Source organism: Chionomys nivalis, chromosome 26, assembly GCF_950005125.1.
Source record: "Chionomys nivalis chromosome 26, mChiNiv1.1, whole genome shotgun sequence".
Classification (NCBI taxonomy): domain Eukaryota; kingdom Metazoa; phylum Chordata; class Mammalia; order Rodentia; family Cricetidae; genus Chionomys; species Chionomys nivalis.
This window is the reverse complement of record NC_080111.1, coordinates 31,174,829-31,246,917: the sequence shown is the minus strand read 5'-3', so window position 1 is coordinate 31,246,917 and position 72,089 is coordinate 31,174,829. Positions and strand designations below refer to the sequence as shown.

The 72,089-nt window shown below is 40.2% G+C and overlaps 1 protein-coding gene and 1 pseudogene across 1 annotated transcript; both read left to right on the top strand.

The window, feature by feature from the left end:
• The first annotated feature begins 15,610 nt into the window (after window positions 1–15,610).
• Window positions 15,611–17,245, top strand: LOC130867071 (dynactin subunit 2-like). The gene has a single exon (XM_057758821.1). It carries the CDS (start codon window positions 15,691–15,693, stop codon window positions 16,897–16,899), a length of 1,209 nt encoding a protein of 402 aa, XP_057614804.1. The 5' UTR covers window positions 15,611–15,690; the 3' UTR covers window positions 16,900–17,245.
• Window positions 17,246–22,818: 5,573 nt separating this feature from the next.
• LOC130866824 (N(6)-adenine-specific methyltransferase METTL4-like) lies at window positions 22,819–47,637 on the top strand (annotated as a pseudogene).
• Window positions 47,638–72,089: the final 24,452 nt, after the last annotated feature.

The following is a 72,089-nucleotide window of genomic DNA, read 5'->3' as shown; positions in this document are numbered from 1 at the left end:
AATCAGGAACAAGACAAGACTTTCCATTCTCACCATATCTCTTCAACATAGTTCTTGAAGTTCTAGCAATAGCAATAAGACAACATCAGGAGATCAAGGGGATTTGAGTCGGAAAGGAAGAAGTCAAACTTTCGTTATTTACACATGATATGATAGTGTACATTAGTGACCCCCAAACCTCTACCAAAGAACTTCTACAGCTGATAAATAACTTCAGTGAAGTGGCAGGCTACAAGATCAACTCAAAAAATCAGTAGCCCTCCTATACACAAAGGATAGAGAAGCAGAGAGGGAATTCAGAGAAACTTCACCTTTTACGATAGCCACAAATAGCATAAAGTATCTTGGGGTAACTCTAACCAAGGAACTGAAATATACTTGACAAGACCTTTAAGGCATTGAAGAAAGAAATTGAAGAGGACACCAAAAAATGGAAAGACCTCCCATGCTCTTGGATGGGTAGGATCAACATAGTAAAAATGGCAATTCTACCAAAGGAAATCTATAAATTCAACACAATCCCCATTAAAATCCCAACAAAATTCTTCACAGACCTTGAGAGAACAATAATCAACTTTATTTGGAAAAACAAAAAACCCAGGATAGCCAAAACAATCTTATACAATAAAGGAACATCTGGACGCATTACCATCCCTGACTTCAAACTCTATTACAGAGCTACAGTACTGAAAACAGCTTGGTACTGGCATAAAAACAGAGAAATCGACCAATGGAATCATATAGAAGACCCAGATATTAACCCACAAACCTATGAACACCTGATTTTTGACAAAGGAGCTAAAAGTATACAATGGAAGAAAGAAAGCATCTTCAAAAAATGGTGCTGGCAGAACTGGATGTCAACCTGTAGAAGAATGGAAATAGATTCCTATCTATCACTATGCACAAAACTCAAGTCCAAATGGATTAAAGACCTCAATATCAGTCTGAACACACTGAACCTGATAGAAGAAAAACTGGGAAGTACTCTACAACACATGGGCACAGGAGACTACTTCCTACGTATAACCCCTGTAGCACAGACAATAAGGGCAACATTGAATAAATGGGACCTCCTAAAACTGAGAAGCTTCTGCAAAGCAAAGGACACTGTCATTAAGACAAAAAGGCAACCTAGCGATAGGGAAAAGATCTTCACCAACCCGGCAACAGACAAAGGTCTGATCTCCAAAATATATAAAGAACTCAAGAAACTAGACTTTAAAATGATAATTAACCCAATTAAAAAATGGGGTACTGATCTGAACAGAGAATTCTCAACTGAAGAAGTTCAAATGGCCAAAAGACACTTAAGGTCATGCTCAACATCCATAGCGATCAGGGAAATGCAAATCAAAACAACTTTGAGATACCATCTTACACCTGTCAGAATGGCTAAAATCAAAAACACCAATGATAGCCTTTGCTGGAGAGGTTGTGGAGTAAGGGGTACACTCATCCATCACTGGTGGGAATGCAAACTTGTGCAACCACTTTGGAAATCAGTGTGGTGGTTTCTCAGGAAACTCGGGATCAACCTACCCCAGGATCCAGCAATACCAACCCTGGGAATATACCCAAGTGATGCCCTATCATACTACAAAAGCATTTGTTTAACTGTGTTCATAGCAGCATTGTTTGTAATAGCCAGAACCTGGAAACAACCTAGATGCCCCTCAATGGAAGAATGGATAAAGAAAGTGTGGAATATATACGCATTAGAGTACTACTCAGCAGTAAAAAACAATGACATCTTGAATTTTGCATGAAAATGGATGGAAATAGAGAATACTATCCTGAGTGAGGTAACCCAGACCCAAAAAGATGAATATGGTATGTACTCACTCATTAGTGGATTGTAGCCATAAGTAAAGGGCATTGAGCCTATAATTCATGATTCTAGAGAAGCTAAATAGGAAGGTGAACGCCCCCCCCCCAAAAAAAAAACACATGTAGTTATCCTCCTGGATAGTGGGGGTGGAACAGGGGTGAGGGGAGATGGGGAGAGAGAAGTGAGAAGGGGAGGATGGGGAGAGCTTTGGGGAATGGGACAGTTGGGATGGAGGAGGAGAGAATATGGGAGCAGGGAAAAATATATCTTAATTAAGGGAGCCATTTAAGGGTTGGCAAGAGACTGGACTCTAGAGGGGTTCCCAGGTGTCCAAGGAGACGTCCCCAGCTTGTTCCTTGAGCAGCTGAGGAGAGGGAGCCTGAAATGGTCTAATCCTACAGCCAAACTGATGAATATCTTGCATATCACCATAGAACCTTCATCTGGCGATAGATGGAGATAGAGACAGAGACCCACATTGGAGCACTGGACTGAGCTCCCAAGGTCCAAATGAGGAGCAAAAGGAGGGAGAACATGAGCAAGGAAGTCAGGGCCGCGAGGGGTGCGCCCACCCACTGAGACGGTGGGGCCGATCTAATGGGAACTCACCAAGGCCAGCTGGCCTGGGACTGATGGAGCATGTGATCAAACCGGACTCTCTGAACGTGGCTGACATGGAGGGCTGACTGAGAAGCCAAGGACAATGGCACTGGGTTTTGATTCTACTCCATGTACTGGCTTTGTGGGAGCCTAGCCTGTTTGGATGCTCATCTTCCTAGACCTGGATGGAGGGGGGAGGACCTTGGACTTCCCACAGGGCAGGGAAACCTGACTGCTCTTTGGATTGGAGGGGGAGAGGGATGGAAATGGGAGGAGTGGAGGAGGTGAAAATTTGTAGTAATAATAATTTAAAAAAATAAAAAAGAACATAAGTACTAGTTCTTTTGATTTTGTGTAAAGAAAAGAATAATATTAGTATTGGTTTAATTACATTGGAACTAAGACAATTGTCTATGATATGGAATAGACAAGGACATTGATCAGGGGCCAAGAAAACAGTAAGCGTTCATTTAGAGTAAACGCAATATGCACAACTGGAGTGTTTTGTATGAACTTGATTTTAGTATATACTATGTGACAATTATAAGCCTTGGTTTTGTAAATAATCAGAACTACATATACTAAGAGTTAAATCCAAATCTCTAAAGACCATCTTCACAATCTACATATGATAGACATAAATTGGGAAATCCTGAAGGAAGAAATTGCTGAATTCTTGAAAAACTGCAGCTCTCCTTATATTTATTTTTAAACTGTAGTTTAATGGCTCAGTGACTTCATTCAACTTCTACTCTGTTTCTGGCATCACAGAAATTAGCAAGTACTATGTGTCATAGTATTTTCCAAAGCTTAATTGTAGTTGGCATGTGCTCCTGAATCCAATGTTAGGAAGACACAGGACACTCAGGAGCATCCTTTGCTGTGCTGTTGTGTGTAGAGGATGGGGTACATGCAGGTTTCCACTTTTTAACTCGTTTCAGCTGCAGACTTGCTTACATGGCACTGACATAGGGTACGACAGTTACAGGCAGCCGAAGGAGGCAGAGATCAAGAGTCTCGCTGGTTATGGCCTGCCAAACTGAGATTGATACCCAGACTATGTAAAGCTGCAAGGAGAGAATGGACTGCAAAAGTTGTCCTTTTACCTCCACATGTGTCCTGTGGCATGTCCTCACACATATAACACACACATACTAAATAAAAATGTAAAAAGGGATCTGGTTTATAATGTAAAACAATATATTTATATAGAATATATTAGAATGTACCATATATAAATATGTAAAATTATAGTTTATATTATACATATATATAGTTAATAATTTATATATAATGTATTATATTAAAAACACATACAGGTTCATATTCAGAGGACTTCTGTTCTTAGAATAGGTTGTCTGTTGGCTTCAAAAAGCCTTGTGCTTAAGCCAGACAGGAACAGCAGTGCACACCTATAATTCTAGTTCTTGGGATGCTGACGTAGGTGGACGGTCAAGAAGGGAGGCCAACCGGGGTTGCTCAGTAAGACTCTGTCCAAAACCAATAAAGCCATGTACTGAGAACCTGGACATTACAGTGGGCTGGAAAGGGCTACACATCTCTCAAACATGTAAATATCACCTTATCTGGAAAACAGTCTTCACACAAGTGACTGGGAAAGCTGACGTGAGAGAACCCTGGATTATGCAGGCGTGTCTTAAATATCACCATAAGTATCACTGTAAGATAGAGGCAAATGGAGTTCATGGAGATAGGAAGATGAAGACTTAGGGACCAGAGAGATGCTCAGCAGTTGCAGGACATAGTGTTCTTCCAGAGGGCCCAGGTTTAGTTCCCAGAGCCTACGTGGGTGGCTTACAACCATCTGTGACTCCAGTTCCAGCAGATCTGACACCCTCTTCTGACCTGAGGGTATCAGGTACACATGTGGTACACATAAAGTTAACATACATGTAGTAGGAGATGTGGGCCTCTTCCACAGCCCGGCTCATGGCTGCCTAGCTAGCTTATGCCCGAAATAACACACAAACTGTATTCTTTTAAAACACTGCTTGACCCATTTCTATTCATGTGTGTAGCACCCCAAGGAGTGCTTACCAGGAAGATTCTAGCCTACGTCCATCCTGGGTTGGAGCTTCATTGTGTCTGCCAGAGAGAGGGGAGCATGGCATCTGTCTCTCAGAGGAGCTGCCCTGCATCTGAGCTCACTTCCTCTTCTCCCAGCATTCTGTTCTGTTTACTCCACCCACCTATGTTCTAACCTATGAGGGCCAAGTAGTTTTTTTATTTTTAACCAATGACCTTCCTCCATCATTTCCCCTTTTTCTGTTTAACAAAAAAAGAAGGCTTTAACTTTAACATAGCAAAATTACATATAACAAAAGTTATCAAGTAAAAATTACAATATTTACATCTATTTTATCTTTATCATAACTAAGGAAAACTATAACTATCTATATATTCTTTAACTCCATCATAGACTCCAGAAGGATATAATATTACCTAAGCAAACAAAAAATAAGCAACTTTCAAACTCTAGAAATGACAGAGACATCTCGCTTCCTGGACAGTCACCCAAAGTTTCTCTGTACCGTTGGGGCATCCATCTTCGGCCTACAGGCCCATAGTTTCCAGCAGACATTTCCATGAAGCAGGAAATTTCAAAGGCAGTTCAGTCACTATCTGCTGTGTCCTGCAGAATGTCTCGCAGACTCTTTCATGATTCAGGAACCCCGAAAGATCATCTCACCTTTAGGCAAGTTCAGCAGTCCTCTCTCTCTGCAGGTTCTCTGTGTCCAGTTTATACAATAGTCCAAGAGAGTTTCTTGCCCAAATGGCTATCAAACTCCATAAGGTGCCTCTTCAATGCCCATCTTCTTTCTTCTTGAAGTAGATTGGTGCTGCCAGGAGCAGACGTGTCTCATTGTCATGAAAACCCTAAGTTATTAAACACTTAAAATGTCATATTTTATAATCTTTGAAATATATGAAGAATGCCTATCTAAAATATATCTATGTACATCTAGAAAATATAACTAACATGACTACAAACTTGACTATTATTAATGATTATCCATTAACAACCTACATACATTACAATTTTAAATGAACTACACAATCACAATACCTTAATCAAGATCAGAAATACATATACATATAACAAAATTGACCTTAAATCTAAATCACTAAAGCAAAATCCATATCAATGCAAATTATTCATACCTATACCATAGCCCCCTTTAAATGTAAAAGAACATTTATAAACAATATTTGGGAATATGGACGTAGTTATTTCTCTCCAAACTGCTTCCTGCTGAATGGGGGCGCTGTTATTCGGGTCTTTTATGGGATAACCTGTCTGCTAGGTTCATCTCAGTCGGCAGTTGAGCAAAGTAATTTTTGAGGGTGTTCACAGCAACCTTTCAGGAGGGCGTGGTCTATCATACCATATTGGGATAAAAGCAATCCACAGGGTCTCATCCTCTGTGAAAACAAAAGAAGAAACTCTTTTCCAAAGTATCATATCCTTAGATCCAAATTCTGAAGTCAAGGTATTTTGAAAATATCTATCTTGGATTAGTTCAGCAGTATTTATAAACAAATATCTTTTAGCATCTGTGCTTCTTCCTCAGCATTCAAACAATTCAAAGAGAGCATAATAGCATACAGTATCAAGATTCTCTGTGTATTTTCCATCTTTGTGCAACTTTATTTTAACTCTATTTTGTTTACTTTTACTTTTATTTTATATTTTCTGTATATCTTCGTCCTGGAATAACTCTTTAGACCAGGCTGTCCTTGAACTCACAGAGATCTGTCTGTCTCTGCCTCCCAGGCAGTGGGATTAAAGGCGTGTGCTACCACACCTTGAAGTCTCAGAGGTCAATCTCCCTCTGCCTCCCAAGTGTTGGGATTAAAGGTGTGTACTACCGGGCTGGAGAGATGGCTCAGAGGTTAAGAGAATTGCCTGCTCTTCCAAAGGTCCTGAGTTCAATTCCCAGCAACCACATGGTGGCTCACAACATCTGTAATGGGGTCTAGTGCCCTCTTCTGGCCTGCATGTATTACACACAGACAGAATATTGTATACATAATAAATAAATATTTAAAAAAAAAAAGGTGTGTACTACCACACCCAACTACTTCCTTATTTTTGTTTTTTTTACTTTTAAGAACTTTATCTTTCAGCCTGCATATATTTTAAACACACTGTAAATTCATTTAAAGTTTTTTGTCTTTGAATCTCTCTTTACTGTATCTCTCTCTTTTTCTGACCACACGAGCCTTTAAATTACTGAGCAATATGGGTAGGATTAAAACCGTGGCTTTGCAGCTAAATCCAGCCCATTCCTTAGCTTTCCAGCCTCATGGCAGAGGTACCGGCTGTAGCCATGTTTACCACCACAACTCTGTGGCGTTTCAAGGTCCTTGCCAGCAAACAAGCTACAACACTCAAATGCTCTCTCTGTAGCTGACCTCCTGCCTCAGAGTCAGAGTTTGCCCTGGCAGGACGGACCAGAATGCCAGAGTTTAAAACAGCACAACTTTTTTCCTGCTACATCTGAAAACAAACAAGCATTCAGTCAGCTTTTATCAATACCATTTAAGTGTTTTGTGGCAGGACCTCTTAAGAGCTGCAGGATTTTGCCCCTAAAGCTGAGTCAGGAAGCCTCTCTTAGATGAGAGCACTTGCTTGCATCTAGCAAGCAGAGCAGACCCAAGAAATTGCTGCTACGAAGAAAACATGCTTTACTCTATTCTTTCCCAAGCTTTCTCAGGCTTTCTGTAGATTCAGTGCCCCATGTCTGGGCGCCACATACACATAATTAAAAAAAAAATGGCTGGGCAATGATGGCACACACCTTTATTCCCAGCACTCGGGAGGCGGATCTCTGTGAATTCAAGGCCAACCTAGTCTACAAAGAGAGTTCCAGGATGGCCAGGACTACACAGGGAAACCCTATCTCAGAAGGAAAAAAAACAAACCAACAAACCAAATTTAAAAAGAAAAAAAGAAGAGACAAAGACAGAGGACAGAAGGGAAATTCAAATTTTTAGAGGCAAGATTTTGAGTTTGAGGTGAGCTTGGGCTATGGCCCCTGGAGACTAGGGCCAGGGGATCTTCAATTCTAAACCATCCTGAGATACAAATATAGTTTTTAAAAAGGGGGAAAAAAGATGCAGAGAAAAGACAGTAAGAAGATGGAGGTAGAGAATATAGACTGATGTAGACATAAACCCAGGTATGCTGTCAGCCACAGAAGCTGGAAAAAACAGATTCTTCCTGAGTCCTTTGGCAAGCACACATTTATTGGCTCTTAGATTACATTTGGAGCTGTGAGAGAGAAAAAAATATTATTTGGTGCTGGACAATAGTCTATATTCTGTCAATTACGTTTTAAATAAACACTGATTGGCCAGTAGTCAGGTAGGAAGTAGAGGTGGGTCAAGGAGAACAGAAGAATTCTGGGAAGGAGGAAACCCGTTCCTCCCCAGTCCTGTCCCAACCACAGAAGAAGGAAGATGTGATTGCCCCACTGAAAAAGGTACTGAGCCATGTGGAAGTGGTAACTGAGCTACGTAACAATATGCCTACCTACAGCAGCCCAAACAAAATAAACCAGAACAACCTACACGCAGTATTTTAAGGGTCAATATGTGCCAATCCTGCAGTCTCAGCTACTTGTGAAGTCAAAGCAGAAGGTTTGTAAGTTCAAGGCTTTCCTTGAGTACACAGTAGTTTAAGGCCAATCTTAATAATTTAAGAGGACTGTTTTTCATGTAAGATGCCTTGGATTCAAACCCCAGCAATTCCTCACCCTCTCCTCACCACATAGTTATGTTTTGTATTGACAAATAATTACATTAAAGTAAGAAACAGGAAGAAAGCTGGGTGGTGGTGGCACATGCCTTTAATCCAGCACTCAGGAGGCAGAGGCAGGTGGATCTCTGTGAGTTTGAGGGCAGCCTGGTCTACAAGAGTTAGTTCCGGGATAGGCACCAAAGCTACAGAGAAACTTTGTCTCAAAAAACCAAAAAAAAGAAAAGAAAAAGAAACAGGAAGAAAAGGAATCTTATCTGTAACACATATACTAGTTCCAATACATTTCCTTCTTTCTTTCAGTTCTTTTCATTTTTGAGACAAGTCTCACTTTATAGCCCTGTCTAGTCTGGGATTTACTATACAGACCAGGCTGGCTATGAACGCACATAGGTCTGCCTGCTTCTGCCTCCTGAGTGCTGAGATTAATGCGGTACACATGGTTAAATTTGCATTTTTCAGTTGGCCACCACATGAGGGATTTTACACAGGAAAAAATAAGGAATTAAATCTGGTTTAAAAAAAATCAACCTCACAAATTTCCTAGAAAGCAAAAGACAAGTTCTATAAAAGAACACCTTTTAGTGAAGAATATAAAAGCACCCTCTTTATATATTGTTTATAGTAATATATAGTACCTTATTATGTATAATCCCATCTTCAGTTTCTTCTCCCCAAGGCTGCCCATCATCAAATAATGGTGCACTTTCTTTCATGGCACTATGAATCTAATTAGTTCACAAACAACACATTAGATTGGTGGACTTGATAGTTTGTAAAATTCATTTTTTTAAGAGCTACCTGGTGTGGGTGCTGGGACTCTGATTCTCTGGAACGTAGGAAGTTCTCTTAACCAAGTCATCTCTCAAGCCCCTTGCTGACATTGTTTTGAGACAGGGTCTTCACCTAAAGCTATAGAATGGAGCTCCCACCAGGTGAAGGTGGTATTCTCTAACAAAATACTATTTCTGAGCGTTGTTCAGGGCACAGGAGATCCAAGCCAGGCCCAACCAAAAATTATTTTGGAGCTCATGCAACCTTGTTATGTAGTCTCTAAAAGAGATGGGGCCATGGTCAAATTGCTGCTATGCAGACAAACTGTGTGCCAAGTGAGCAAAGAGGCACAGTGAAGAATGAGAGAAACTATCAAGCCACTTATAAAATATTATAAAGCAATTTGGGATCAGAGCAAAATAACAAATAATGATCAGAGGCCATCAATCAATATATTATATATGGAGGTGAAGAAAAGGATTATATTTTCAGTATTGGAGGGAGGGCTAAAATTGTTAAGAGTATTTGTTGCTTTTCCTGAGGACTCAGGTTCGTTCCCAGCACCCATGTTGACAGCTCACAAACGCCTGTGACATTGTTTCTAGTGGACCAAATGCTCTCTTCTGGCCTCGCACAGAGATTCACACACATAAATAAGTCAAAACAATATTTTAAGGAATATTTTCAACTGTTCCTACAACCATTATGTCAGGATCTTATACTTGCTTAGACAAGTTCCCTATACTCTGTTCCATCACCAGCCAGGAGTAACTTCTTTGGAGGGCGCGGGGGGGCTGAATTAACAGTCTTATGTATGCTAGACCAGCAAACTATCACTGAGCTATTCTTAAGTTTTCTTTTCCTTTTTATCTTGAGACAGGATCTGAGTTGCACAGGCTGGTCTAAACTTCTCTTTGTAGAGCACATGTAAGGAAGGGAATCTGTGATTCTTCTGCCTTAGCTTCCTAATTAGATGAGATTACAGGCCGGAATCACTAAGCCTGGCTTCAAAAGCCATTTTTGAGATAATAGCAGATCCACTTCTGTAGGAAAAACACTACCCTTGATCTGAATATATCATGACTAAATAACAAAAATACCTTTCTTTGTAAACAGTGGTAGTAATAGAAAATAATTTAGAATGGGGTAGATAGTTCATTAAGAGTAGTGAGACAAGAAAGTCTTGAAATATCACTACAAGTCTCAACATTAATAACTTAAAAATATAGTTAAGAAAACATCAAAACAAATGGAACTTAAAAATATGGTACTTGGTATTAAGAAAGCTATATCTGACTGAAGAAACACAGATGAATAAATGAGAAAATTAATACTTCCCCAAACAATAATGTTAAATATTGTCAAGATGGGAATTTTTCCCTAATGTTTATGAATGCAATTTGAAACCAGTGGGGGAGTAAACAAAACACAGAATTTTAAATAATATCGATAGACTGGGAAAATGTTCTGTGGATGAAATGCTTACTATACAAGCATGAGGACTTGAGTTTGGAGGCCCAATAACTGCAGTGCTATTTTGTTTATGTTTTAACAAAGAAAGCTTGCCCGAAGATCAGAGCGCAGAGTAAACCACTAGAAGGCATGGAGTGGTGGCACACACCTTTAATCCCAGGACTCCGGAGACAGAGACACAGGGATCTGTTAGTTCAAGACCACCCTGGGTTACACGAGACTGAATGTCTAAAGGAGAAACAGAGCTCCCGCAAAGGTGATCCCACACCTTTAATCCCAGCACTAGACAGGTGGAGAAGGATGGATAGGGCTGGATGGAGAGAGGAATATAAGAGGGGAGGAGACAAGAGCTCAGAGCATTCTGAGGACCGTCCCTTCAGGCTGAGGAGAGAGCCCGAGGAGAGGATTGCCCCTTCGGTCTAAGCATAGGTAGAGGTTAAAGGTCTCTCTAGTGCCTGGCCACTCTGCTTCCCCGACTGCTCAGCTTACCCTGATAGCTGACTCCAGGTTTTTATTTGAATTCCTGCTAAGGTAACTATGTAAAAGCTGAATGTGGAGATGAGTGTTTGCAGTTCCAGTGCTAGGAAGTGGAGACAAGTTTTTGTAAATTGATAAGAAAAAAGGAAAAAAGGGCTAGCGAGATGGAGGTTTGGGCAACCTGGGCTTGATTGCACATATATGTTGTAGCATGCATACGTGTGCACGTGCACACAATAATACACAGTAATAATAATGATGATGCAAAAGAAATAAAGGAAATGATAGGCAATTACTCTTTCTTTCAATAAAGATTTATTTGCTATGTCTGCATGTCAGAAAAGGGCATCCGATTTCATTATAAATGGTTGTGAGCCACCTTGGGGTTGCTGGGAATTGAACTCAGGACCTCTGCAAAACCAGTCAATGCTCTTAACCTCTGTGCCATCTCTCCAGCTCAGGCAATTACTCTTGTGTGAAACTTTTAAGTTCAACATATATATATGTCTTTTTGTCCTGTTGTCAGTTATTAAAAACATGAACAACAGACCTGGCTCAGTAACAAACTCCAAAAAATTATGCTATGACTTTCACATGTGTTTCATGGCATAAGCATGTCTACACATCACTCACACACACAGAAATAGCAAGTTAAAGCCTTCAAAGGCATCATGAGGACTGGGAAGTATGATTCAGCTGAAGAGTGCTTACACAGAATAAAAGAGGCTCAAACACAAACATGTGGGAACATAAACTTAGGAAACGTGAAGTCAAGTCCAAAAAACAAAAATAAACAAAAAAACCAAACAAACAAACAAAAAAAAGAACAAAAACCTGGATATAATGCCAAAGACTGGTGTTCCGAGTTTCTTGTGAGTTTGAGGTGGGAAGATTTTAAGACTACCAGTGAAATATAGTTTCTATTCCAAAATGGTGAACCAAAACAACCACTCATCATATCCCAGTCCTTCCTTTCTCAAATGCAAATCAATCTGACAGCAAAATCAAACCAAACCCAACAATAACCCTTCCCAAATCATTGGCTCAGTTTGAGACAGAAGGGATTTCATATGAAAAGGTTCAAATTAAATGCTGGATTAAAGCTGGATGCAGTGGCACATACCTGTAGTTCCGGCTATTTACCAGATTGCAGTGGGAAGATTATTTGACCCCAGAGTACAGACTAGGCAACATGGTGAGATTCGCTCTCAGAAAAACCAACCAACCAACCAAAGAAAGAAAGTTTCAAATTAATAGCAAAAGCACATAGAGAGATGTAAAACTAAGAAAACAAACAGCTTTAAAGTTTCCACAAAGGTAGAGTTTGAAACAGTAATGCCTCTCCATAGACACACAATGCTCACACATGGCTGCTTAGAGACAGGCTTTCTCTGCGAAGACCAGGCTGTCCCTGAACTCAGAGATCTGCCTGCCTCTGTCCCAAGTGCTAGGACTAAAAGGGGTGTGCTATCACATCTGGAGGCTGAGTATTTTTAATTGCTATAAGTTTCCTTGGAGGAAAATTAGTATGTAGAAAAAGCTTTAAAAATATACAGTCATGCATTGCTTAATTTGTGACACATTCTGAGGAACGACCAGGTGATTTTGTTTTGTGAACACTTCAGCACACTTACAAAAACCTAGGCGGTGTAAGAAAGTCATTCCACGTGGCCCCTTGATCTAATCAGGAAACGTGACACATGAAGCTGCTACAGATTAACATGGCACTGTTTTACAGTAAAAAATTATCTGTTTAAAAAATGTAGTCCACTCTAAAATAAGTAGGGTAAACATGTTAGGCAACATTAACTCATGTGCTATACTTTTATATGGCTGCAGCACAGGTTTATATCAGCATCACCAGAGATGAGCAGTTTTGCAATGGCTCCATCACTAAGTGACAGAAATTAGTTCATATCCGTGATATTCTTATGGGACCACCATGCCATCCATCAATGACTGAACATCAGCATGCGAAACATGACTGTACACATTTTTAGAGTAAACAGGACTTTGAAACCGATATCCAGGGCTGAAGTGTACCTCAATGGTAGAGCCACCCACGGTTCAACACCTAATATCACAAAACCAAATAAAACAATATCCAAAGAAAATGGCTTAAAAGTTATCTGTAAGTTGGGAGAATAGTCATTCTATATTTCCCTATTTTTTGTGATTAATACTAATTTCCTTTTTAAAAAAGGAAAAAAATAAAATTCACAAAGAAAAATGATGGACTCATTTTTTTTTCTAAACAGTAACACCCCAGGAAAACAATCTGTCAAGCAGAACTTCTCCTTGCTCACCGTTCTTACACTAACAGTTTGAAGAACTTCAAATCAAACATGCTTTGAAAGCAGAAGCCGGGTTTGAGACAAGTTGCAAAAGTCAGACTGGGAGAGAATAGAAAATGGTTTTGAGGAAAAACAAATCAAAAACTAAACATTTAAAGGTAAGATTTAAACTATCAAATACCTTGATGCAGTCTATCAGCCTTACCAAGGCTGCCACGATGTGAGGCCAGGTATGAGGGGCTCCCACTGCATACAGGGAGCTCTTGGACAGTGCAAAGGGATACCTGTGAGAAACAGGAAGATAAGGAGCAACCGTGTTAGCAAGCATAAAGGCTACAGTAAAGGTGTATTTTAAAGCTGCACATACACCTGCTGTGAAGATATTTGAGTCTACTCTGAAGATCTTATTCATCAATGATTTTTGTGTATTTATTCACATCCCACAGATTACTTTGCACGGTGTTTAACAGCTGAGTATAGAAGGATTCTCCTAAAAAGAACCTTTTCATTGTCCTACATTCAATGTACTTCTATTACACATCAGTGATTATCTGTCACTAAATCTACTTCCGTCCCTGTGTCTCCAAACAGCTTTCCTTCCTCAGTTTCCCCAAAGGTTGGGATCACAGGTGTGCAGCACCACATCTGATCTGTGCTTGTCTTTATTTATAATGCTTTTAAACTTCATCTCTCTGCTGGTTAGCTCTGTCAACCAGACACAAACTAGAGTCATCTGGAAAGATGGAACCTTAAAGGAATTGTCTCCTTTAGGCTGGCCCATGGGCATATCCATAGAGCACTTCCTTAACTCATGACTGTCTGGAGAGGGCTAGTCTATTGTGGGCAGTGCCAGCCGAGTAGGTAGTACTGACTGTAGGAGAAAGCAAGCTGAGCAAGCTATGGAGAACGAGTCAGTAAACAGTTTGGCTTCATAGTTCCCATCTCTGCTCCTGCTTGAGTTTCTGCCCTTACTTCCCTTGATGATTAATGTAATAAACTCTTCTCGCCATTAGTGGGGTTTTTTTTTAAGATTTATTTATTTATTCTGCATACAATGTGCTGCTGGCATGTATGCCCACACACCATAAGAGGGCGCCAGATCTAATTATATCTGGTTTCTGGGAATTGAACTCAGGACCTCTGGAAGAGCAGGCAATGCTCTTAACCTCTGAGCCATCTCTCCAGCCCCCTCTGTTAGTTTTATTCGAGTATCAGGAAATCAAAATACAGCCAATCTCATTGTTTTCATCAGACCTCACTGCTGTGGTTTTGCCACTACAATCTGTGGTAACCAGGTTGCACTTTGTGTTTTCTTGAGACCGGGACTGAGTAGCTTTGGCTAGCCTGGTATTCATCACATAGACCAGGGTAGCCTTGAATTCAGAGGATCTATTTGCCACGGCCTTTGGAGTTCTGGGATTAAAGGCCTACCACCATACCAGGCTGTACTTTATATTCCTCATGGTTTGAGCTTTATGTTCTATCACCTAAACTTCTGTTATAATGGACTGCTACAGTTTGAATGTTTATTCTGCAGAATTCATGTTGGAAACTTAGTCCCCAGAGTCAGATACTAATGATACAAAGACATGAGACTTTGGCAGGTGAGAGCCCTATGAATGAATCTATTCCAAAAAAATGGGAGTTTGAAGGCATGGCCTTGGTATAAAGGTAATCCTTTTCTGACAGACATGCTCCTCCTTGCCATATGGTACCTTCTAGCAAGTCATCACCCACCAAGACGGTCCTTCCTTATTAGATGCTGAGTACATGCTGATGCCATGCTTTGGGGCTTTTCATGCTTTATAACCATGAGTTAAGCCAGTCACGTGTGTGTGTGTGCATGTGTGTGTATATATATAAATATATGGTGTGTTTTAAGCCCATAAATCTACTGTATCAAGTAGTCTACAATATATACTACATATATATATGTATTATATATTTAAAATTTATGTATATGGATGTTTTCCTACATATATGCATAACATGTGTGTGCCTGGTGGCTATAGAGGTCAAAAGAGGAATCATTGTATATGACTGTGAGGCACCATGTGGGTGCTGGGTACCTGAGTCCTCTGGAAGAGCAGCCAGTACTCTTAACCACTGAGCCATCTCTTTAGCTCAATAACTCCTATATTTACCAATTACCAAGCATTGGTGTTTTGTTACAGGAACAAAAAAAAAAGTTGAATATGCTACAATCTATCAATTTTCCTTTCAGTATATCCTACACATACTGTTCACAGTGATTATCATAAAACTGAACCAATTCAAAGTATTCACAAAAACTTGTGTTTCTTCTGTGTTCTGATAAGATCTTAGACTAATAAAAACATTATGTACCCAAGGTCTTTAAAAATTCTTGAAATCGGATCCGGACCCAGCCTCGCCCCCACCCGGTCACCGGCCCCGGCTCCACCGAGGCCTCGGTCCCCCAGCCCCGCCTCGCCGCCGCCATGGCGGACCCTAAATATGCCGACCTCCCCGGCATTGCCAGGAACGAGCCAGATGTTTATGAAACCAGCGACCTACCTGAGGATGATCAAGCAGAGTTTGATGCGGAGGAGCTAACCAGCACGAGTGTGGAGCACATCATTGTCAATCCCAATGCTGCCTATGACAAGTTCAAGGACAAGAGAGTGGGGACAAAGGGCCTCGATTTCTCAGATCGCATTGGGAAAACCAAGAGGACAGGATACGAATCTGGAGACTATGAGATGCTTGGCGAGGGCCTGGGTGTGAAGGAGACACCGCAGCAGAAGTACCAGCGGCTACTGCATGAAGTCCAGGAGCTGACGACTGAAGTGGAGAAAATCAAGACGACAGTGAAGGAGTCAGCCACCGAGAAGAAACTGACCCCTGTGGTGCTGGCTAAACAGCTGGCAGCCCTGAAGCAGCAGCTGGTTGCTTCTCACCTGGAGAAGCTGCTGGGACCCGATGCTGCCATCAACCTCACTGACCCGGATGGAGCCCTGGCTAAGCGCTTACTGCTGCAGCTGGAAGCCACCAAGAACAGCAAAGGGACTTCAGGAGGAAGGACCACAGGTGGGACCCCCCCAGAGAGTGGCCTTGTCACTTATGAACTGCACTCTCGGCCTGAGCAGGACAAGTTCTCACAAGCTGCCAAAGTTGCAGAACTTGAGAAGCGTCTGACAGAGCTGGAGGCCACTGTCCGCTGTGATCAGGATGCTCAGAATCCCCTTTCTGCAGGTCTGCAGGGAGCCTGCCTTATGGAAACTGTAGAACTGTTGCAGGCCAAGGTGAGCGCCCTGGACCTTGCAGTTTTGGACCAAGTAGAGGCTCGGCTGCAGAGTGTCCTGGGAAAGGTGAATGAAATTGCCAAGCACAAAGCCTCTGTGGAGGATGCAGACACACAGAGCAAGGTGCACCAGCTTTATGAAACCGTGCAGCGCTGGAGCCCCACTGCCTCTACCCTTCCTGAGCTGGTGCAGAGACTAGTCACCATCAAGCAGCTACACGAGCAAGATATGCAGTTTGGCCAGCTCCTGACACACTTGGATACTACCCAGCAGATGATTGCCGCCTCCCTTAAGGACAATGCCACTCTCCTGACCCAGGTACAGACAACTATGTGTGAGAACTTGGCCACGGTCGAGGGGAATTTTGCCAGCATCGATGAGAGGATGAAGAAGCTGGGGAAGTGAGCACGTTGAGAGCCGAGAACAGGGGTAACCCTTGCCCGAGCTCTGAGAAGCTTCCATGGGGCTTCCCCTTCGTCCTAACTCACAGCCCCATTCCACTTGACAAAGGGCAAGGGTTCTTGCATGTGGGGTACAGACCCCTCCCCTCATGAATAGAGTGGTAGCTGGGGCTGTCAGATGGGAGTCTGTCCTCAGGCCCAGGGGATGAGGACGTGGGCCCAGCCACATGCCAGCTCATGTCCATAACTGCTTTGCCTGGTGTGGGGAGGACTGGATCCTGTCCTCTTAACAGCTTCTGTGGCTGACTAGAATACTGTACAACTGTTTCTGACCATTAAATGCTGTTGTACCGTGGAAAAAAAAAAAAATTCTTGAAATCTCTTCAAATTTCCTGTCAGGAACTTTATATGATGGGAACAGGAAACCATAAAGAAATGCAATGATCTTAAGGAAATCTTTCGTTGATGGGATGAAGAAACTATGGATACACGATCACAGAACCATATTCTGTAAGAAACTACAATCATTTTTATGAGGCATTAAAAGATTTGGATTAGAAAAAATGTTGGGAGCAAAAACACTCAAATCAGACAATTTAATACCTTATAGAGCTGGAATACATTGCTGAATGAATGCTTTATCATGAACTGGACTTGGGTCCTTTATTTTTTCAGAACTGGAAAATATACCAAGTTGACTATTCCTGGATGAATGCCCATTGGTCCTAGAAGAATATTTTAAGAAGGCAATCAAAAAAAAAAAATTCCTTCTGTGTTCAAGTCTGCATTATTTCAAGGCTATCCCCCCCCCTCTCTCACACACACACACACACTGTAACAACAGCATCAAACATTAGCCTTTAAGTTTTAAATAAGTAAACACAACGTATTCCTTAAAGCAGGAGAGCGTACCATGAGGTTACAGCAGTTTTCGGCATAAAATGTACTCCTGGAACAGGGATACATCTCAGTGTTTTGTTCAGCTTGTGAAGTGCTCTGTGCCCAATCCTCAGCACCACAAATAACAAACCGAATGTCCTTGTGCTTGACATTATCAACACACACATTATCCTTAAAGATGTGTTTTTGGGTGGGAGACAGGGATTTTCTGTATAGCTCTGGTTGTCTTAGAACTTGTCTGTAGATCAGGCTGGCTTCAAACCCAGAGATTAGACTGCCTCTGCCTAATTAAAGGTGTGCACCACTACTCAACCTATCTCCATTCTTATACACAAGGGATTCAAAGTACAAAAGGTGAGGTCATACCCCAGGTCATACAAATAGCAGACTGCTTCCTGTCAATCTGTATCAAACTTCCCCACCTCCAATCCAGACAACTGCTGATCTATTCTAGAAATGTTCTCCAAGGTGTATATATCTAGGTATCACTACATCAAAACTAAGATGCTGTTTGTTCTTCTCATGCTCATCCTTTCATGCATACATTGCTTCCTAGAGACTGGCTGCTAGGACAGTCTGAATGCAGTAGCAGACATAGATTCTAACTGTCTTTCATTAGTCAGATATTAAAGGGATTTGACGTTAAAAGGGGGAGACCATGTTTTGCTGCCCAATGAAATTGTTTTGCATTGGAAATGTTTTAATTTTATTACATTTATTTATTTGTGTGTGTCAGAGAGCAAGAGAGAGAGAGAGAGAGAAAGCAGCAGGTTCTCTTCTACCACGTGGGTCTGGGGATTGAAAGCAGGTGTTTGGCCTTGGTGATAAGTGCCTTTACCTGCTGAGCCATCTTGCTCACCCAGAATTTTTTTTTTTTAATTCAAAGCCTTGTAGGCAGTGGCGGCATACACCTTTAACCCGACCACTTGGGAGGCACAGGACAGGTAGATCTCAATGTTTGATGCTAGCATGGTCTACAGAGTGAGTTCTAGGAAAGCTAGGGCTATGTAGAGAAATCCTGTCTCCAAAAACCAAACCAAAACAAATAAGCAAATAAACAAATAAAACCATTTTATTTTTGAAACCACATAATGAGATTGTTATTTTAAATTGAGTTTATATTGATATTTTCTTAGTTTAATTTCTAATATAATTAATACTGACAGACTTAGTAAAACCAAAGCTCTTTGAAGTCATTCTTAACCTTCAGAGAGTAAAGACTCCAATGTTGAACTAGAGATGGCTCCACTTTCCCCATCTGATTCTACAGTCTCTGAGAACTAGGTACAGAACATGACAGTATGCAGGTGAGGCCCATTGTTGGAGGCACTTACGTTTGAGGAGTATAAAGTTCTCGTTTATCGAGGTCCTGGGATCTCAATTCCTGTATGGAGAGGCGGCCAGTACCACCGGTGGAAACGGAACTGCGCTTCATGCTCAGAACCTAATTCATGATTTCAATATCAAAAAAATGTTCCAGATGCAAGTGGTTCATTAAGCAACAATTATCACTTTTATTCTGAAGTAGAAGAGTAACTAAGTCTGTTCCTTTACGATAGCATTTTCCCTGTGTGCTGTATTTGTTTCATGTATACTTAAGTCCTCTCTACAGGTAACACCTACGCAACTTCAAGTATTCAGTACACTCAAACAAGGCAATGCAAAAACGAACATATATGATTCCCGCATCACAAGGCAATCCATGATTGCCAAATTTCTACACGTTATCCCTGAGTACATCACTGCTATCTCTTATGTCTATTTCTATGGCAGCTCACAGGCTGCTTGACAAGAAATCTCAGGCCCCTTAACTCTCCTCAAAATGTTTCCTTTGGTTTTAAAAACAGGAGTCATTCTGTTTTCCTAATGTCTACTTTTCTTGATTTATATTTAACCCCATAGTTTAATGCCCACTATTGTCTTTCTGGTTCTCATCTCCCTTTCAGTAAAGATAAGCAATCCGGTCCATAACATAATGTAGAGTCTGCTTCCATTCTCAAAACACTTTAGTATCATGAGCATGCCTATGTCGGACCCTGTCTTCGTCTCTGCAGCGCTAGATGCTAGCCACTCAGCCTTTTCAGGTCCTGCCCTGGCTTCCTTCGAGGGTGAGACGCTGTTGTAATAATAATAATAATAATAATAATAATAATAATAATAATAATATAAGCAGCGAAGAGAAGTCACGCCATGCGATAAGGCTCACATAGAAGGTTTATTCGAAGACAAGAGAGAAGGGGCAGAGGAGGCAAAGAGGGGGGCAGACCAATCCCTGGGGTCAAGACTGCAGGAGAGTGAGGGAGGCAAGGCTGGGAGAAGGGTGGTGGTAGTGAGTAGGCCCACCTGTTACAAGGAACCATAGCAAATGTGCCCAGAAGTGGCTACAGGTGAAGTGCTCTTAGTGGCTACAGGTGAGGAGGTATCCTGTCAGGACCCTAAGGTCAGGCAGGCCAATTCAGATGCCCAAATACTAATACCAAATACTAACACCCACTTTATTGTTTGTTTGAGCTGGGGATTTTAGCACGATAGGCTGTGCACTGAGTCACATCCCTCCTTGTTCAGCTGCTTACATTCCACTTAGATTTTATTCTCAAGACTTCAGTTTCCCAGACTTTTTCTCCTTACACGGCTTTTCCAATGCTGCATTACCATGCGAACACAGCGTTTTAACCTGTCCCTCCCTGGCAGGTCAGGTTTCCCCACACACACCCCACCACCCTGCCCCACACCTCGGTCAGCAATCAGTATCCTCTTTTCCCTCTACAGGCGCTGTGGGCACAACCTTACTGTTCCCTGAATGCAGAGCCTGGCAGATGCCGCCCCGGGTCTCTGATGCCACAGAGCAGGAACAGAGTTAACCCCCTGTCAGCAGTTACCTTTCTCTCGGGTTCTTGGCGAGACCCAGCGCCCAACTTCCAGAAAACAGCACAACTGCGTACAAAAACACCCGAGAACGCCAACCAAGACACATTTTGATTTTAAAATCTCCGCCTGCGTGTCGTCAGAACGCCTGCGGCGAGTACGCTTATGCGTTTCTTCTGCACCAGTCGCATTGGCCGGAAGTGTGCGAGTTGGTCTCTCGGCGGCGTGCTGGGATCCCTTTCTTTTGGTAGCCGGTGTCTTCGTCCGGAGAGGAGTCTGGCTCTATGTTCACAACTGGCACCTAGGACGATAGCGACGTCTGAATGGAGCGGCCCTATCTCTCCTGGAGTCTCATTCCGTACAGCAACATGGCTGCGCCTATGGACTAGGGAAGCGAGGGTTTTCTTTGACTCTGTAAGGATGCCTGTCAGGACCAGGTTTAGATGAGTGCTGTTTCCAAGGGGAGAGTCTGGGAGGCAGCGTGCAGCGCTAGAATCCAGTTCGTGAGCTTCGGGCAAGGGGCTGGAGGTAGAGAAAACACACGCAGAGACAGACATATACACGGACCTCCAATCCCTGGTACAAAGCCCTTCTTTAATAGCACCATGGAGGCTTAAATACCCTGCAGTCAATGGCCAACAGGTGAAAATCCCATCCTCTGATCCTCAAGGCAAAGCACAGCTTTTAGTAACTTCAATTAGAAGGTTCTAGCAGGGAAGAGCAGCTGAAGGCCAGGACTCAATTAGTACCAAGAGCAGCGTGTCCCTTTCTGACGGTAGAAGATGCTGTTGAAAGTGGTGGAGCTCTACTGACCCTCTGGTAGATCAGGAAGCGTCAGAAGGATAAGTAGCTGTAGGGTGCTCCGAGTGCTGTGGATTCTCCTCTCCCAGAGTGGAACTACAAGCAGGCATTGCCATTTCCCAGACAGTGGTGGGAAGGCCTAGGGCGAAAGCTTAGATTTCTGAATCTTGGAGCTGTTGTGCCTCTAGCTAGAATTGCAGTTTTGTCCCTAGCAGCCCTTTTGAGTTTCAGTCTTTCCTAGCCATCACTGTGTCTCCTCAGCTCACGTCCGGGCGGAGGGGGAAACCAAAATCACAGGTATCAGCTGAATCCGCATCACGAGTGTCAACAGATGTGTTACCCATTGTTATGCTTCAGATACTATCAGCAACAGTTCATGTGGATTATCTCATTTAGTTCTCCAAACTAATGACACAAGGACATAAAAATGACTTTGGTTGGGCATTGTAGCGAACGCCTTTAATTCCAGCACTCGGGAGGCAGAGGCAGGGGGAATCTCTGATTTCCGGGCCAGCCTGGTTTACATAGTGAGTTCTGGGACAGCCAGAGCAACATAGTAAGACACCAACTCAAAAGAACCCAGCCAAACACAAAGATAACTTTTGAAGCTCAGTGAAATCAAGTAACTTAACCTCAAGTGGTTCACGCCGGAGGCAGAGACGGGCAGATCCCTGTGCGTCTCTTGAAAACAAGGCCAGCCTGTTCTACACGCCATGTAAGACCCCGTCTTTAAAAACTGACAAGCTCAAACTAGTTCACGGTCAATTTCTTTAAAAAATTAGTTGTAAACTCTATTATTATCAGCTGTGCCATTCACTTATTTCTTCTTCAGTACCCTCTTAAAGTTTCCACTACATTATCATTAAATAAGCTATATCCAGAAATGTAAAACATATTTTAAATGAAGATAAAGTAGTTCTGATGAACCTAGTCACTGGAGTGTGGCTCAAACAGATTGTAGTTATCCACCTTTACTCCTGAAGTTCTGACCTAATAAGCTAGTTAGTTTGCTTTAGACTTAGTTGTGAAGTTCTGTCTTAGCAGACTAGTGTGCCCTTTGGATGTACTGTTCATATTGCCCTTTGTTTAGCTGGAGCAGTCTTTTAGAGGTAATTACCATTCTTTGACTCGATGGGACACTCATCTTTTAAGGATTTAATGTCTTGAATACTTGGATGATGTGAACTAGTGCCTCAATTCAAGGACCAAAACAGGACCATGGAAGGCAACGAAAGAAAGGAACCTGATTTTAAAAGTTTTTCTTTGTTTTTGTTGTTATAGCACTGGCTATCAAACCCAGCAGTCCCACACTGAACTTCGCTCCCAGACCTAATCCATTCTGGTTTTTTTTAGGAGAATGTCTGTGCTGCACCATTTGCCACCTGGGTGGCTACTGGATCATCTTTCTTTCATTTACAAGGTCAACTATCAAATTCAGCAGCATCAAGAGCCTTCCTGCAGTAAAAACAAGCCCACTTCTTCTGTCAACCTGGATTCTCTTCAGATGGATGCCACATCTCCTTCTGGAGCTCCTGACTCTATTGTTATGCCAGCCATTGAAATGATCACCCAAAACTATGCTTTCCGACCTGAGCTATTTAATGTCACCAAACCTTACATAAATTCAGCTGTTCACAAAGAATGTCAGCAAAGTGGCCAGAATGAGGATTTAGTGACTGGTGCTAAGCAAGACCTCCATGATTTTTTTGATGTATTCTTGGATTCAGTTTGCCAGTATTTTATTGAGTATTTTTACATCAATCTTCATGAGGGAGATTGGTCTGTAGTTCTCTTTCACTGTTGAGTCTTTGTATGGTTTGGTATCAGGGTAACTGTAGCCTCAACAAAGTACTTTGTCTATGTCCCTTCTGTTCCTATTTTGTGGAACAATTTGAGGAGTATTGGTATTAGCTCTTCTTTGAAATTTTGGCAGAATTCTATGAAGAAGCCATCTGGTCCTGTGCTATTTTCGGTTGGAAGACTTTTAATGACTACTTCTATTTCCTTAGGGGTTATAGGTCTATTTAAATTGTTTGTCTGTTCTTTATTTAGTTTTGGCATGTGGTACTTATTTAGAAAGCTGTCCATTTCCTTTAAATTTTCCAATTTTGTGGATTATGTGTTTTTGATTCTCTAAATTTTCTCAGTTTCTGTTATGTCCCTCTTTTCGTTTCTGATTTTGTTTAAGCCCTGGTGATCTGATAATATACAGGGATTTATTCCAATTTATTTGTGTGTGTGTGTGTCTGTCTGTTGAGATTTATGACCGAATTTGTGGTCAGTTTTAGAGAAGTTTCCATGAAGTACTGAGATGAACGTATATTTTTTTTTTGTTTCGGTAGAATGTTCTATAGATGTCTGTTAAGTTCATTTGGGTCATAACATCTGTTACTTTCTTTATTTCTATGTTAACTTTCTATCTGGAAGACCCGTTCAGTGAGAGTGGAGTATTGCAGACCTAAGGTGCCATACCTGCCGTTGAGTTTTTTTCAAAATTATTGATTTAATGTGTTCGAGTGTTTTGTCTGTAAATATTTCTGTACACCATGTGTATATCTGCTGAGACCAGGAGAAGGCATCAGATTCACTGCAACTGGATATATAGATGGTTTTGAGCCACCATGTGGGTGCTGGGAAACAATCCTGGATCTTTTGTAAGAGCAACCAGTGCTCTTGACCACTGGTCCTTCACTTCAGCCTCAGGTTTTCTTTGATAGCCTATAGGTGGTTCATGTTCAGAAATAAAAAACCTTATGCATATTTACTGAGAAGAATCACAGCTCCTTCGTATCCCATGGGTACTTGTACTCTTTGCACTGATTTTGATCTCAGTGGAACTTCTTACATTTAAAAAAATAGATGCAATATTTAAAAATGTAGTACAAAAAATAAAATCTAACAGGTTACAAAATGTCCGCTTTGTGGTAGACTGCAACATTATTTTTTCCTTGTCACTTTCTCTTTAGAAGCATAAAAGAAGTCTGGCTTTCAATCAAGGTGAATTGGATGCCATGGAACATCATACAAAGGTAGGTAGAAAATATTTATTGATAGGCTGGGAAGTGGTGATGCACACCTTTAATCCCAGCACTCGGGGGGCAGAGGCAGATGGATCTCTGTGAGTTCGAGGCCAACCTGGTTGACAAGAGCTAGTTCCAGGATAGCTAGGACTGTGACACAGAGAAAACTCTGTCTCAGAAAACAAAAGCAAACAAACGATATATACATACATATATATATGTATATATATGGAAAATTAGTATGAAGTAGCATAAAAATGAACAAAATATATTTTAGAAATAAAGCAATTGTCTTGGTCAGAATTCGAATTTAAGTGGTTTATTTTTCTCAGTAATGAACAATTTAAGCCGATTTTTATAACACTAAATATGCTTCTATTAGTTTAGGTAGTTGATGAATTAATCTTGTGTTATTGATTAGGTTTTTTGAGAATGTCGCAGTGTTTTTACTCTTGCTTGGTTTCTCTCATGTGTCGAATTCAGGTTCAACAATAAACAATGAACATAGGCTGTTACTTGACTATATATATGACATGAAAACAGGAGGACAGACAGGGGACCAGTGATGGGTGGAAGGATGGGGAGGGTAGAATGAGGCTGTCTTGTGTATGGAATCAGTTTGATAATATACTTTTGCAGGGTCCAATTTGCCAAAAATGCAATAAAATGAATTAGAACCTTTAAAAAGTCTGTACAATTTGTATTTTCAATATTGGAAATGATGTAAAAATGAAATACATAACACGGAGAATTATGAAAAGAATGCTGACAATTATTAGAGGGAAATACCTTCTAAACCTCTGAAAACAGCAAGAAACCTTCTCACAGGTTCAACATGAGAATAAGTATCCTCCAGCTCTAGATAATGACTGCTGCGTGGAGGGAGGCTCCAGAGGGCCAGCTCCACGATCATAGTTTGATGTCTCGTATTATGATGAATTGCTGATTTTTTTTTTTTACTTAATTGTTTTAGTTAGCCTAGAATGTGATGAGGTTCATCATGGCATTTATATATATATCATTGTACTTTGCTCATATTCCACCCCATCATCACTTTTCTCCCTCTTTTTAACCCTTCCTCCCTCCATGTAGTCCCTTCTTCCTTCATGATTCATATGTACACACAGGCTTAAATAATGATATATATGCACAGATCATCAAGTCTACATTCTGCATGAGAGAAAACAAGCATTTTTTTTTGTTCTCCTTCCCCTTAATTATCTTGGTTTGAACATTTGGTAAATATTATCATATCACTACTGTAGAAGTCATGGAGTAGTTAGATTATACATTGAATTGTTTTTCCCCCAGAAACTGCCATCCTGTTTTTCTTAGCCACTGCACAATTTTTGTATTTCCACCAACAGTGCATTCCAGGTTTTCTACTTTTTCATCAAAACATTCTGTTTTGTGTTGTAATAAGAGCAGCAGGGCTGCATCCCTGGCACCCGGCCGCCCGCATGGCTTATGCCCCAAAATAATTACACGGAAACTGTATTCTTTTGAACACTGCCTAGCCCATTAGTTCCAGCCTCTTATTGGCTAGCTCTTACATAGTGATCTAACCCATTTTTAATATTCTGTGTAGTACCACGAGCTGGCTTACCAGGAAAGATCTTAACCTGCGTCAATCTGGAGTGGGAGAATTGTGGCAACTCCTGACTCGGCTTCTTTCTCCCAGCATTCTGTTCTGTCTACTCCACCCACCTAAGGGTTGGCCTATCAAATGGGCCTAGGCAGTTTTTTTATTAATTAACCAATGAAAGCAACAGATTAGAAAAAAATCACTCCCACATTATTTCCCCTTTTTCTGTTTAAACGAAAAAGAAGGCTTTCATTTTAACATAGTAAAATTACATATAGCAAAACAGTTATCAAGCAAGAATTACAGTTACAATATTTATATCTATTTTATCTTTTATCATAACTAAGGAAAAGTATAACTATCTATTTATTCTTCAACTCCATCAAAGACTCCAGAAGGATATAAGATTACCTAAAGAAACAAGAAATCCAAAATTCTAGAAATGACAGAGACATCTCCCTGCCTGGACAGTCACCCAAAGTTCTTTTGTTCCATTGGGGCATCCATCTTCAGCCTTCAGGCCCATAGTATCCAGCAGACATTTTCATCAAGCACGAAAATTCAAAGACAGTTCAGTCACTTTTTGCTGTATCCTGCAGAATGTCTCGTAGACTCTTTCATGAGTCAGGAACCCCGAAAGACCATCTCACCTTTAGGCAAGTTCAGCAGTCCTCTTTCTGCGGGTTCTCTGTGTCCAGTTTATGCAACAGTCCAGGCAAGAGCAGTTTCTTGCCCAAATGGCTATCAAACTCCTTAAGGAGCCTCTTCGGTGCCCATCTTCCTCTTGAAGTAGATTGGTGCTGCCAGGAGCAGACGTGTCTCATTGTCATGAAAAGCCCTAAGTTATTAAAACATTAAATGCCATGTTCTTTAGTCTTTGAAAGATATGAAGAATGCCTATCTAATTGAAATATATCTCTATATATCTAGAAAATCTAACATGACTACAAGGTTGACTATTATTGATGATTATCCATTAGCAACCTATATTTTTTAATTATACATTACATTTTTAAATGAACTACACAATCACAATACCTTAATCAAGATCAGAAATACATATACATATAACAAAATTGACCTTAAAATCTATACCAATGTAAATTATTTATATCTATATCATCCTAACGGGTATGAAATGGGATTACATTGTGAGCCTAGGTATCTTGATATTTTATATTTTCACTTCCATTGTGAGAAAAACATTTTCTAATCTCTCTTGATTTCATCTTTGACCTGCTTGAATTATTTAGAAGAGAACTATTTCATTTGCATTTGGTTTATTTTTAGTATCAATTTGTTCTTGATTTCTAACTTAAATCCTTTGGGTAGAAAAATAAATTCTGGTTCTTTTAAGTTTGTAGAGCTTTGTTTCATTGCCCAGCATATACATTATCTTTGAGATTATAATGTGGGTTTGAAGATTATGTTCTGTAACTGTTAGATATGGTGTTCCTAGGTGTAACATTGAGAACTTCACTGTCTGAAGAATTTGTGTTACTTGTTTTAACCTTTCTGTTGGGTTTTCAAAGATGGGTTTAGAGCAGTGTCTAAGGTCAGTATTTCTCCTGTACTGAAGATGTGATTACCCAACACTCTGTGAGGATGGTGAAGACCGAGATTTAGGAAGTGTACAAGTTAGCCTACCATGAAGTTTCATAGATGCTGCAGAAGATGTGGAATGTCTGGGCCAGGACAAAGGACTCTGGTTCCTGCCACAAGGAAAAACATGCGCTTTATGTTGACAGATGCCCTTTGTCCTCATGTCCTACATGAACGTTGTGAGGTTTGTCTGTGCAGAGCCTATGTGAGCATAAGCAGTGGTTATTTTTCTCATCACCACAGCCAGGTATCTAAGAGAAACAACCTAAGAAAGGAAAAGTTAGTTTTGGCTTGAAGCTTCAGCATTTTGTAGACATATATTGTCACATTACGTCATAGGGGGCTCATGAGGTGTGTTTAATTCCATAGAGTTCACAAGTAGTCTCTTAACACTCTTATAGTCTCATTATACTCTAAAATAACTCTGAGTTTAATAAGAATAGATTTTAATAAATGAAATAAGATACTCAAAGCACAGCACAAATTTAATTATTTGGAAATATATTTTAATTGTAATCTAATTTTACTTTATGTATGTGGATGTTTTGCCTGCATGCATGTCTGTGTATCATGTGTTGCCTGGGTGCCCTCTGAGGCCAGAAGAGGGTGACAGAGCTCCTGGAACTGGATTGACAGCTGATTGTGAGCGACTGTGTGGGAGTTGGGAACTGAACCCAGATTCTCTTTAAGAACAGCGAGTGCTCTTAATTGCTGAGCTATCTTTACAGGCCCTGGAAAATAATTTTAAACCAGCATTATTTTAATGTACTTTAAACAATTGTTTTTCACAGATCAGAGAGCTGGTTTGGGGTGGATCCTCGCAGTTAATCCAAGAAGGTCTCAAAAGCGGTGTTCTCAGCCCCGTTGTTGAAACCCAGCATGGAAATAGTGGCCACACCCCTTTACCACTCTATGCTTGCAACTTGTCAGAATTATGTGAGATGGCAAAGCGCTTGCCTTCCCTCGAAGACACACAGACGCTCTCGTTGACAGAAGATGATATGTCTGTTATAGAGCTGGATTTATCATCACAGGTCATTGAAAACAACTCTAGCTTTTCCAGAATGATTAATTTAATGGGTCAGAAGTACCTGCTACCACCGAACAGCAGCTTTCTCTTGTCTGACATTTCTTGTATGCAGCCACTTCTGAACTGTAAGTAGTTTTATGTTTGTTTCAGAAAAAGACAATTTTTCTGTCATCTCAGAAGAGTTTGAACTTGGAATGTAAGTTCAGTTTTAAAATGCTGACTTTGCTCTGTTGTTTATTTTTGAGACAGTCTTGTTAAGTAGCCCAGGCTGGCATTGAACTTGCTATGCAACCCAGGATGGCCCTGATATCTCAATTGTGCTCGACTTTGCCTTAGTTTCCTGGATGCTAGGATTCTAGGTCTGCATCACCATACCTACCTCCTGGTTTTTAAAAATAAATGCATTTTATGACAAGTAAAGGGTTAAAGAACTGGTACTTGAAAAAACAAATATCATACTTAATGTGCTCAGGAATTCAGAACACACTTGTGTTTGAGAACTTATCTATCAAAATGAAAATATTTTAGTTGTGAATATTAATTCCCAGGTCCTTCCTAGCCTTTAATTTTTTTCACTTCTTACATTTTATGTTACTTTTTAACTTTTAACATCATTCTTTTAAGAAAAAGAAATGTTAAGTACAAACATTGTGCAAAAGTACATAGTTTCCTACGGGGAGATGGGTTAACTCATCTATGTTTGAGACAATCAAGTCCTTTTGCAGCAGTGCCCAGTTGTTTTCCGTAGAGTTTGTTATTGTTGTTTTGTTTTTTTAAAAATATCTCTGGGGCTGGAGAGATGGCTCAGTGGTTAAGAGCACTGCCTGCTCTTCCGAACAACTGGGTCAAATCTCCAGGACCCACAACTATAGCTCTAATTTCAGGAGGTCTGATGCCCTCTTCTGGCCTCGGTGGGCATCAGACACACATGTGGTATACAGGCATACATGTAGGCAAAACACTTCACACATAAAATATAAACAATAAAGATCTTTTTAAAAAAATACTAACAAAAACTATTCCTATGCAGATTTATCATAATTAAAATTCTTTTCAACCGCTGTGGACTTACACTCACCTTAGTTTCAAGATGCCTTAAGAAATATAAAATTTGGGGGGTGGTGGTGGTGCACTCCTTTAATCCCAGCACTCAGAAGGCAGAGGCAGGAGGATCTCTGTGAGTTTGAGAAGAGTCTACAGAAGAAATACAAAATCACTTTAGCTAAGACATTTGAATTGGAAGTATTATCTCTGTTTGGCCAAGATCTCCCATATTTTGTCATTATAAGGTCAATTAGTAAGACTATTATAATAGCTATTGCTTATGCATTAACTACTCCTGGATTCTTTTTATAGAAGACTGAAGTGAGAAAGGATTAATGTTCTACAGTGCTTAAATAAAGCAAGTTTTCACATACTAGTCCTTCTAAAATCATTCCTTACCAAAGAACTTCTTTAAACATTTTTTTTGTAAAAAGTTTAAAAATTTGAAGTCTACAGTCACCAGGCTGGTAGTCATAGACACACAAAAACCTATCAAGCTTGTTTTCAATGCCTACTTCTGAAGGCCACTCAGGATCAAGTGAGATAATTGTATCAGGATTTTAGCTTAGTGATACATGCTGTTAATAAATTATAATTTATCCTAAGGAATGTAGTAGGAAGAAGTGATAATGTAATCAAGTTGAATTTAATTTGCTAGATATTTTATAATGACATTTTAAGTTATAAGCAACTGTAATATAGTATTTAAAAGCTTTTAATTATTGGCAGGCCACCTTTTGTCCATGTGGTTATCCTATGGCAGTATCTGTGACAAATTCTTCAGAGTAGGTAACAGGGATAAGTTACATGTCTTCTTATCTTTGTTTTTATTTTCTGAGACAAGGTTGTCTATTTAACAATCTTGACTGTGTCCCTTTTTATCTTTTATGTTAATGCTTTAAAAACAACTACTTATTTTATGTATTGTATTATGTGTAGTTGGAATTTTCCTTGGGCCACCAAGCAACTCCCAAATAATTTACTATGAATGCTTATTATTAATTATAAGTGCTTAGTCTTAGCTCATCCCACTAGCTTTTTTAACTTAATTTAATCTGTTTCTATTCATCTACATTTTTCCTTGGGGCTTTTCACCTTTCTTTCATTCTGTATGTCCTGCTTTCCTGCTTCCTCCGTGTGTGTCTGACTGGCCACTGGTTTCTCCCTGGTATCTCTTTTTCTTTCTTCCTTTCTAAGCCTAAATTCCTCCTCCTACTTAGTCTCCCTGCCTACAAGTCCTGCCTATACCTCTTCTTTGCTATTGGCCATTTAGCTTTTTGTTAGACTAATCAGGTGCCTTAGGCAGACAAGGTAAAACAGCAATACAATTTTACATATAATTAAACAAATACAACACATCTTTGCATAGTTAAACAAAAATTTTGCAACAATTAAACATCATTTCTTCTTTTATATTTTTTTCTTCAAACCCTCTCATATATGCCTCCTTGTTCCCTTTCAAATTGATGGATTTTTCATTAATTTTGTTACATGCATATATGTATGTAACCTGCTCAATCTGTATATTACTTGTCTGTATGCTTTCAGGGTTATAATTAGGTTCAAGGGAGATAAATACAAAGGGAGAAAGGAGAACAAAATAGTAGTATGGATATGTGAAAAAATCATAAGGAATCATACTGTTAACTACCTAAGAAACTATAACACACACATACTTTAACTTAGTATTATGTTATTTGTATGTATGTTTTCAGGGCTCACCGTTTGGTATTGGATAAGCAATTGGTGTACTCTTCCCTCAGTAAGACTAAAACTGTTTCTCCACTCCCAGCATTTGTGAGTTCCCTATAGTTCTTTGTGTAGGGCTGGTTGGCCCCTTGTCCCCTATAGCATTGCCTGTTGTCCTTCTCCAGCTCATATTTAAACAGTCATGTTAATGAGATTTTATGGGTGTAGCTTCTGACATTCCTAGGAGATACAATTTCACAGTAGACACCATGATCCTCTGGCTTTTATAATCTTTGTGTCCCCTCCTTAAGAATGTTTCCTGAGTGATATTTCATTTGTATTTTAATAAAGAAAGCTTAGCTGAAGATCAGAGAGTAAGTGATGGCACACACCTTTAATCTCAGCAGCCACACTGTTTGCCATAGAAACCTGGCACTGCATGCCTTTAATCTCAGTGGAGCACATCTTTAATCCCAACCTAAAGAGAGGAATGCAAGGCGGAAGGAGAAATCTCACACACACAGTCTCATCACCCTGTTAGATTTTTTGATTTTTCAGTTAGATTGCCTTCACATATGTATTTATTTCAGGAAGCATCTACTGTATTATTACCCATGCCACTGCTCACTACTTCAGTGGCCTCAGTTTTAGCTGTTTCTCCCTATGTACACTCCCTCGTCCCCCTCTTTTCTCTCCTTGCACCTCCCCTCACCAGCCTGTAACTTTCTATTCTATTTCCTCTTCCCTGATGAGATGCTTCTCTCCTCCCTAGTCTGTTACTCTATGCTTAACCTCTGGGATTCTGTATATCCACATGTAAGCTAATACATGCCACATTTGGCTTTCTGGGTCTGCGTACCTCACTCAGGGTGAATTTTCCCCCTAGTTCTATCCATTTATTTACTGTGTATTTAATTCTTTTTTAATGTCTGAGAAATATTCATTTCTGTGAAGGTACCAATTTTTATTATCCATTCATGTCTTGAATATGTTTTCCAATTTCTGGGTGTTATTAATAGAGCAGTAATGAACATGGTTGAGCAAGTGTTTTTGTGGTAGGATGTAGTGTCCTTTGGGTAAATGCCCAAGGGTGATATAGCTGGATCGTGAGGTAGATCAGTTTCCTTCTTTCTGAGGAATCCCCACACTCATTTCCATAGTGGCTGTATGAGTCTGCACTCCCATCAGCAGTGGATGAGTGTCCCCTTTATTCTACGTCCTTGCCAGCAGGAGCTGTCACTCGTGTTATTGATCCTAGGGATTCTGACAGGTGTAAAATGAACTCTCAAAGTAGACTTGGTTTGCATTTCACTAATGACTGAGAATGTTGAACATTTAAGTGTTTCTCAGCCATTTAAGATTCCCCTATTGAGAATTCTCTGTTTAGAGCTATACCTCATTTTTTTAATTGAGTCATTTGTTTTCTTGATATATAGTCTTTTGAGTTCTTTATATTTTGTTTGAGTTTTTATATAATTTTGGATATTATCCCTCTATTAGAGGTGTAGTTGGAAAAAAATATTTTATCATTCTGTAAGCTGCTGCTTTGTGTGAATGATGGGATCTTTTGCCATGCAGAAGCTTTTCAGTTTCACGAGATCCCATTTATTAATTGTTGATCTTAGTGTTTGTGTTAATAGTGTTCTGCTCAGAAAGTCTTTTCCCATGCCTTTGATTTCAGGGCTGTTTCCTACTTTTTCTTCTGTTAGGTTCAAGATATCTGTTTTTAGGTTGAGGTCTGTGTTGGAATTCCTCTCCACTAATTTTTTTGTTTTTTGGGTGGGGAGTCTCAGCATTAGGATGGCTTCTGTGTGCCAACATCATCTCTTATAAGGGAGAGGAACGGTCTCTTACTCTCTTGTATGGTGGTTGGAGATCTGGTTGCAGCTTCCATTGCTTCCAGGGCAGAGGACAGTGGTGACTCTTCACCTTATTGTTATTCATGAGTCTTCTCCAATAAATATTTGATATTCTTTTATTTTGGGCTCTCATGAACTCACTTACCCTTGACTAAACCTGTGGCCCAGTGTGGGGCATAAACCCACATCCCTGAGAGTAAGAGTCTCATGTTCTACTTGACTGAGCTCTTTGATCTTTTTGGAGTTGAGTTTTGTGCAGGGTGATAAGTATGGATCTATTAGGAATTCTCTACATAAAATCATCCAGTTTAACCCCACTATTTGATGAAGATCCTGTCTTTCCCCCCATATATTTCTGGTTTCTTCATCAAAGATCAGGTGTCCGGCCAGGCGGTGGTGACGCACGCCTTTAATCCCAGTCTCGAAAAATCCAAAAATAAAAATCAGGTGTCCGTAGGTACATGAATTACACCTCATTTCTCAATGGAAACCATGAAAGCCAGAAGGTCTTGAATAGATGTGCTGGCAGACACTAAGTGACCATGGATATAAGCCCAGACTACTATTCCCAGCAAAGATTGCATTCACCATCGATGGAGAAAACAAGATATTCCAGGAGAAAAACAGATTTAAACAATATGTAGCCACAAACCCAGCCTTACAGAAAGTACTAGAAGGAAAACCACAAACCAAGGAAGCCAACAACACTCATAATAACACAGGCATCTGACAACTCTCCACCAGCTCAACTCAAAGAAGGGAAACACACAAACACTACCACCAAAAAAATTAACTGGAGTTAACAACCACTGGTCATTAATATCACTTAATACTATGGACTCAATTCACCTATAAAAAGGCACATAATGGATACGAAACAAACAGGATTCAACATTCTGCTGTTTACAAGAAACACACCTCAACCTCAAAGACAGACAGTACCTCAGAGTAAAGGGTTGGGAAAAGGTTTTTCAATCAAATGAACATAAGCAAAAGTGGATGTGGCTATACTAATATCTAACAAAATTGATTTCAAACTAAAATCAATCAGAAGAGATGGAGAAGGACACTTTATATTCATAACAGGAACAATTCATCAGGAGGAATTCTCAATCCTGAACATCTACGCTCCTGTTATAAAAGCACCCACATATGTCAAAGAAACATTACTAGAACTCAAAGCATACATCAAACCCCACACTCTAATAGTAGGAGATTTTAACACTCCTCTCTCACCAAGGGACAGGTCAACCAGACAGAAACTTAACAGAGAAATAAGAGAACTAACAGATCTAATGAACCAAATGGACTTAATAGACATTTATAGAACATTCCACCAAATAGAAAAGAATATACCTTCTCCTCAGCATTTCATGGAACCTTATCAAAAATTGATCACATAATTGGTAACAAAGCAAACATCCACAGATACAAAAAAATGTAGTAACCACCTGTGTACTATTGGATTACCGTGGAATAAAGTTAGAATTCAACAACAATTCTACCGCCAGAAAGCCTACAAACTCGTAGAAACTGAACAGTCAACTACTGAACCACCCTGGGTCAAGGAAGAAATAAAAATAGAAATTAAAGTCTTCCTTGAATTCAACAAAAATAAAGACACAACATACCCAAACCTATGGGACACTATGAAAGCAGTGCTAAGAGGAAAGTTCATAGCAGTAAGTGCCCATATAAAGTAAACGGAGAAAGCTCACATTAGAGTCTTAATAGCACACCTGAAAGCCTTAGGAAAAAAAAAGCAGACTCATCCAGGTGGAGTAGAAGACTGGAAATAATCAAACTGAGGGCTGAAATCAACAAAATAGAAACACAGAAAACAATCCAAAGAATCAATGAAACAAAAAGCTGGTACTTGGAGAAAATCAACAAGATTGACAAACCCCTATCCAAACTAATCTTTAGTATCTTAAAGGTTTTGTTTTGGTTTGGGTTTTCGAGACAGGGTTTCTCAGTTACTATGGAGCCAGTCCTGGAACTCCCTCTATAGACACACTGGCCTCGAACTCACATAGATCTGCCTGCCTCTGCTCCCAAGTACTGGGATTAAGGACATGAGCCACCACCACCTGACAGTGTCTTAAAATTTTTATCATACAAGTCTTTCACTTGCTTAGTTATCCCAAGATACTTTATGTTATTTGAGACTATTATGGAAGGAGTTGCTTCTCTGATTTCTTGCTCAGTCCATTTGTCATTTGTATACAGAAAGGCTCTTGATTTTATCAGTTAATTTCATATCTAGTTACTTTGGATTTTCCCAGAAAATTTTTAGGGGCAGTTATGTGTACTATTATGTCATATGTAAATAAAGATATTTTGACTTCTTCCTTTTTAACTTTTATCCCCTTGTTAGTTGCCTTACTGCTCTAGGTAAAACTTCAAGTACTATATTGAATGGTGATATATTGGACCACCTTGTCTTTTTACTGAGTTTAGTGGAATTGCTTTGAGTTTCTCTTCATTTAAGTTGATGCTGGCTATGGACTTGCTGTAAGCTACCCTTTTTAGGTTGAGGTATATATCCTTAATCTCTCCAAACCTTTTTTCATGAATGGTGTTGGATTTTGTCAAGGTCTTTTCTATATCTAATGAGATGATCATGTAGTTTTGTATTCCATTGTCATTGTGTCTATAATGAACGACTTTCCTTGGGCTGGAGCTACAGCTCAGGTACACAGCTTGCTGAACATGCCCAACATCCTCGGTTCAGAAAACAGTACTTTTCTTTAGAAATGTATTAATTTCTTATGACCATTGTGTATGTTTGTGACATGTGTGAAGGTCAGAAGACAGTTCTGGGGACTCTTCTCCTCTTCTACCCTCGTGTGGGTTTGAGAACCAGCTCAGATCAGCAGAGCATTTTCTGGGCACTCCTTAATATTTTTGTCTTAATTTTATTTTTAGTCATTAGTGTATGTGTGTGCACGTGTGTGTGAATGCGAGCTTTATTTGTTCAGTTTTTATTTCTGAAGGGTCTGGGGATTTAGCTCAGAGCTTGATTATGACAGTGTGGGTTCTATGGCTTCTCCTCAAACCTAGTGTTTAGTTCTGAAACTCATACAGGTGATGTTTTTTTGAAAATATGTCTTTGATTTAAGGTAGTAAGACATTTGATGTAATTGTGATTGATTCACTGGGGCACAACAAATTGATTAGACGAAGTAACAGGTAAGTGGAGACAACGTGTTTGTTAGGTTGCTTTCTGGAAGCCGCAGACCTTTGTGCATTCTAGTTTAGTGTACTGTAAACATGATATCAGTTATCTGAAGCTACTGAAAATACTTTCATCAAAGAATTACTTTCCTTAATTCTAGATATTTCAACTGAAACTCCTATATCTGTGGAACAGTGTCTGCTGCTGTGACTGAGGCCTGAATCATTCATGGTTCCCTCAGCAGCACTGAGTGCCATCCTTTTGCCTTCTTCCCTGCCACATTCAGAAACTTACAGTAATGTGCTAGGAGTGAATCATCTAGGTCATGTATTTTATCGTATTTTAGTTTATGTCATCTCATAAGATAAGCGCAGTTAGTTACTGGGATGGTGTTTACTTTTACTAACTGCATTGTGACTTGAACTTGTACTTCTGATGAATACTTTCACTTCTTCTCACCCTTCAGCTTCCCAGATCTAATATTCCTGCTTTGTTATAAACTTAGACTGAAGGTCTTCCTCTCAGCAATTATCTCTAGCTTTCTTTTGATTTTTGTCAAGAAGGTATGTGATAATTACCTTTTTAATTAAAATTAAAATTAATTAACTTAATTAATTAAGTTGTATGGATTGTGCAAAGAATGCATGTATCTATTCTGGAGTGTATAGATATCTATGTTTTTACATGTATCTGTATCTCTATATGTGTCTATATATTTTTTGGAACCATTTGAGAATGAAATAAGAGACAGTTACTCTTTAAATTTGAAGTATATTTGAGAAAAAAAGCAGAGGTGCTGTCATATGACCATAATACAGTTATCAAGTAGACAGCTAACGTTAATATAAAACTCCTATGGACACATTAGATACCGATTAGATAGCTAATATAAAGCTCCTATGGACACATTACATATCACATAGATAGCTAGCATTAATATAAAACTCCTCTGGACACATTAGATATCACATAGATAGCTAACATTAATATAAAACTCCTATGGACACATTAGATATCACATAGATAGCTAGCATTAATATAAAACTCCTACGGACACATTAGTGTCATATATAAATTTTTTCCGATTCACCTGTTGTCCCAGATGGCCTCTGTAGACTGTAGATCTGGTCTGTACTGAGATGTGTGTAACTCCTCACAATTGCCTGTAAGAGCATTAGTAAGTTTGTGAAATTCTTGGGCAGACTGTTGAGTCTGAGGTGATTTTAGAGAATTATGGTTGGTTTTAAAAGTGGGGTTAGTTGTGAAGACTGTGCCTTCAAACTCTGTAGTTTGACTGGCTCTGGGAACACATTTCTGTGCACTTACCCGGTCCAAGTTTGCTGTACCTTGTGATGAGTGCATCTTTAACACTTTGAGGCCCCACCAAACCATTTTCTGTAGTTGCTCATCACTCTACATCTCTACCAAGAATGTGTGTGGCATCTCCTCATGTCTTTACCAATACTTGTTATTTGTTATTCAAATTAGAACTATGTTACTATGAAGCGGTATCTTATGGTTTTGATCTGTGTTTCTCTAAAGACCAACCATACCTGATGGTTTCACATTCTTATCAGTTCTTTTATGTTCTGTAGAAAAGCTTCTATGTATATTTTAGGGTTGCATCTTTAAAACTGTTGTTTTGTAGCAGATCTTTCTATAATTTGGATACTAGATTCTTATCTAGTATTTTTACATGATTAGCAAATATTTTCTTCTACCTTTTTTTTGTTTGCTTTCTTCAGCATTAAGTAAAGCATGAAGTTTGATTTATTTTTAGTTTGTTTGTTTGTTTTGTTTTTGGAGACAGGGTTTCTCTGAGTAGCCTTGGCTGTCCTGAACTCATTCTGTAGACTAGGCTGGTCTCATACTCACAGAGATCCTTCTACTTCTGCCTCCCAGTGCTGGGATTAAAGGTTTATACCACCACTGCCCAGCAGTTTGTTCTTTTTAAATGTTGCTTATGCTTTTAATGTCGTATTTAGAAAGTCTTTTGTCAGGCTAGGCGTGGTGGTTTTAATCCCAGCACTTGGGAGGCGAAGTAGACTGATATCTATGACTCTGAGGGAGACTAGTCTAAGAGCAAGTTCCAGGCTAGCCATGGCTACACTATGAGACCCTGCCTTAAAAAAAAAAACAAGAATTTTTTTCTTTTGACATGAAACAAAGTCATAAGACACTTCAAAGAAGGTGGGTGGGGAAGGTAATAGAACATATATGATATGGAAGTTGAACTCTAGCGGTGTTCCAAAAGGAACATTGCGGTGGAGGATATGAGTAGGAGCAAGAAGATGAGGGAGAAGAGTCCAGAAGGAGGGTCAAGTAAGACTTAGCATGTGTGAAAGTTGTATAAGAAAGTCTGTTTGTATTCTAATTAAAAAGATGTATGAGAAGTAGGTGCTTTGAACAGTTAGCATTGTAAGGCAAAGGATGCATCATTTGGAATTTGCTCAGTGATTTCTGTGAGTTTAGAGGTACCAGAAGGTATGTGACTGTTTCCTCACCTCCAAACACTCCAGATTAGTTAAGACAGTCAGGAATCTGCAGCTATTGAAAACATGTCACTGCAGGGTTTTGACCTAGTACATTTTCTACCATGACTAAATAGTCTCTGAAAAGCATCCCCATGAGAATTGGAAACTCTGTGTTCTGGGAATGGGATGGTGTGGATGCAGGAGCCCAGGGTGCTTGCCATCTGAGTTGTTACCTGTTTATCTTCAGTTCCTTCACTAAGTTTATCTGCCTAAGAAAACTTTGCCAGCATTCTTGACCCCCTCTAATGCGATGTTGCTTTCCATCAGAACAGGATGCCTGTGCCGGCCCCTTGGGAGACTCCTTATTTTTGTCTGAGTGAGTAAAGTTGTAGAAGTGTCTTTGGCGTTGACAGAGGAATGAAGCAAAGGAGAGGACGTAGGGAGACTTAAGTCCATGGCATCCCTAGCCTAGTTAATGATGGGAGGAAGCTGACATCCCCAGCAGGAGCAGCTTAAGGAAGGAAAGGGGTTTTGGGGTCATGCTTTTAGAAATCTCGGTCCATCACATTAGGAATGGCATGGCCCCAGTCAGATGCAGGAGCACATAACAGTGGACAGGAAATAGAGAGCACTAGATGCCAACCAGCACTGGGCGTGACCTTCAAAGATTCCCACCCCTCCTAGGGATCTACTTCAGCCAGCAGTATGCACCCCTCAGGCTCCCTAGTCTTTAGAACAGCACCACAATCCAGACTGAACACTCAACGCATGAGCCTATGGAGACATTCCAGGCTAAAATAATACTTGGGCCTGCAAGGTAGCTCACTGGGAAAATGCACTCACTGCCATGCCTGATGACCTGAATTTAGTCCCTGGAATTCACATGATGCAAGGAAAGAACTGATCCCCTCAAGTTGTTCTCTGACCCCTATATACCCTAAAACAGACGCATGCCAATAAACAAACACACAATAAATGTTACTAAAAAGCCTCATATGTTCTCCCTTTTTCCTTCTCTCTCCATCTCTTTCATTTCTTCTCTTTATTCTCTCCTTTTCTTTTCAAATAGCATAATCCAAGTATGATGATGAACTATCAGAAAGGATGACAATGCAGAAACAAGGGAATAATAATTTATAATGCAGGATGTTGGAATGTAGGAGTGAAAAGACAGAGCTGGAAGGATAAACTTCACAGATGCTGTCATACACTTTCGCAAAGAGATGGTGTGTTGAAGCAGATAAATAAAGTGTGTAAAGGAGGGGGGATAGTGTGGTAGCTGAAGAGGCTGAGTGGTTTATTTTAACTGAAGTATGTGATAAATTCATATGCCAAAAAAAAAAATACTGGACAAGGGACCTGAGAAGTGGTAACCATGGGTAAATGAAAGAATCCATGACTGGTTTGCAAACCTGAGAATAGACTGAGCCCTTCAGTGGTCTAATCCTTTTCCCATGTTTTTCTTCACCTCATTTATGTGTATGAAGAAGTTGACCTGCATTGTGGCATTGGCTGTGTGTGCGTGTGGTCATGCTTCAGTGATGGAGTGTGTGCTTTGCATGCACAGTGCCCTAGGTCCATCCTTCTTGTGTGCCTGTATATGCGCATGCAGACATCCACATGTGTGCACAATGACAAGGCCTAGTTATGTCATTGGAATGGGTTACTGGAGGGTGACTGCATGTATTATTTGAATAGGTGAATTAACATTTGTGTACACATTACATGGCTTGTGATTTGAAGTTGCCCAGGATAGTGTCAAGACTTTCCTTGTTGAGATAGAGGGATCTCAGAGCTTCAGCACACTGAATATCGAGAGTGAGGACAAAATGTGTTCATTGAGGAAGGTTTGGGGCTAGTGTGACTGGGTGATGCTTAAAGAGAAGGGAGGTTTTGCAGAAGTTGATGGAGTCTAGAAGCAATGATGGGGACACTTGAATACCGATGTATCATCTCCAGTTGTATGTTGAATGCCGGGGAAAGACTTGTATTTCTTTGGATATTTGTAGAAGAAGTAATTTTCTGGCAAAACAAGTTGACTTTGTACTGTTAATGGTCAGGAGGTATAAGACAGTGGGCTTTTAAAATGAGTGCATGCGGAGGGAGAGAAAACGGGATGGCAGGAGCAGGGTGGTAGGCAGGCTTGAAGCTGCAATGGGAGGGTGAGGTCGGGCAAGGTGATAGGAGATCTAGGGGTCAGCAGTGTGTGCAAGACTGAGGCTTACAATGGGGTACGGCCCCTCACTGAAGGCAGCTGGCTTCTGTATCACTGGGCTCAAAACCAGTGCTTCTTTGTACCAAGAGATGTCACCATTCAGGTCACTAGTTGCAAGGGGCTCCTGTGAAACACGTCATGATGGAATCCAGACAATATTTCTGTAAGTCTGACTGGGAGGAAAAGCATATTACCTGTGGGAAAATTACCAAAATGTAAGTCATGTGAAAGTAATTTAACAAACAAAAACAAACAGCCTGGGAATTTAAAACTAGTAAAATGGAAAAATCAGGGCCTGTGTAAGTGCCAGTGGGTCCACCACGTGTCAGTGTGACTCCATAGTTACCATGTGCAAGTGGCCCCTGGAACTGTGTATTAGTGGGGTTGGCGCCCTACAGCTCTTTTCTCTGCTTTTATTTCTTTCTTGAAGTTAATTTTGTCATGTGTTTCCTGCTCAATTTTAGGTACAGTTGTTTATCACCGCAGCAGATAAAGTACATGCCTGTTCCTAAGCTGGCAGCTGCTGACTGCCTTGTTGTTACTTGGGTGACCAATAGGCAGAAGCCCCTGTGTTTTGTGAAGGAGGAACTTTATCCTTCGTGGTCTGTGGAAGTCATTGCAGAATGGTACTGGGTAAAAGTGAGTTCAGAAATTAGCTCATTTGTTAACACAACATCACATACTGCTCAGGGAAAGACACTGACTGTCCTCACTGCGTCCACATCACTGGTGTCTTCATCAGGCTCTGATGAGAGCTTTTTATGCTTTGTGCCTGGGAGAATCTTCCTGTTCTCACGATGTTTGTTTTTATCCTGTGTCTTTCAAGTAGGGCCCCAAACTGCTGGTTTTGGGAAATCAAGGAGATATCAAAATAAAGTTACACAAAGCTCTAATTTATTTTAAAATTTTGTGTGCAGTGAATGCATGTGTGTGCGTGGATGCATGTATGTGTGCACACGTGTGATATATGTAGTTTAATGAATTAGCAAGAATTCAGGGACTGTCTTACCTCCATTGTCTTCTCCATTCATCAACAGCTCCATTGCCTTTGCGTGCCCCTTCTCTTCCCTCTGTGTGTTTGGCTGAGAGCAGAGAACAAGATTACTGGAGAGTTATTTGAAGATTTGGGGTCCTTTTGTTCTCCTGTTTTTTGTTTGCTTGTTTCCCCTTGAGACAGGGTTTCCTGTAATCTATACAGCCTTGAATTTGCTATGTAGCTGAGGATGACGTTGAACCATGTTGTACTCCCTTCTTTGCTGGCAGTCTGTTTTATTTTATTTTGGAGATAGTAAGTTGCTAACCTGGAATTTATAGTGCCAAGAGCCAGTCTCAACACCAGGTCTTTTCTTTATCATCACCTGCCCCCCTTTCTTCCCTACTAAATTGTGGCTCTGGCTCTCTGCCATCTTGAGTATAGAAGGCTTTATTTTAACTACTTAGTCATGTGTAGTAATCAGTGAATGTTATTTGAGTGAATTAATAACTGAATTCACAATGGCCTTGTTTCCAGGAACAAGTGATCATAAAAAGTAGAGACTGTTTATGTGAGATGACAGTACAATATATTTAAAATACTCATGGTATGTGAGTTTTTAAATATTCCTTATAGCTACATTTTTCACTGTGGTATGGACACTACATATGTCCAGTGTGGTAGCCACCATGCCATGTAGCTCTCTAGTGCTTGACTTTTGCCCTTTAAGTGGAGAGGTACTGTTGAGTGGTAAATGTCTGTTGGCATGAAAGACCCACAGTGGAGGAAAAAATGTCATATCTTATGATACCCTTTACAAGTGGTCGCGTGTGGAAATACTGTTTCAGACATGCTAGATTGAATGCAATTAAAGTTAATTACCTTGCATTCTTTTTTTACTTCTTTCCAGTGTTAATACTAGAGAAATTAAAATTGTATATATGACTCACACTCGTGGCTCATACTGTATTTTTACTGGACTGCACAGGAAGTTTAATCACTTCATTTTTGCTGGACATGGCATAAGGACAGTAATAAAATCGGCGTTCCTCGGTTCCTTCCTTTCAGATCACCCACTCAGGGGAGCCGTGTTCCCATTGGATTCTCCACACAAACAACCTCAGGAGTGTCTTGTACTAAGGAAATTTTGAGAAAAATCTGCTTTAGTGTTAAGGTAAGCCAAGTGATTTTTCAAAATTGTATAAATACAGACTTTTACAGTTAATACAGTGATCACTGATTTTTTTCATTTTTATACTTTTGAAATCTTAAAAATGGCCTAGAGATGAAAACTATGTTATATAATAAATGCAAATTTTGATTAACTTGTGTTTTATCCAGAGTAGAGTAGTTAATATGAAAAATGACATTCTAAAGATGTTTGAATTTTTAAATTGATTTTCCTGATTGATGCTATCTTTAAATTCATTTATTAATAGAATTAATTACTATTTAAAAGAGAAAAAATGATGCAACTGTAGCATATAATTAAAAATGATTCTTCAAGTAATAGCTTTTCATCTAGTTCCATGTCAATGGGGAGCCGTGAAAGTGCTCCCGGTTCCAGATCGGAAATTGATTGTCAGTGTGCCCTGCCTTCTTCACTCACACAAGCCGCCCCTTGCTGGTATGTGTCTGAGAAACCCGGCTGTGAGGATTCAGAAAATATTCCAGGAGGGATTGAATTTCGTATTGGAATGGTCGTAGGTTTGTGAGTGGAATGTTTAATATTCTGAAGCGTGTAGAAACTTCTTGTAGAACGTATGAAATAGAGCCCATGTTAGTGTGTGCTACCTCAGCTGTCCTTCAGCATCATCTCCCAGGGTTTCTTTACTGTCCTTGTCCCTCCAGTAGTAGCCTGGGCCGATGAAGGCTGTTGGGGTTCAGAGGATGCAGTTCAGTGAGTGGCCTTGTTTGCCCTCAGGTTTAGGATTCAGACTCAGCATAATAGAAGAGATGTCTAGGATCCCCTGAACATGGTGATTTTCTATCTCCAGAAGGCAGGCTACCATTGCAACAGGGGAAGGAAGCTGCTGAGGCTGCTGTTCCCTCAAGCTGGAGTGCTGAGCATGGTGCTCCTCGTTCAGTGTAAGCGAGCAGCAAGGACCAGTGTTAGCCATGGGCATTGGCTCACGTGTGTGTGAGTCCTGGCTCTGCTGCTCTGGAAGGTTACCTCAGTCTTTTCCTTGCCACCCTCATTCCCAGAGTGAGTGATGATGTCTAATGCCGCAGAGTGGTGTGGAGTGATTGCATTGTTTACGGTGTATTTAAAAGGCAATAAATGCTTGTTGTCTTTCAAGTGAGAGTTTAAAGACTTGCTCGTGGTGGTTCTTGAAAGCCTGACTTTGATATTCCAAGTTTATTTTTTGAAAATTTCTTCAGGAAGATATTTTACTATTTTGATCATTACTACTCAAAATCTATGGACTGATTATCAGGTTTCCTTTTGCAGAATGTGATTTGTGAGCCTGGAAATGAGAACATGAGAAAGCTGCAGAGATGGCACAGTGGGTAAGAGTGCTTGCTCAGTAAGAATGAGTTCAAGTAATGCATTCATGTAAAAACCTGGGTATGGCTGTGTTTGTGTGCCTACAGCCCCATCAATGGGGCAGAGACAGGCGCTTCACAGAGAGCTCCCTGGCCAGCCAGTCTAGCCCGAGGTTGTGCTTCAAGTTCAATGAGAACCTGCCCCAAGGAGTAAGGCAGGGAGCCATGAAGGAGGACATCTACTCCGACCTTTGCAAGTGCACTCTGGAATTCAGATGCTCAGTGCTTATAGCACACCTGAAAACACAGATACACACACAGACACGCAACCAACAGAAGATAGTAAACTCTTGCCTCAAATAACTTTGCAAAGGAGTCCTTATGATACCTTTAATTTGAGAAATATTCACATGTGTTTGACTATTCTTTGGCTTAGAAGGAAACTCTGAAATCTCATACCTGAGACCCTATAAATGCTAATGCATTAGTTTCTGATCTAGATAAAAGTGGACTCTATTGTTTCTTGAAAAAAAATTATTTAATACTTTTTGTACTTTAAAGAAATCTAATTTGTATACTTGAATATTGTTTATCCTTTGGTATGTACCAAAGCTTAATTTACAAGTCTTTTGTTTGAAGATTTATAGTTTGTTATAAAAGTTTACAAAAAAATATAATACCCCAAGCCTTTCATTCTGAAATAATTTTAATTTATTTGCCATTTTTTCAATAGAATAAAAATACCTGTAAAAATTATTCTGAAGAGAAAAGATTTAAAGACTGTGGATTAAAATCAGCCTTGCCATGAATAGTCTATAAAGTGCAGTTCTGATGTCCTGCCAGTAGAGAGCAGCGCAAACACATGTAAAATTGAAACCATTTCAACTCAAAGTTGTACTTGTGGGGAAAATCTGAAGGACTCAATACAGTTAATTTCCAAGCCTTTTACATAGTCATATACATGGAATATATGTGGTACCCTGTTTTTGAGTACATTTTAGGTTAGTGCATCCATATTAGCTATAGCGAAGTACAAGTCAAAACCTTCAGAAAGTAACTTAAGGATTCCTGTGGTAAATTTTACAGTGAAATCCAAACTCTGGGGGTTAGCATGATATGTGTATCTACTTACACTTAGAACATTTTCTGTGAATCTTATTAAACTGCTTTATGTATACTCAAAACATGAACTGTTCTCTCTTGCTCCAAAACCTCAAGATATATATATAATTTTTTAAAAAAAGATTTTACCTGTGTGGGTGCTTGGTTTGCATGTTTGTCTGTACACCATATGCATTCCAGATGCCTGCAGAGGCCAGAAAAGGACATAGGATCCCCTGGAACCAGAGTTACAGATGCTTCTAGACCATGTGGGTGCTGGGAATCAAACCCTGCTCCTCTTAAGAACAGCAAGTGTTCCCCCTTTTATTGAAAATAGATTCCCTTCTCATACAATACAGCTCAATCATAATTTCCCCTCCCTCAACTACTTCAAGTTCCTAGCTTCCTCCTCTCCCCACCAGATCCACTCCTCCTCAATTTCTCATCAGAAAAGAATAGACCTCCTGCAGATAATAACAAAACATGACGAAATAAAATATAACAATGCAAAGCAAAAAATTCTCGCATCAAAGTTGGACATAAAACCCAGCAGGAGGAAAAGAGTCCCAGGGACTGGCAAGAGACAGAGACCCTCTCATTCTCACGGTTGCAGCAAGGGCTGCTAGTGCCTGAGCTGTCTCTCTGGCCCCATCATCAAGAGAATATCTTTCCCGAAAGACTGCAGAATCTAAGTAATTCTGCACCTGAGCTTATGTTAACTTCTAGAAAACAGATGGGAGGGGTGGTTAGCACAATCTTAGCACTATAGCTTAGCCCATCCCAACTTCTGAAAAACAGAAGGGGAGTTAGGGTTTTCTCAGTTAGGTCTCAGGGAAAGTTTTCTCTTTTGAGTTGCCCTGTGTTTAGTTCCATACTTTTGAAATGAATAGAGTCCTTTATGTAAATATCTAGAAAGTTACCAAAGCCTAAATTTGAGTTAGTCAATTGCAGGCGATAACAGCTTTTAATTTCTCTTTGATTTTTGGTAAGTAAGAATATTACTCTTGGACAAAGAACAATCTGAAACTCAAAATGTTTTTAATAATAATGTAATAGCTTTATTATTTGAGAGTTTCATACGATATATTTTGACCATTTTCACTTCCTCTCTCTCATCTCTTCCCAGATCCACCCTGCTGTATTGTGTTTCTAACTTTACAGATAATTTTCAGTGTAGTAGTTATGAATATATAAATAAGGGCTCCTTAACTGGAAATAGCATGGTGAAATTTAGGCAAAGAACTCTAGTGTGGGATTAATCTTACAAAATGCAAGTTCCAGACACGGGATGAAGTTATGACGGTCAAATACGTCTGTCTGTATACAACTCTTTTCTGAATTATTTCACTAAAGTATGTACTAAAACTAGACTTACAGTTCATCTTCAGTTTCTAGCAGGTTGTCTTTATATTGATTCTACAGTTTTTTGAATTCATGGATTGTATGTATTAAACAATAAAGTAAATTATTTCTCAGGAGAGGTGTGAGCATTATTGGAAAACTGGAAAGACATGTGTGGACGTGAACGCCTCGTTTCTCACCTGTAAATGCAGAGCAGTGAATCAGAACTAGTGCGGTCGCAGTGGTGCTGCCCCCAAGCCTGCAGGTGCTTCCTCCTTCGCATTTCTGATGCAGAACCGACCGTGCCATGCTTGACTCTAATTTGCTGTCCATCTTAAAAGCTGAAATATCTGCCTCTTCTATTTCTCTCTGCTTTTAAAATGTAAACTGATTTCTTTCTTACTGATAATTTTTTCTTTTCTTTTTGTACAGAAGTACTGAAAGACGACATCAAGCCAGGTAGGCAGTGTTTGGAAATGTTTGCTCGGAATTTACAGCCAGGCTGCATGAGTTGGGGTAACAAAGTCCTCAAGTTTCAGCACGTGGATTATTTCATTGCTCTGGAGTATGGACATTGACTGTAAACATTGTGCTGCCTTTACCCCAGCTCCTTCAGACTCATCTCTCCTTGGACCAGCCTGTGCGTACAGACATATCAACTTTTATACCAATCAGTGTGCTTAGAAATGAGCTTTCCAACAAATGGCCATCCTTTCTGTAATTTTGAGATGAATTCTACTTCAGTTGTGCTGATATCCCACACCATCCTAGATTCTCTACAATTAAAGAGGTAAGCAATTGGTAGAAAGACCTGCCTCTGCTGCTGAACAAATTTGAAAGCATGTACTGTGGACTCCAGGTCATGGACTTGCCTATGGAGATTGTTTATTTGGTGATGTTAAAAAATAAATGGAAGCCTTATTCCAGAAAGAATCAGAAAATATTACCTGAGTCCAGATGTCTGCATGTGTTTAAACATCAGAAACTCCAGCTCCCTTGGAGCCGGTGTCTTTGGGTGTCATCAATTTGCAGTACCCAGTGGCGGCAGTTTAACTGGGAAGGGCCATGCTCTCTCCACTCTCCTAGTGTGCAGCTTCTGCCATGCTGCTTCTTGGGGCTCCTGTTTGGCCTGAATTTGCAGCCTGTGCTATATCAGAAAAAGTGCTGGCTAGGTAGTTGGTGTGTGTATGTGCTGAACAATTTGGGGATGTTTCCATTGCGTTTAGGGTCACTCTTTAAGCAGGTCTTTATTTTGCCTTTTTCTAGAAGACAACTTAAAGATGTTTTTTTATAGGAGTCAAGATGTAAACACTGTTTATAATTGTGAAAAGCTGTTTAGATTGTAGATTTTTACACAAATAAATAGCAAGGCCTTTGCCTTTTTCTCTTTTTTCTTCTTTCTCTCTCCCTCCCTTTTTCTTTTTCTTTCTTTCTCTTTCTTTCTTTCTCTCTTTCTTTCTTTCTTTCTTTCTTTCTTTCTTTCTTTCTTTCTTTCTTTCTTTCTTTCTTTCTTTCTTGTTTTTTCCTTTAGTGCTAAGGACTAAATCCAGGACTGAATCCAGGGATTCACTTACAATAGGCAGGCGTTATGCCATTGAGCTAAACCTCTAGACCTAAATTTCTTTTATCTGTCTGTCTGTCTGTCTCTCTGTCTGACTGTCTGCTTGTCTTTATGTATTTATTTTGGGTTTTCAAGACAGGGTTTCTCTGTGTAACAGCTCTGACTGTTCTGAAACTCATTCTGTAGACCAGGCTGGCCTCAAACTTAAAATATCCATCTGCTCTGCCTCCCAAGTGCTGGGATTAAAGGTCTGTGCTATGGGAGCATCTTCTTAAGATACTGGCCCACTTGGGCGTGGTCTCTTATACTGTAAAAGCAGCAATATATGTGCCTGCCTGGTCCTCTTCCAGCCTGGTTTGCTTCCGGCTGCTAGACTCTGTTCCTGTTTGCACAGAGGACTATTGTTTAGGATAGTGATCTGTAAGTTTTCCCCTTAAATAAATAACCAATTTATTATTCATAATTCAGAACTGGTGTGGATTGTTTTGTGACTTATGGCATCAGATGGGCACCACCACTACAAGGCTTCTAAAATGTTTTAATTGAAAGGATTCTTTGAAAAGCTTGTTGAAAATATGTACTCAAAAATTATGCATTTTTATAATTGAAAACAATTTCATATAATCCATTCTAATCATGGTTTTCCCTCTCCAACTTTTCTCAGATCCTCCCCACCTCCCCATCTCTCCAACTCCATGCCCTTTTTTCTTTCTCTCTTTAGAAAATGAACAACAGAACTCACCAGTTTCCATTGTGCAGTGAGTTGTCCATTCCATGGCCTCTGCAGTGGTCCCTCCTCCATCCCCAATCCACACCATGGCCTTTGCAGTGAGTCCCTCCCTGTATCCCTGATCCACGTCATGGCCTTTGCAGTGAGTCTCTCCCTGTATCCCTGATCCATGTCATGGTTTCACTCTGTAGACCATACTGGCCTCAAAGTCAGAGAGATTTGCCTGTTTCCTCCTCACAAGTGCTGGGATTAAAGGTGTGCATGTCTTTAATCCCATTACCAGGGAAGCAGAGGCAGGTAGTTCTCTGAGTCTGAGGCCAGCCTGGTCTACAGAGCGAGTGACAGGATAGCCAAGACTACACAGAGAAACTTTGTCTTAGAAAAAACAAACAAACAAAAACACCCAGTTAAAAGCCAGGCATGGTAGTAAATACCTTAGTCCTAGAATTTAGGAGGCAGATGTCTCTGAGTTCAAAAGCAGCCAAGTCTATAAATTGAATTCTACACTAGCCAAGACTATGTAGTGTGACTTTTCCTCAAGCCTATTGAGACATGCTTAGTGATGTATCTAGCTACAATTATATTGGGCTGCTCGGGTGCCTACCATAGGAATGTGGCTTGAGTCCAAGAGTTCAAGCTAAAGAAGACTCATCTAAAAAAATTAAATTAGCTAGGTGGCAGTGGTGTACACCTTTTATCCTAGCATTCAGGAGGCATGTGATCTCTGTGAGTTCGAGGCCAGCCTGGTCTACAGAATAAGTTCCAGGATAGCCAGGGATACACAGAGATACCCTGTCTTGAAAAACCAGAGAGGGGGAATCAAATTTAAGTGGTCTTTAATAAATAATTCACAAAAAGGAATGAAGGCCAAAGAATTGGTTCAATGGCTAATGCTGCTTGCCAAACAAGCCCAGGAACTTGAATTCTATCTTTGGACCCACATGAAGGAGAGGGAACCAAATATAAAAAGCTCTGCCTTGGTTAGAGTTACCCCAAGATATTTTATGCTATTTGTGGCTATTGTAAAAGGTGATGCTTCTCTGATTTCCCTCTCTGCTTCCTTATCCTTTGTGTAAAAAAGATGGGGAGGGGGTAAGGGGAAATGGGGAGAAAAAAGTGAGAAGGGGAGGATGGGGAGAGCTGGGGGAATGGGACGGTTGGGATGGAGGCAGGGTGGATATGGGAGTAGGGAAGTATATATCTTAATTAAGGGAGCCATTTTAGGGTCGGCGAGAGACTTGACTCTAGAGGTATTTCCAGGTGTCTATGGAGATGTCCCCAGCTAGATCCTTGGGCAGCTGAAGAAAGGGAGCCTGAAATGACCCTATCCTATAGCTATACTGATAAATATCTTGCATATCACCATAGAAAGTTCATCTGGTGATGGATGAAGCTAGAGACAGAGACCCACACTGGAGCACTGGACTGAGCTCCTAAGGTCCAAATGAGGAGCAGAAAGAGGGAGAACATGAGCAAGGAAGTTAGGACCACGAGGGGTACGCCCACCCACTGAGATGGTGGGGCTGATCTAATGGGAGCTCACCAAGGCCAGCTGGATGATGGAGCGTGTGATCAAACCAGACTCCCTGAATGTGGCTGACAAGGAGGGCTGACTGAGAAGCCAAGGACAATGGCACTGGGTTTTGATCCTACTGCATGTACTGGCTTTGTGGGAGCTTAGTCTGTTTGGATGCTCACCTTCCTAGTCCTGGATGGAGGGGGGAGGACGTTGGACTTCCCACAGGGCAGGGAACCCAGACTGCTCTTTGGACTGGAGAGGGAGGGGAAGAAGGCTGAGGGGAGGGGGAGGGAAATGGGAGGAGGGGAGGAGGTGGAAATTTTTAATTAAATAATAAAAATAAATAAATTAATTAATTTAAAAAGTTCTGCCTTCTACACATGCATTCTGGCACATCTCCCTAGAAATAATGCTAAGTACAAATGTTTTTAAAGGGAAAAATCCAGCAACACACATGTTATTTGTGGGGCCTGGTGATGCATCACCTGGAGTCAGAAGCAAGGAGGATCACCACAAGTTAAAGACCAGTCCAGTGTACATTCTGAGTTCCAGGTCAGCCAGGGATCCATGCAATGACTTTCTCAAAAGAAAGCTAAAAAGTAACACCTTTGGACTTCCATTTGTTTGTTATTCTTGTATACACAAACCCATTTATACATGCTTACTGTATTTTTTTTTTACCTAACCACAATAAGTCATTGTAATAAAGAATCAAAACCTCAAGTCAGCTTTATCTATCTGGAAATATCTTGAAACCTCAGTTCAAAGGAGAGAACTATTTCAGACATCAAGAGGCAGATAGGGATAACAAGGGCTACATTCTAGGCACTAGGAAAGGTTTGGTCAGCAAGAGACATAATGACAACAAAATTACAAGTATATGAGACATTTGTCTTGAGCTGCCTTCTTTATAACTCTGAAACCTGAACAATGAAACACTCCCCAGAGCAGCAGCTGAATGTGTTTGAGACGGCATGTCTCAGGAGGATTCTAGGCATCACATGAAGAAATAGGCTGCTCATTGATGACATTAAGAAACATCTCCATCTACAGAAGGATGTAAACCACAGGACACGATAACGGTTGTTGAGATAGTTTGGTCAAGTTAGGAGAATGAATGACAGCAGATACCCAAAGATAGCACTGCTTGGAGGAGTGCATGGGATAAGGTGAAGAGGAAGGCCCAAAAGACATTGGATAGACATAATAAAGGAAGACTCTCAAACCTGGATATAACAATAACACAAGTATCTAGGACGGCCTAGGATAGGAACAACTGGGGAACCGACATATACGGGCTGCCCGTGTAAACCAAAGTATAGTCGCCAAAGTATAAATGATGATGACAATGATGATGATGATGATGATAATGATGGTGATGATGATGATCAGCCACAATAAGTTGAGCCTTATAGGGTTTTAATCCTATAGTCTAAACTACCCAGAAGACTGAGGTAGGAGGAACTCAAATTTAAGAACTGCCCTTGCAACTTGAGGATATAGGGTTTGTACATTGGGCATACATGTATGGCTGTGTATTATCTGCCTACAGTGCCTGTGGAGGCCAGAAAGGGCATTAGATGCCCTAAGACTAGAGTTACAGAGGTTATGGGCTGCTATTTGGATGATGGGAATGAAACCCAGGTCTTCTGGAAGAGCCACTATTGCTCTTAACTCCTGAGCCATTTTTTTCAGCTCCATAAACAGAATTCTTGTCCACAATTTAACTGTAGGCATATAAATTCATCAGTTTATTTACAATAGTTGATAGGAAACTGTTTCCTTGCTATCAGCAACAACTTTCAGAGGAGTAAAGTTGACAAATTAGCTGAGTGAGACTGAAGTGACAAAGTTTCCTTCTAGAAAGCTAATGATTTGTGGAATGTCTTTGATTCTTTAAGAGCTCTTGGCATACATATATTGACAGACTGTTACTATCTATACTATCGGTCTGCATTTTTTCCTTTGCTATCCATTTCCTAATTTTTAGTATTTATTAATGGCTTAGAAGAAGAAGCTAGAAAAAACAATACCATAGTCTGAGTGTAGATTATTATAAATGCTAGATTGTGTGAATGTCAGGTGTGTGTGTGTGTGTGTGTCTGGTGTTTGCTTTCAGACTTTTCTATATCGGTGCTTCAGGTTCTACTTTCTGAGATCTGAACTTTCACACTTGCACCTCCACACCCAATGTTTATGGTTGCATGTGTTCGTGTATCTAAATGTAGTGCCTTAGCATTTAGCATTGTAGTCCCACAAAAACACAAAACACAAAACTACATGATGCAGAGGACCAAGGACAGACCGATGCAGGCTCCCTGGTTGTAGATTTAGTCTCTGTGAGCCTCCTATGAACCCTGGTTAGTTTATTCTGTGGGTCATTTTCTTGTGGTGTCCTTGATCCCTCTGGCTCCTACAATCCTTCCTTTCCACTCTTCTGCAGGATTCCCTGAGCTACATCTAGTATTTGGCTGTGGGTCTCTTCATCTGCTCCCATCAGTTGCTGAATGAAGCCTCTCTGATGACAATTATACTAGGTCCCAGTCTACGAGTATCTTTTCATTGGCTTCTTAATTTTGGCCACTCATGTTTGGTTCCATTATAGGCCTCTGGTTCCTGGCCATTCAGGTACAGTCAGGCGTGGGCTCCCTTTCTTGGCATGGGTCTCGAGCTGGACCAGCCATTGGTTGGCCACTCCCACAGGCAGGACAAATTGTAGGTCAAAAGTTTTGTGGCTTGTTTGGTGTTCTAATCCCTCAACTGGAAGTCTTGCCTTGTTACAGAAGAAAGCCAGTTCATGCTCCTTATCCCTGTTACTAGGAGCCTTAGCTAGCATCACCACAGTAAATTCCTGGGTGTTTCTATTACGCTAGGACTCTACCTTACCCTAAATATCGCCTCCCCCCCTTGAACTTTCCTTATTACTTAGCCTCTCTGGGTTTATGGATTATAACTTGATTATCCCTTTCTTTACAGCTAATATCCACTTCTAAGTGACTCCATACCATGTTTGGAGAACCATTTCTTTTAACCTGCTTAGAGCAAATCATTCAAACTAAACCCAGAGCATCACACTGCGAATCATTCAAACTAAACCCAGAGCATCACACTGTGAATCATTCAAACTAAACCCAGAGCATCACACTGTGAATTATTCAAACTGTACCCAAAGCATCACACTGTGAATTATTCAAACTAAACACAGTGCATCACACTGCAATCATTCAAAGTAATCCTAGTGCATCACACTGTGTATCATTTAAACTAAACCCAGAGCATCACACTGGTCGACCATTGAGCAACACCCTCAGCCTCCTTTCTCTCTGTCACTGCACACTCTCTCCCTGCTCTTTTTATGTCTGAGAACCTAAAGGTTTAGGCTTTTGGAAATACGTCCCCAACAAAAAGCATCTTCCCAACTCTCCACTGTTCTAGTTATAAATTGCTGAGTACCAGACTGCCTCACAACCTAGTTCTGGTCTTTGTTTTTGTTTTTCAAGACAGGGTTTCTCTGTGAAACAGTCCTAGCTGTCCTGGAATTCACTTTTATAGACCAGGCTGGCCTCGAACTCTGCCTCCCAAGTGCTGGGATTAGATGCATGCACCACCACTGCCCGATCCTATTTCTGTTCTTAAAAGCCAATGGGTATAGAGTGCCATGAGACCATCTCATACTGTAGGTGTAAGAACTACAATATACACTTCTATAAATTTTGGGAACCACTAAAGATGCATGTGCACTCGCCTATGGGGACACTGAAATATGGCATATGCATGAAAAGTCAAAGAACAACTTGTGGGAATTTCAAATTCAAGCTGTAAGAGCTTGGAGGCAAGTGCTTGTACCCAGTGAGCAATTTCAAAAGCAGTGCTTTTCCTGAAGGGTCTGATCAGTTATTTACTACTCTTAAAGATTCTTTATTATAGCCTGAACTCAGACTTAGAAATAGAAGCTATCAGCCAGAGCAAGCCTATGTTTCTCGGCAATCTGTTCCTGGAGTTTTCTTTGGCTTCATTCTGCTGGCCAAAAATTTAGCATGCTTTGCAGCCTCTTTGTTTTTTCTTAGCTTGTTGTTTCTACATCGGCATTTGTATTGCAGGATATGTGGAGTGACAGGACACTTAATCTTGAGTGGTTTGGCCCTAGGCTTCTTACCTTCTTTGTGTGAGGACTTTCTGATGACATATTAGTGATGTGATGGCTATTCTTGGTTGTCAGTGTAACCATAACTGGAGTAAAATATAAGCCAGAAATGGAGGCCACATTTGTGGTCCAGATCTAGAGACAGGATGACACAAGCCTTTAATCTTGACCATGAGTCTAGAAGGCACACCTTTAATCTGGGCCATGCTTTCTGCTAGAAGCTTATATAAGGACAAGGGAAGAAGGAAGGCTTTGTTCTTCGTCTGCTTGCCCCTCCTACTCTGCACATCCATTCCTTCTCTGGGATGCAGCAGACCAGCTGAGACACCCAGCCTTGTGGGACTGAGCAGCTACAAAGTCAAGAGCTCTTAGATTGGCATCTATAGTGTATCCACAGTAGCCTGTCCTTCCTTTCTGCAGTTCCTGGACTGTAACAAGAAAGGCCATTTCTCATCAGATGCACTATGCTACGGGGTCAAAACACCTTGTTCCATGGGAAACCCTCATTTGTGGTTCCCACCGCTGATTCCAACCACATAACCCATCCACTCTTAACCACAGCAGACACTTCTGTGGCTATATTCCTCTCATAGAAAGTACAAAGCTTGTGTCCATGTCCACTTGAATGAATTTCTGACAGCCAGAGACTGGGAAGGAGATATTCAACTTCATTTTGATGCAGTCAATTCGCTAGAAGGCATTGCAAAAAAATAAAAATAAAAAGTCCCACTATTTTTCTAATCAGTATGAGCAGGTGACAGATAGTGAAGAGAACTTGAATATAGGGGAAATCGATTAAGATTTGTTAATATTGTTGGTGTCCTATCACTGGTGAGGTAGAAGTTGGAGGATTAAAAGTTCAAGACCATCCTCAGCTACATAGGGAGTATAAGGCCAGCCTGATGCTTAAGGGATTCTATTTCAAAACAAGTAAGCTAATTAACAAGTGACTAAATAAGTAAGGTTTCTATGGATACTTATGTGTTGGATCCTGATGCTTTTCTACAAAGGATCTCTTACATTGGGTATCAAGTGTTATAGAGTATGCCATTTCCAAATTTATCAAATAATGCAAATGATATACTTTCCAGTACCGTAGAAAAGGCATCGCTGCTCTGTGATTTGTAAACACTTAGGGGTCTTTTCACCCCCTCTTTTGGTTTTGATTTGTTTTCTTTTATTTGAGACAGGGTCTTATTGAGTGACCCAGTCTGGACCCAGAACTATGACAATTGTGATCCTCCTGTTTGGCTAGATTAAATGCACATGTCACCACTCTGGGCTTCCTTCTCTCATTGCTCATATTTTCTCACTTGATTTTGTGGCCATCTTTGTTTCTACAGTGGTTGTAACCATAGCTTAATAAAGAATGAAATATTGCTGGGTTTGGTGACTCATGCCTGTCATTCCAGCACTCAAAGAGCAAATAAAAGAGGATTGTGAGTTGGAGGTCAACTTGGGCTATTAGTCACGGTCGCGAGTGGGGTGGGGGAAGACTACACCCTAAACCTTTAAAACCTACTGGTGCCAATACTTGTATTGGAAACACTTAGCTGTGAACAAAATGCTGCTATTTGCACCTCAAGCTCATTATCTTTTCCCACAACCCTTGATATTTTCATAGAGTTCCCATAATGTACCCAGTACATTCTGATTCAACACTGGTGTTATAAGTCAGGTCCCCAATGGTGCAGGAGGACAAATCTTTAACATTTTCTTCCTGACTAGGCATGGTGGTGCACACCTATGACTTCAGTCCTCTTGAGGCAGAGGCACTTGGGTCTCATATCTAAAGCCAGTTTGGACAAGTATAGCATGACCTTACTGCAAACAAATTTCTTCTTCCTTAGTTCTCTGTATGTTCCTGAAGCGCAGGGAATTGAAGGTAGGCACTTACACATGCTAGGCAGGCCATACTCTTAGCTCTTTTTCAAACTTCTTCTACTTTATTTTATTTTATTATTATTATTTTTTTTTTTGGTTTTTCGAGACAGGGTTTCTCTGTGGTTTTGAAGCCTGTCCTGGAACTAGCTCTTGTAGACCAGGATGGTCTCGAACTCACAGAGATTCTCCTGCCTCTGCCTCCCAAGTGCTGGGATTAAAGGCGTGCGCCACCACCACCCGGCTTGTTCTACTTTCTAAAAGGTAGCCTAGTTTGGACTTAGTCACCTGTGTATCAGAAACTGGTCTCTAACTTCTCTTCCTTCTGCTTCCACGTTCACGTGCTGCCATGCTTGATTAAGTTTTGTTGGTTGTTATTTGGTTTGTAGGTTGATTGGCCTTTTTTGGTTTGGTTTGGTTTTGGTTTTCAAGACAGGGTTTCTCTGTGTAACTTCCCTGACTGTCCTGAAACCTGCTGTGTAGACCAGTCTGGCCTCACACTCAGAAATCCACCTGCCTCTGCTTTCTCAGTGCTAGAATTAATGGTGTGTGCCTACATTGCTCACCAAATAATTCTAATAATTAATATTGTTTTAAATTTGGGCAAAATTACTTTGTTATTTTTTTCTGAAAGCTTAAACATTTTTTAAAATTATATTTTACTTATTTTGAAGGTAGGAGGGCATAAGGTAAGGGCTTGCTAGTGCTACTTTGTATATGTGATGGTCAGAGGACAATGTTTCTTCTACCATGTGGGGCCCAGGTAGCAAACTCAGGCCTTCAGTCTTGACAAGTGCCTTTACCCACTGAGAAATCTTGTTTGGCCAAGTGTTTGTTCTTTTGCTTTTTTTCTTTTAATATGGGGAGGTTTTCAGTTTTAACAGACTTTTATTTTGCCAATACGAAGTTTGAGGTGAGCTAGGAAGATGACTTAGTCAATAAAATCCCGAACCTACAATCAAAGAGATTGGGTTTGAATCCTAGAACCCAAGTAAAAGCCAGCATACATGGATAGCATATATCTTTAAGTCCATGCTGGGGGCCCAAAACAGGTAGATCACTGGAGCTTATAGGTCAGCCAGTCTAGCCAAATAGATGAGCTCCAGATTCAGTAAGAGCCCCTTTCTCGCCTGGCCGTGGTGGCACATGCCTTTATCCCATCACTTGGTAAACAGAGGAAGATGAATTTCTGTGAGTTTGAGGCCAGCCTGGTCTACAGGGCTAGTTCCAGGACTGCTAGAGGTGTTGCATAGAGTAACTCTGTCTCAAAAAATAATAATTTAAAATAAAAAGACCCTTTCTCAAAGAAAGGTAGAAAGCAAGTGAGGAAAATGTCTGACATCAGCTTCAGGTCTCCACATGTACAGAGCGAGTTCCTGGACTGGTTCCATAGCTACGGAGAAACCCTGTCTCAAAAAACCAAAACAAACAAACAAACAAAATGACAAACCAAAAAAAAAAAAAAGAAAAGAAAAGAAATACCTAAACCTCATCTCCAATATTACTTCTTAAAGACATGAAGTATTATCATAATGGATTGGGTCACCTTTCATGCTATTTTAAATAAAGCAACCACAGTTAATGCAAACAAGAATGGTAGGTAATAGGTGGGGTGTATCTATCCTATGGCCCATGAACTACATGTATTCCAGGATACTTATAAATGCTGCTCAACTTGTTTGGAGACAACAACATCAAATTGCCCATGTCAAAGGTTGCAGATGTCTGATGGGTAAAAATTCTTGAAATTGACTGCAATAATTGAAACTTGCCTGTAAGAACTGCAGCTAAGCCTTGTTTATATGGGGAGTTAGGGTTGAGGCAGGGATGCATAGTGAAATGCTGCCTCAAGAAAAGAAATGGGCAGCAACTGGTGGAGACAGAGGCAGAGAGACCTGCATGGAGCACTGGCCTGAGCTCCCAAAGTCCAGTTGAAGAGCAAGAGGAATGAGAATATGAACAAAGAGGTCAAGACCATGATGAGTTCACACACTGAAACAGTTTACCTGAGCTAATAGGAGCTCACCAACTCCAGCCAGACTGGGAAGGAACAAGCATAGGACTAATCTAGTTTCTCTGAATGTAGTTGACAGTTTCATGGCTGGGGAAGACTGAGGGGCCACTGGTAGTGGCACCAGGATTTATCCCTACTGTGTGTACTGTTTTCTTGGGAACCTATTCTCTTTGGATGTATACCTTGCTCAGCCTAGTTATAGTAGGGAAGGCCTTGGACCTTCCCCAAAGTGATGTGCCTTCCCCTCTCTGAGGAGTGGATGGGGGTGAGGTGGGAAGGTCTCTGGAGGGAATGGGAGGAGGGAAGGGAGTGGGAACTTGGATTAGTATATACAATGAAAAAAGTTAGTTTATTTTCTTTTTTAAAATAAATAAATAAATATAAAAAGAAAAGAAATGGGGCTAAGAGAAATGAAACTGATTATCAGGAAAAAAACTGTGTTTTGTGAACCTAGAGAAGCATGTCGGGGAGGAGCATGCTATAGTGTGTTCTTTTATTTCTGAGCAGAGAACATAGACTTATTAAGGAAAAATGAGAAAGAATTCTGGAGATAGGAGGCGTTCCAACAGGGCTACCCTGTCTTGCAGCATTTTATTTGCACTAAGAGCCAGTGTGCTGCTAGAGACAAGGAAGCTGAGATTGACGTAAAGACTTACCCTCCCAAGGGATGCACCCAACTCCAGCTTAGCTGTGCAAGCACACAATGAAAGAAGGTAAAACTAGTGTGAAAACCAAAAAAAACCATAATGATGCTTTAGAAGTATCATCATATTCGTTAAATACATTAACATTTGTTTCCAAACAGAAACCCATAATGGGTTGGGCACCCAAGAGCTAATGGCATAAGAAAGACGATGTTTAGGTGCTGTGATGCTCATGTCCCACAGTCCCCTCTATAGTCTTCACTCCCCTTTCCTTGACCTTTCCCAGCTCTTTCTCTCCTTGCTGCCTCCCCACAACCATTGCTTAATCCATCAGCTCAATTTAGAGACTCTCCATACAAATAAGAATGTTTTGTGCTGTTGACTCTTCCCATTCCATTCCCATCCCACCCTTGGGGACTTAGTTAGATATAGAAACCTCTCCTTCCCCCCCTTAAAGATGACTGCCCTTTTTGCTTGACAAATAAAAAAATGCAACCAACACAGAATTCTATAATAAGGAAAACCATATTCTGTTAACTGAGCATGGTTGTGTTGTGCACATCTGGAATCCCAGCACAGAGACTGAGGTGGTGCACATCTGGACCCCAACAGAAAGACTGAGGTGGTGCACATCTGAACCCCAGCACAGAGGCTAAGGTGGTGCACATCTGATATCCCAGCAGATCGGCTGAGGTGGTGCACATCTGGAATCCCAGAACAGAGACTAAGGTGGTGCACATCTGGACCCCAGCACAGAGACTAAGGCAGGGAACTGAGAATTCAAGTCCAGCCTGGAATGCACAATGAGTTCCAGGCTACTCAAACTACATGAAGACCCTGTCTCAAAAATCAAGCCAGGCGGTAGTGGCTCAAGCTTTTAAACCCAGGCAGAGGCAGGTGAGTTTTAGCCAGTCTAGTTTACAAAGTGAGTTCCATGACAGCCAAGAATGTTACATAGAGAAACCCTGTCTCAAAAAAACATCAAGCCTGAGTGCAGTAGCAACTATGAAGAAATTTTTCCCGGTTTCTACTTTAAGGGTCACAGAAATGGTGTCTGCAAAGTGGTGTCCATCAAGTTCTTTCAACATAACCAGTCATTCCTAAAAGTCTTCCACACTCCACAGCATCTTCTCTGTCTCTGTCTTTGTGAACAGGGCCTAGAGACAGGTCAGCTCTTGTCTGTTCAGTTGACTGACACCTGCGGTGTCCTGAGGGGTCTTCTTGTTGACATTTACTACTAACCCCAACTAGACGATGCAGAATGTGCTGTGTTGTGGTCCAGGTGGAGAATATCAATGTGTAACTGATCTTATACCAAATTCCAGCCTCAGAGTCTGGCCTTCCTGGATTTTACCAAACTCAAAGCGGCACTAGAAAATATGTTGAGAGAGACTTTGCCTATGTGACAATCTGGGATAGGACTGCCATCAACTGCAATAAGAGTTATGAGCAGTGTGTGATGCAGATCACACCTGTGAAGTCTGTGTCCACTATGGAGTATAATTTGGACATGGACTTTGACATTCCCTGGACTATAAACAACAAAACAACAATAACAACAAAAAAACATAAAGACAAGTATGAGAAGTCAACAGAGGGCAAAACTGACTGCTTTCTGATAGAGAGCTCATTTCCTTCATTGCTGAAAAGCTGAGCTTCTTCGCCTTCTCTGCTTGTGGGACTAGATTGGATGGGAATAGAAAGGCTCACATTCAATCCTTTTCCCATTGAACAGATAGACTCTATGAGAAGAACTCCTAGTTACAAATTTAAACTTGGGAAGATCACTTTCATCATAACTTATGTCCATTTCTGTGTCTGGACAGGAGGTGGCCATTGAATTCACCAGCTTACTTTAGTCTGTTACTTGTACAAGACACACCAAGAGAGTCAACAACTGGGTGAGCAGTGGTGGTGCATACCTATAATTCTAGCACTTGGAAGGCAGAGGCAGGCAGATCTCTATGAGTTCAAGGCCAGTTTGGTCTATAGAGTGAATTCCAGGACAGCCAAGGCTATTTCACAGAGAAACCTTGTCTTGAAAAAATAAAAAAAAGAGCAATAAACATACCAATAGGCAGCACTAATTTGAAAAAAAGAAAAAGAGAAAGAAAGAAAAAGGGAAAAAAGGACATGAAGTTAGAAGGGGATGTTTGAGGTGGGTATGCTGTTTACATATATGAAATTGTCTCTCTGTGTCTCTCTTATTTTTGTTCTTTTCCTTGGCCTGCCTGTGCCATTGTCAAAGAATAAAAGGTATTCCTAATTTAAAAAAAAAATCAGTGCTCTTTTGACCCAATGGTTGAAGAGAATGAAGCTGAAGAAAGGGGAATATTTGAGTTACTGTACTGGTGCATGCACTTCATTATACATTGGTCCACACTTATAAATGAAAAACACCAAGAACAGGAAGAAGGTGCGATGGGTAAAAGCACTCACTATGCAAGTCTGAGAACCTGCGTCTGAATCTCTAGAACCCACATAAACCTGGACCCAGAGCATCTGCAATCGCAGTGCTCCTGTGGGGAGGATGGGGTCAGCTGGTTCAGTGTACTCAGCAGGAAGATAGCAGAGACCCTCTCTCAAACAAGATGGGAAGTGAGGACAGCATTTGAGGTTGAACTCTGACCTCCACACGTTCTGTGATACACATCTGTACTCCCTTAGATGAATGGACACACACAACACAAATGCTAACATAAATTATGCTTTGGTGACAATGATGTGCAGGTGATGGTTCCCCAGTTGTCCAAGTGTACCCTTCTGGTAGAAGAAATCAACTATGGGGAGACCGAGCATACATGGAGAGAAAATCTGTGAGAGGGGGAGAAATATCTAAATTCCTTCCAATTTTTGCTGTAAACCAGAAACTTCTTTAAGAAATTTAAATATTATTTGATTGATTGAGACAGGTTTTCCTGTAGCCCAGGCTGGACTCAACTCAATACGTGGAAAAGGATGGCCCTCAACTTCTTGTCCTCTGGCCTCCATCTCCAGGCTTACAGGATTACAGGTGTGAGCCATCAGGTCCATTTTTTTTTTGTAAAAGTACACATGGGTGAGAATCCAGGTGTGAGGGAATGTTCATGTACTGTCTATCAGTGTTCATGTTTGCCTGAGTTAGAACTGCCTAGGTTTGGGGCTGGAGACTCAGTGGTTAAGAGTACTGACTACTCTTCCAGAGGACCCGGATTCAATTCCTAGCACCCACATGGCAGCTCACAACTGTCTGTAATTACAGTGCCAGGGGACTCAACATCCATGGCAGAACATCTATGCACATAAAAAATAAAAAATTAAGAACAAAAAAAGTTGCCTCGGTTTTGTGTGGTGAGAAGAGCATATAAAGTAACATGAAACAGCTCTCACCTTTGAAAATTAGACTACAGGTAATTATTCTCAACTTCACAACTGGATTTCTTTTACATTCTAACAGTTTGACTTTTGGGGTTAATAAACATTGTTAGCAGAAGCAGAAGAAAGTTTGATATGGTAAGAGAGCTGTCGAGTGAGGAGATGTGTACATTCGGATTTAAACCTCCTTTTTTATTTTTCCATTCAAATATTTACACTTCCTTTCCTCCTCCCAATCCCGTCCCACTCCCCCACACCCCCTCGACCCTATCCCTCCCTGCTTGAGAGTAGGCAGGGAACCCTGCCCTCTGGGAAGTTTAAGGTCCTCCCCCCTATATCCAGGCCTAGAAAGCTGTGCATCCATATAGACTAGGGTCCCAAAAAGCCAGAACATACCGTAAAAACAAGTTCCAGTGCCTTTATCAATGGCTTTTCCATCAGCTCCCACTGATCAGAATAGCTAAAATCAAAAACACCAAGGATAGCCTTTGCTGGAGATAATGTGCAGTAAGGGGAACACTCATCCATAGCTGGTGGGAATGCAAACTTGTGCAACCACTTTGGAAATCGGTGTGGCGGTTTCTCGGGTAATTGGGAATCAACCTACCTCAGGATCCAGCAATACCACTCTTGGGAATCTACCCAAGAGATGCCCAATCATACTTAAATAGGATTTGTTCAACTATGTTCATAGCAGCATTATTTGTAATAGCCAAAACCTGGAAACAACCTAGACACCCCTCAATGGAAGAATGGATGAAGAAAGTGAGGAACATATGTGCATTAGGACTTAAACCTTTTTAAAAGAGCATTTGGCATGAGTGAAAGGGTGGCTGGATATCAGCTGATTTGCAGCTTATAACTCCTTATCCAACAGGGGTGACCAATTTTATCATAAACCTGACAGAAAGAATAAGTTCAACAACACAAGTGACAGCTAAGGCTCCAAGAATGTGGAGAAAGGGAACTCATTGCTCTTGCAGTGAAAACTTGTCCAGCCACTGTGGAAATCAATATGCAATCCTCAGAATATTGGGAGTCAGTCTACCCCAAGACCCAGGTGTACCACACTGTGCATATTCCCAAACATGCTCTTCCATCCTACCACATGAACACTTGCTCGACTCTGATCATAATAGCCAGAAACTGCTGTGTCTGTGAGATATTGTGTTGATTGATGATTGATGTAGGGAACCTTTAAGAAGGTAGACCTGTTTGTGGGAACTGCAGCCCCGAGTTGATAGCCCTGCCCCCATTTGAGGTGCTTATCTGCAAGGAAAACATAATAAATTCCCACTGCTCCTGGAGTGGGGACGGAAGGAATTTTGAGTGCATGGTGACCGTTCCTTGATCCTTGCCAGGGTCAGGTTACAGTCCCTTCGCAGCCCCCTCCTCATTTGGTGCCATGGTATAAAGCCACCACCAGTAAGACAACAAAGAGGAATCTGTTTCACCTCAACATCGTGTTCTGTGTATTCATTCAACCTGGACACCCTCTGCTGAGACTCTTGGTTCCAGCCCGCGCTGGCGCAGCACTTGTGCTGGGATATGGAGCATTCTGAGCATGAGGTAGGGACTACACAAGAGAGAAAAGCTGTAAACAGTCTTTGCAAATGAGTTTTGCCTTCAATTGTTACCTTGCAGTTTTTCCTACATTTCCAAAGTGATTGAGTGTGATTTGGCACAATCAAGGAAATAATCCCATTTACTGCCAGAGATGCTTTCAGTTTGAGAATTTAATCACAATAGCATAAAAGCAGGTAGCATAAACAATTACAAAACAAAAGTTGATTTTGTTTGTCAGTAGAATATAGGAATGATGACTTTTGCCAAAATGTGGAAGATATCAAGATTATTATGTGACACAAAATAGAAAACTGAATATAATGAACTCTTCTGTAGGACCAGGAAAATGAAAATGTAATGGCAGAAAGTGGTATTGAGATCATAGGGTTTCAGTTGAAAATAAACTTGATAAAAAAAAAAAACACAAGGTCTTTTGTCTGTTTTTTGTTTTTGTTTTTGTTTTGTTTTGTTTTGTTTTCCAAGACAGGGTTTCCCAGTGTACCAGTCCTACTGTCCTGGAACTACCTCTTGTAGACCAGGCTGGCCTCAAATTCCCCAGTGCTGGGATTAAAGGCGTGTGTCACCACCATTCTGACTTTTGTGTGATATTTTGGCTCCAAAATTTTTCTTATTCTGCCTATGTTCTAGAAATTTAGTAATGACAAATTAAAAAGTAATGGGCTAATGTCTTTAATGGAATATGGAAGCTGTTCACCGATGACTCATTTAGATGTAGAGTAAAAATACCCAAGTAGGGCAGAAATAAATGAAAATAAAAAGGTAGTTTCAAAGGGCATTTTGTGTTAAAACAGGCAGGAATTTTCAAAGAGTTTAGTATCATTACAGAAAAGCCATTACTGTGCAGTGGAAGCTTATCAAGGTGCCTAAGGGTAAGACTCCATACACATAAACCTTCAGTATAGGGAAGGTTGAGCAATGTGCCTCATAGTCTCAGGAAGCTACTTCATTCAAAACCTTCTGCACCTGTGGTTCAATCTTGTTAGTGTTCTTTGCAATTAAGAAATCCAATTTCTTAGCATCACCAATCATGTGTTGGTTTCGGGAACATGAAAGAATTAAAATTTAAGATCATGGCTTTTTAGTTTATGGTTACAGTTTACCATTGTTGCAGGTATCTGTGTCTGACAGAGTCAGATGCCCAATGACGAGACAGTGAGAGTTCATTGCCTGAAGCTGTGAGGACTGAAGCTGGGTGTGGTGTTGTTTCTTTTACTCTCTTGTTCCTTTAGGGCCTGCCACCCAGTTCTCAATTAAATTTCACACATGGAGGCTTATTTTTTTTCTTATAAATGTTTGACTTTGGCTTGTTTCAAGGCAGGTTGTTTTTGACTTAATTGTTCTCTCCACATTCCCCCCTGGCCTTTATCTTTATTCTGTATTCCTCTCTTTATTTCTTACTCCATGTCTTGCTGTGTAGCTGGATTAAAGGCTCCTGTTGTTCTCTCCTTTTGTTGCCTCTTCTTTCTTTTTTCCTCCCAGATTTTCCCTCCCATTTATTCTCTTTTCCTGGCAGCCCTGCCTATCCTTTCTTGTCATGTGATAGGTCATACAAATATTTTTTAGACCAACCAAGTATTTTAAATAGGCAAAGCATCACAATTTCACAGAGCTAAACCAATGTAGCACTTCTTTGCATCATTAAAACAAATGTTCCACAGCATAAATAAATATAGCACATTTAAAAATGTTATTTCACAACATACTGGGTTCCATTTTGAGCCCCCAAAGATGTTAAGATACCTAAGTTATGACACAACTTCCATGGAGACCTAGCTGCTATTAGTGAGTGGAAGTTACCAAAGAGAGAAATGCATGAGAAGTTGTAAAGATAAGGCCATTTAAACCATTTGACTGAAGCCCATACATCTGAGAAGAGAGCTACAGGATTTGATGTTTGTCCTGATCTGCTTCAATCTTCCTTGGTCCAATCTTCCCTTCCTGTGTCTTTATTTTTCTCTTTTGGAATGTTAATGGTATTTTGTGCCAGTGATGTTAGAAAGAGGTAATGTGTTTTCAGGTTTTATAAGATGTTGCTGTCAATAGATTGTCTTGAGTGCCAGAGGAGACATTACACATTTGGACAGTGTAATTGCAGATGAGGATCATTAAATGTCTATCCTTGAAACGACTAAATGCAATTTTTCCATTGTTGACCATGAACCAATAGTGGCCGGGGTCAGAATGTACTTGATTGAATGAACAACCTCCCAGAAAAGATCATGTATTTGAACAAGTTTCTCTCCTGGGTGGATTTCTTTCAATTTCCTGTCAATCTTTAGTAGGAGGAGCCTGTCTAGATGAAATTCCTCATTGTATGTGATGGGTCTCAATACCCTCAACTAATTTCCTGACATTTATATCTACTGTTTTGTGCTTGTCATTAATTAGACAATTTCCTACTTATACTGAAATACTTTTGCCATCATTATAGGCTTGATCTCTACATTCTATATCTTACCTATATTCTATAGGTAAAAATGAGATAAAGCAGAAACAGTTGCTAATAAGGAGATTGGCAACCTGCTATTTTAATTTTTTGTTTGCTTGTCTAAGTAGCCCTTACTGTGTGGCTTCAAATTCCTGAAAGTAAAGAGGGGCATCATTTCTGCCTCTATTCATTTTTATATTATTGGGTAACAGCCATGGAATATAGGTTTTTTTATATGTCAAGTAAATGTTGTTGTGCTGAGCTTCATGTGTATCTTGAATTTTAAAATTTGGCAGAGGGTATCACTCTTATTCCCAGGATGCCATGTATTTATGACATTAATACTGCCTGAGCATTCTGAGTCAGTTAATTGCAGGTGCATGAACTTCTTCTGGCTTGTTATGCTTGACTTGATTTTTTAAAATCAATATGACTATTTTATATATCTGTGTGGATATTCATTACATGGGTACTTGGTAATCAAAGTGATCAAAAGGTCTCAGAATTCCTGATCATGGAACAATGGAAAGTTGTGATCCCCATGTAAGTACTAGAAAATGTTCCCACCTCCATTCAAGACCAGCAAGAACTCTGCATTACTCTGCCCTCTCTCCAGATCTGTGTTGATTATTTATGACCAACATTTATATTTATAGTGCTTTCATCTGTCTATTTTAACTGCTTTATAGATGAAGTTTGTTTCTACAAAATATTATTGGAATTACAGTTTAAATTATGGCACTTCTGATGTTTGGAAGATGAATACAGAACTGGAGTGAATGCAAAATTATTTGTAAGAACTTCAATAAAAGCCTTTCGGTTCTTTCTATCCCATTTGTTTGTTTCACTGACTTTTTCAATGGAGACAGTGTCCTAATCTGTACTTCCACCTCTCCTGGACCTGATTGCATAGACTTGACTGGCATTCAAGTCTAAGACAAATATACCCACCTCTGTTTTCTGAGTGTTGTGGTTAAAGGCACAATACAACAATACACCCAGGGTTTCCATATTACTTTTTTGTGAGGTCTGTTACTCTTCATATAATTTTCTCATACATACTATATACTTTAGATCTTTTTGTTGTCTCTTATAAGGTGGTATCCCATACAAAGGGTACAGAAATGACAGAGGTGACACTGCTTTTCAATTTCCCTCTAAAGTGACTGTCTATGTCATGGAATAAGAGTAAAGAACACCAGAATAATTTTTCTATACTCTGAAAGAAGTATGCATTTCCAACTTTGTCACTGTCATGCTTTCCATTTTACACATGTGTGGTGTATTTTAGAAGGCAGTGACCTATGATGATGTGCACATCAACTTCACCCGGGAAGAGTGGGATTTGCTGAATCCTTCCCAGAAAAATCTCTATAAAGATGTAATGCTGGAGACCTACAGGAACCTCATTTATATAGGTAAAAATGAATTCCCTTCATGTTTCAAAATATGGAAACAACTTTTCCTTGGTTAAGGATGTTGTTCTGCAATTCATTTTAGAAAAAAGAATGAGGGGAGCTGGAGAGATGGCTCAGAGGTTAAGAGCACTGACTGCTCTTCCAGCAGTCCTGAGTTCAATTCCCCAGCAACCACATGGTGGCTCACAGCCATCTATAATGAGATCTGGTGCCCTCGTCTGGCATGCAGGCATACATGGAAGGAATGTTGTATACATAATAAATAAATCTTAAAAAAAAGAAAGAAAGAAAGAAAGAAAGAAAGAAGGAAGGAAGGAAGGAAGGAAGGAAGGAAGGAAAGAAAGAAAGAAAGAAAGAAAGAAAGAAAGAAAGAAAGAAAGAAAGAAAGAAAGAAGAATGAGGTGAATAACGCAGTCATAGTTCTTAGGTGCACTTAAGATAATAAGCTAAATGTTGCACATTGTTAGATGATATAACATATTTTCTGGTTCTGTATTTTAGGATACATTTGGGAAGACCATAACACTGAAGAACATTGGCAATGTTCTAGAAGACATGCAAGGTAATTTTCATGTGCAAGTTGATAACAATGTACCTCTGATGAGATTGCACTTTGTCCTAGAACTTTTAAATAAAAGCAACAATGCAAATAAGCACAACGTTAAGTGCATAGATGGTTATTAAATTCTCACAAATCCATATACCTTAATTTCATGTATGTGAATTATTCTTCCTTTCCTATGTGTACCATACACTAACCTTGACATAAGCTTATGAGCATAGGGATATGGAAAGATTTAACATACCTCTCATTAAGAACAAAAAGAAGATAAGCAGTAGTTCCCATGTAGAGTATATTTGTTGAATTTTATTCAAGAATATAATACTGATGATTTTCTACCATCATTATTAATATATAAACATTACAAAAATGCCCCATGAGTTCTAGGTTTATGCAAATACTTCTGAATTTCCTAGTTCACTTAGCAAATGTAATATGATTCATACTACAGTAAATTCTATGAATGCAGTAAACTTGGTAAAGCTTTCAGTGTATTCAGTTGTCTTCAAAAATGTGAATAATATCATATAAAAATATTTTTGTAAATGTGAAAAGGTAAACCATGAAACAAAGGAATTTATCATCATACTTATTTTCCTAGATGCAAACTGACCCATAGTTAAAAAGCAAACATGATTTTAAATAGAGTTATGAAACCTTAATAACTAATTCCTGTTAGAATTGGAACAAGTTATAAAATTTATTCACACAGATATAAGGTTCAACAGTGTATTGAATGTGGTAAAGCTTTTAAATGTGCCGATTATCCTTGCAGGATTGAAAGAAATCAAAATGGTGAGAAGAAACTTTCAGTGTATACTCACTGTGTTAAAGCCTTGTCTTATGATACTCACCTTCTAAGGAATGAAAAAACACATACTGGAGAAAAATAGTCTAAAAGAAAGCAGTGTGGTAAAGCCTTTGCTTATCACAGTCATATTCAAGTGCTTAAAGGAAAACACACTGGAAAAAAACCCTATGAATATAGTCAAGGTGATAAAAATTTTGTTCTTTATGAAACCCATCAAAGTTGTAAAAGAACACATACTGGAGAGAAACCCTATGAGTGCAATCAGTGTGGTAAGGCCTTTGCCCAGCACAGTCATCTTCAAAATCACAAAAGAACATATACTGGAGAGAAACCCTATGAATGTAATCAGTGTGGTAAGGCCTTTGCTGACAACAGTGCTCTTCAAAACCATAAAAGAACACATAATGGAGAGAAACCCTATGAATGTAATCAGTGTGGTAAGGTTTTTGCATATCAAAATAGTCTTCAATTGCATAAAAGAATACATACTGCCAAGAAGGAAACTCTATGAATGTTATCAGTGTTGTAAGGCCTTTGCATGTCACAGTAATCTTCAATTGCATAGAAGAACACATAGTGGAGAGAAACCCTAGAATGTAATCATTGTGATAAGGCCATTGCAAGTCGCAGTCTTCTTCAATCGCATAAAAAACACATTCTAAAGAGAAATTCTATTTTGTAATCATTTTGGTAAGGCCTTTGCACAACACCGTCATCGTCAAATGTACAAAAGATCACGGAGTAAAGAGAACCCCTATGAATGTAGTCAGTGTGGTTAGGCCTTCGGAGACCCCTGTACTCTTCAAGGTAATAAAAGAACACACAGTGTAGGGAAACTTTATGAATGTGTATCAGTGTGAGAAAGACTTTTCACATCTTATTCATCTTCAAATGCATAAAAGAACACAAACTGGAGAGATAACTGTGAATGGAATCTGTGCTAAATCCTTTGTCACAATCATCTGCAAATACATAACATAAACCATCTTGCAGAAAAAACTCTATGAATTTAATGTGTGTGTTCTTCAAAACCATGAGAAAAATCATACTATAGTGAAACTCTATAAGTGAATTTAGTGTTTTAATGATTTATACTTCATACAGCAATAAGACTTTTGTGTGTAATCAATCTGATAAAGCTTATGCATATTACCCTAATCATTTGGACCTGTGGAAGAAACTGAGGTCTTATTATAACTTATTTCTTTAAAGATATTTATTAATTATGTATATAGGCCAGAAGAGAACACCAGATTTTATTACAGATGGTTGTGAGCCATCATGTGGTTGCTGGGAATTGAACTCAGAACCTCTGGAAGAACAGTCAGTGCTCTTAACCTGTGAGCCATCTCTCCAGGCCCTATAACTTATTTTTTAAAGATCTTAAGCCAACACACATTCAGTCAGTTAACCATCATCAGTTATTGTGTAGAAAAAAAATGGATAGTGTAAAAATCTCTTCAAGCACTATGATATCTCTTTTTAGTTTGTTTGAACCAGCAAACTAATGGGCAAAACCTTTTTAGAGCCTTATGGGTAGAATAAAGGGCTAGTCAAAGAAACAAACCTCAGACCTGAAAGCAGAGCCAAAGAAAGCACTTTTTCTCTGAATCTAGAACTAGTTTAAGAAACAACATCTCCCTGAAAACAGCCCAAACATTAAAGTGCCAGTGAAAGAAACACACTCTCAAAACACAACCAAATAAAAAAAGCCCCACACTCTACCCTTCTCCAAGTGAGCACAAAAGTAACCAATCCCTCAGTATAAAATCCAGCCCATCTCTGATCTAGTTCAGGATCAGCGATTAAAATCTAACAAATTCCCTCCTTCAAAATCTCCTTTGATGCCCCCTGGTCCTAAGAGCCATATGCAAATCATGGCAGGGATATTTATACTCTTGGTTTCTTCTCTATCAAATAAATCTCTTGATTGGGCATTTGTGTGAAGACATTCTTTCACTGGAATGCTTAAAAAACTCCTTGAGTTGTGTCGACATACAATTGTTACTTCCGTTTGGAAAGCCTTATGCAGATGTGATGGATCACTTATAACTTGTCTGGCCACAATCAAAGATTTTTTGTTTCATATCCCTGCAGCTCTTTAACTGCAAGCAGACAATTCTTTGCTGCTGCTTCATTTGCATGAGCATGTCTCTCTGTAGGATCTCTGCCAGGTGAGCATGCACCCCTGCCCTCTGTAGGAGCTGCTGGCAAACTGTGGTCCAGAGAGTAATGAGGGAAGGTGGTCAGTGTCATGCCTCTCCTTAGAGGAGCTTTTCTTTTGGGACCCAAAGTTCTGGAACTGATCCAATAAAAATTCACAGGAGGCTAAGGTAGAGGTGCCTGCCTCATCTCTTTCAGGATAAAAAAGAAAGTG

Bases quoted from the DNA above. Each gene is read 5' to 3' on its own strand.
- LOC130867071 (XM_057758821.1), top strand. From the start codon at position 15,691: ATGGCGGACCCTAAATATGCCGACCTCCCCGGCATTGCCAGGAACGAG.